The sequence below is a fragment of the Mesoplodon bidens genome, assembly GCF_964165515.1.
Source record: "Mesoplodon bidens genome assembly, chromosome: 15".
NCBI lineage: Eukaryota > Metazoa > Chordata > Mammalia > Artiodactyla > Ziphiidae > Mesoplodon > Mesoplodon bidens.
The window spans coordinates 11,836,626-11,897,573 of record NC_138171.1 but is presented as its reverse complement, the minus strand read 5'-3'; the positions used below and the strand labels follow the sequence as shown (position 1 = coordinate 11,897,573).

The 60,948-nt window shown below is 49.5% G+C and overlaps 2 protein-coding genes across 2 annotated transcripts; both read left to right on the top strand.

The window, feature by feature from the left end:
- Positions 1–3,169: 3,169 nt before the first annotated feature.
- RNF114 (ring finger protein 114) lies at positions 3,170–19,614 on the top strand. The gene is made up of 6 exons (XM_081257336.1): positions 3,170–3,339; positions 7,409–7,559; positions 9,850–9,956; positions 10,276–10,390; positions 16,160–16,267; positions 17,786–19,614. The coding sequence occupies exons 1-6, from the start codon at positions 3,200–3,202 to the stop codon at positions 17,849–17,851; spliced, it is 687 nt and encodes a 228-aa protein (XP_081113462.1). The 5' UTR covers positions 3,170–3,199; the 3' UTR covers positions 17,852–19,614.
- Positions 19,615–34,057: 14,443 nt separating this feature from the next.
- On the top strand, positions 34,058–40,614 carry SNAI1 (snail family transcriptional repressor 1). Its single transcript, XM_081257335.1, has 3 exons — positions 34,058–34,207; positions 34,954–35,481; positions 39,573–40,614. Exons 1-3 carry the CDS (start codon positions 34,126–34,128, stop codon positions 39,755–39,757), a joined length of 795 nt encoding a protein of 264 aa, XP_081113461.1. The 5' UTR covers positions 34,058–34,125; the 3' UTR covers positions 39,758–40,614.
- The last annotated feature ends 20,334 nt before the right edge of the window (positions 40,615–60,948 follow it).

Sequence of the window (60,948 nt, the reverse complement as noted above, 5' to 3'; positions counted from 1 at the left end):
TGTACGTACCTTTCCTACATGTCAGTGTGAGTTGGTCTATAGCAGCACCGTCCACAGAACTTTCTGTGATGACGGAAATGTCCTCTATCTGCTGTGTCCAGTATATAACCACTAGCTACGTGGGCTCTTGAGCTCTAAAAATATGACTAGTGAGCCTGAAGAATTGAATTTTTAATTTTGTTTTTTAATTTACATTTTAATGTAAATAGCCACAGTATTGGATGATGCAATTCTGTGGCAGAAAGTCCTAAAAATAGAAAAGATAAATCAAAAGATGTGTGCTCTTGTAAATTGGATAATTATAGGCAAATCTCCCACGAAGAGGTTGTATTAGTTATCCGTTGCTGTATAACAAAAGACCACAAGCTTAGCAGCTTAAGCAACACACACTATGTCACAGTTTCTGTGGGCAAGAAGTGTGGGCATGGCAGGACTGGATCATGGCATAACAAAAGATTACAGGAGCAGATTTCCCATTGATTTTCCTTAGGATCACTATTTAGCTGAATAATTTTTTAAACCATCTGTCGCCACCCGTCTACCTCACTGCCTATTAGAGACCATGTCTTTCTCCTTCACACCGTACCCCCGGCACCAGAGGGCCCAGCACAAAGTAGGTCCACAGGGACTCTTTGTTGCCTGAATGAATGAGTCTCCCTTGGCAGTAAAAATCAAGTTTGCAAAGCCTTTGAGCAGGACCCCTTCCCCACTCCAGGCTCTCATCAGAACCCCAAGAGGGTCTTAGATGATGTAGGCCATCTGAGAGAGGCTGCCAAAAACTAAAGAGGAAGAGATGATTGTGGGAAACACTTTCCTCAAGAACATTAAGGGAAAATGGGAGGAGAAAGATCCATTCATTTGACACACATTATTAGGTTGATTGTTTTTGAAAAACAGTCAGTGTGTTTGTGAGGAATGAGGGAAGGCTGGCAATACATTTGCAAGCTAAGAAAGGGAGAGTGGGGACATTTTCACGGAGAATGCCCAGAAAAAAAGGAAGGGATATTGCACATTTAGTCTAGTCTCAACATTGACCAGGGCTGGGGTTGGGGGCCAGGGGCGGGGGGGGGCGTATAATGTAGGTTAGTGGTTCTCAAAGTACAGTCCTGTCCAGCAGTGGCTGCATCACCTGGAAAAAATGTTAGAAATGCAAATCCTCAGGCCACACCCTAGATTTACTGACCTGCTGAATCAGGAACTCTGGGGGTCTTCCCCAGCAACTCTTGTTTTCAGAAGCCCTCCAGGTGGCTCTGATGCACGTAAGAGTTTAAGAACGACTGGCACTCTTAAATGCACAGGTACCACAGCCAGACTGCATGGGTTCAAATCCTACCTCCAGTTTTCCATCTGTGTTAAAAGGTAATTTAATCTCTCTGTGCTTCGATTTGCATAGTTGTAAAATGTGAGTAGTAGAACCTAAGTCACAGCTTGCTCTGAGGATTCATTCATGTAAAGTGCTTAGAATAATAAGCACACAAAAAGTTCACTATTAATATAGTATTATTTCAATCCTGTCCTCCTGTCTCTGTGACTAAGTGTATGAGCTCATGGAAAGTTTATTTCAAGAGCCCAAACTGGAGGCACTCAGTGGATTTGAAGCCCGGGTCTGGGACTCCGCTGCCCTCACCGTCCTCCCCGCTCTCAACACAGGGTCTGGCGGCAGCTACAAAGCCAACACATAGGGCTTCCCTGGTGGCGCAGTGGTTGAGAGTCCGCCTGCCGATGCAGGGGACACGGGTTCGTGCCCCGGTCCGGGAAGATCCCACATGCCGCAGGGCGGCTGGGCCCGTGAGCCATGGCCGCTGGGCCTGCGGAGCCTGTGCTCCGCAACGGGAGAGGCCACAACAGTGAGAGGCCCGCGTACCGCAAAAAACAAACAAACAAAAAAAAACAAGCCAACACAAAGGCTTATAAATACCCACAACACACCTCTGCCCGCACTAAAGCACCCCCATCCCTGGAGAGGAGAAAGGGCACTCTTGGCTGGGAACAGGTCAGATACACAGGTGCCTGGCATAGGAACAAGAAAAAGAAATGGTAAAACATAAGCATTGGCCCTCTAGGGTTGCTGCCTACCCGCCAGGTTATTCGTTTGTGAAAAGATGCCCACATGGCAAGCTAAAAATAATCCTCCTGCTGCCAGCAGGTCAAGCAAAATCAACCCAGAGGACTGAGAATGGGACAAATGAGGCGCAAATTTGCATTCAATTAATCTGGTTTAGCAAACGTGGTTTATTTGTCCTGTGCAGACTCCTTACTGTGAGGGCTTTGTAGCCTTTCAGGGTGGAGTTTAATTGATCATTGACTTTCCTGGTTAAGAAAACCACACAGACTTGTTAGCAGAGCCTGCCTTTTAAAAAGATGTAGCTTTTGTTAAGTGGGCTATATACAAGAGCCAATTTGGTGCAGTGAAAAGTGGAGAAAGTTGAGATTCAAAACATCTGGGTTTTAGGCCTGCTCCTTTCAAGATTGAGGTTTAGTCTCCCTCTTCAAACCCGAGGCTCCCCATCTTATACAGAGCTGGAGCTGGACCCCATGGCCAGGAGGCATGTGGACACAATTTTAAATAGTTTGACTCTAAGGGAAATAGAGATTACTTCTGCTTTCACTAGGAAGTCTCAGTGTGGTGGTAGTCTGTCTCCAGCACCTCTCTAATCATGCTTAATCTCCCTTTTCAGCGGCAACAGTATCCAGCATGAATTTATAAGATTGTATTGTTTCCATTTATTTTTCCAGTGTCCTGTAGAAATGTGATACTGATTTTCTATTTGTAGCTTGGGAGTGATAACAGATCTCCCTTTAAAATTTGTTTGCTGAAGTTTAAAGAAAGAACAACTCGATTGAAGAGAAAGATTCAGTAATAGTGCATAAGTAAATTTTAAGTAATAGTAATAACGATTTAAATTTGGGAAACAGTGGCTGAAGCACAAAGCCTGTTCCACAAAGTCAGTCTCTGGATCTGGCTCCACAGTTTCCTGATTTCCCTCCCTCCCTCCCGTCAGAGAGGCCAGGAGGCGCGGCCCACCCACTAGCCCCGCCCCCAGCCCGACGCACGTTCCATAAGACACGCCCCCAGCCCGACGCACGTTCCATAAGCCCCGCCCTCAGCCCGACGCACGTTCCATAAGACACGCCCTCGCCCCGCCCCCTAAGGCTCCTCCTTCTCGGCCGCCGTTCCTCTGCGCTCAGCGGCGGCAAGATGGCGGCGCAACTGAAGGAGCGTGATGGTGGTTCGCAGCTGGCAGGGCCTGCGGCGGAGGCCGACCCCCTGGGCCGTTTCACGTGTCCCGTGTGCCTAGAGGTGTACGAGAAGCCGGTGCAGGTGCCCTGTGGACACGTGTAAGTGGAGGGTCAGGGGCCGGTTGGGGGGGTGCCTGACTGGGAGGAAAATGGAGCCGAGGAGCGAGGCCTCGGCAGGGAGGGTCTCGAGGCGGGAGCGGGAGGACATGGAGTTCCTGGAGGCCCGTGGAAGTTGGCGGGGTGGTCTTCTTTTCCGCCCTGCTTACTCCCAAGTTTCCTGCTCTTTTGTTGAGCGCCTGCTGTGTTGCAGGCAGCCTGCCAGGCTCCTTCCACGCGCGGTGGTGGAGTCGCTCCCTGCTGGGGGTTTGGTAGGGTCTAAAGTCGGCTCTTGGGGAGCCAGTTTCCCTTAAATAGTCTGTACGTGGCCCCTGAAGTACACTTGATGGCGTCATGTGTCCAGCTGTGCCAAGTAATGCTAATGTTCACTACAGTTGGGGAAACGCCGGACTAGACCAAAAGAACAAAAGGGAAGTCTTGATGTAGATCTGACCAGTCTGTCCTTCACTGTGAAAGAGGTGGGGAGTTGGCAGATAGGGATTGTTAGCATTCCTACTTGGGTACGAGGTTTGTTTCATTGTATTTGAAATTATAAAGCCTCCATATTGCTAATAGACTGCTTATGACGACTGAAGGAGATGTGTGTGAAAATGTCCAGTATAGGTTCTGGGGTAGGTGCTTTGAGGTTGGCTGGGTTTGAATCTAAGCCTTGCTCCATCAGACACACATCAGACGCTTAAGTTGAAAGAACTGTAGAGAATGTGGCTACCTCCCTCTTGCTACTGGGAGTTGGATTTTCCTCTGTGGCCTTCCCCAGTGCTCGTCACTCACGGGCATCATCTTGGTATTGGTCTTAGGACCCCTCTGTTGGTCAGTAGGCACAATAGGCACCTACTGGACCTCATGGGCATTCTTACTTCTGCAGCACTACTGCAGGGGAAGAGGGTTGGAGGCCATGTTGCAGGTGAGGGCACTGAGGCTCACTTAGGGCAGGTTCACCATTGTCTACTCTCCCCAGATGGACTGCAGGTGTCTGTTTGCCAGTTCAGAGAACAGTTGGCACCTGGCAAGGGCTCTTCAGGCACACTGACTGCTGTTTGCTTCTTCAACTGCACCAAGCTCTTTCTAGCTTCAGGCTGTTCCTGTTTGCAGTTCAATTAGCCTGGAACTCTTGCCCCATTTGCACCTCCCCCGTCACTCTCCCAGATCCTTTCCAGACTTCAAGTCCCAGTTTAAGTTACCTCCCTTGTCACCATCCCCATTTAAATTACCTCCCTGCTTCTTTCCTGGGGCTTCTTTCTCCAACCTTGCACAGAGCAAAACTTAGGGATCACGAGGGCAGTGATCGTGTCTGTTTTGCGCCTCTTTCTGTCCCAAGTGCCCAGCGTAGTGTCTGAGCAACCATCTTCCAATCTTATGTTCAACTGGCTAAAATATTTGTGTGCTCACTATGTGCCAGATTTGGGGGCACAGTAGGAAACAAGGTGATTCTGCCCTCGGAGTTCACAGTCCAGTGAGTTGATGATAAGTAAGTACTAATAATGCTCAAACTTTTGTCAAAACTCATTGTGCAATGGGAAGGTATTATAGAGATCAAACCTGGGGTGGGGGGAGGGGGAGTGATCAAGTAAGGAACGAATGAACTAAGAAATTAGTGGTGGAAGCAAACTTTGTGAAAGTTGAGTTGGAGCCTAGGTAGCTTTCTGGTTGAGCCCTCTTTTCCTTGGATCAGTCCTCCTTATTATGTTTACCTAATTTTGGATTAATTCAATGGATTTCATTTACAGTTAACATTTATAAAGAGGATTGACCCAGCACAATTTGCCAACTGAAGAGCAGCAAAATTTGAGGTTTCCTTGAGCCAGATGGACCTTTCCTAGGTCAGAGGTCAGGGGGCAGTACTGGGATTCAAACCTTGGCTCTTTTCTATACTCACCATACTAGCTCCGTGTGTTCATCCGTTCAGTGCTGATTAAAGACAGATGGCTACACCTCTGTGAGGGCAGCCAAGTCTCCCTTAGCTCCAGCCAAGTGCTTTTTGCTCTGCCTGGTTGATTTTTGCTAACTTTTGTGCTTGGAAGTGAGCATCACTGCAGCTCCGGCTGCGTGGGGCATTGAATTTTTATAAAACTTTATTTCAAGCCCTGAATTTTGCATCCCCCTCCAACTTAGTGAAATACAGCTGGAGAATGGCAGGTGGCTAGTGCCCAAGAGAAGGATTTTCTAAGTAACATTATAACAGGAAGTGGAGCATGTAGAAGGCTGAACAAGAAAAACGCCCATAAATAGGAAATGGAAACTAAAAGCCAGTCCAAGACACAGGGGCCATTTAAAAGCAGGCTTGTTCGTCGGGCATGACTCAGGCACAGAGTGGCTTGTGAACATTGACCTCTGAGCTGAATCTCGGTGTATGCTTGAAGGGAGGCTTTGAGCCGCTTTTATCTACAAGCTGGGCTTGATTTCATTATGCTCTCTGGGATCTTCTGTGCTCTCTCGGGTTACTCTATTGATCTGCCTTTGAGAAGAGGTACAACAAGTGATGGCCATAAGGCCCCATCTGCCTCTTTAACCTCATCCCTTATCCTCTCCCCGTGGCCTACCACATCATGGCCTCAGAGACCTTCCTTTCTACCTTTTGGTTCCCGCTTTGCACTTGGTGTCATCTCTGTGGAACTCTTTTCATCCACGTCTGTGCGGCTCTCCTCATAATTTTAGGTCTCAGCTCAACTGTTACCCCCTTAAAGAAGCTTTCTATGACCCCCTTCCCCCGCCGCTGATCTCCTTGCCTTGTTTTATTTCCTTCATATATTTAATTACTATCTGAAGTTAACACTTGTGTTTTTCCCTGCTCTGGAATATAAGCATCATGATGACAGGAATTTTGTTTAGTTCACTACTGTGACCTCGGTTGTGAATCATTAGACCCCCTCACCTTCTCCCATCCTGGTGTAGAATTATGTCTAGCAGCATTTAACATCTAGCTAAATAACAAAAAGGAAGAAAATTTTTAGAGACAGTAAAAAATGGTCAGATGCACAGATTACCTTTGGTTATATGTCCTGAGTTCTTCCTGGCAGATTTTGTTATCTTGCCTGTCAGGTTGAGTATGTAGCCAGGGTATTTTCATGCTTTATTATTCCTTCCTTCTCTGTACCGTATCTGAGTATCACCACCTGTCTAGGCTTCAGACAGAAAGTTGGTCATCTTTGACTTCTTTTCTTTTCCAAATTCAATAAATTACCAAGTCCTACTGATTCTACCCCTGAATCATTTCCTGAATTCTTTATTGCCTCACAGTTTCTTGCCTTTGGCCATCTGTTTGGTTTCTACATCAAGTCTTTTCTGTCTTTCCTCATCTAAAAAATGTTTAAAACTGGCAACTCTATTGTCCATGATAACGCCAGAGTTATTTTTCTAAAACTTGAATTGTGTCTGGTTGCTACCTTGTTTTAAACACCTGGCTCCCTACTGCTTATGAGGAAAGGTGTTAAACACTCATGATGCATCTGAGGAAATAAAAGTCTAAGGCTAAGGGCCTGGAATATTCTTCCCCTCCTGTACCACTGAACTCTTTCTTTTAAGGCTCCTTCGCGGATGCCGCCTCTGATGTCTTAGCAGCTCTGTCCTTCTTGGGTCACCACTGTTGCCCTTGACTTTGTGTTTCCATAGTGCTTTGCATTCACCTCTAATGATAGCCGCGTCTGTTTGTGGTGCATTTCATATGTGCTAGACCCTGTAGTAAGAGTCTGCTATGCATAATCCATCCTCCCAACAATCCTAGAAGTAGGTACTACCATCTCCACTTCACAGGGGAGAAACTGAAGTTCAGGAGACCCCACCAAGATCCCTCAGCGGCAGGGGCTAAAGTCTGAAGACTGCACCGTAGCACCCTCTTCCATGTCATGGGAGTTTGCATTTATTTCTGTTACTGGACCTGTGTGTTCGTTGCAAGGAACACCCTCCCCCCCTTTTTCTTGCCCAGAAGAACTCAGTATTTGAATCAAGAGCAGGGAGCAAGTTGTTTTTTATTCATTGATGTCATTTTAAAACTTTATCCATTTTTGTTGTCTCCACGACGCATGACGCAGGTTCTCTGTATGTCTTGTTCTAGCTTTTGCTCTGCATGCCTGCAGGAATGTCTGAAGCCGAAGAAGCCTGTCTGTGGGGTGTGTCGCAGCACTCTGGCACCTGGCCTCCGAGCCGTGGAGCTCGAGCGGCAGATTGAGAGCACAGAGACTTCTTGCCATGGCTGCCATAAAAATGTATGTGGAAGTAAAACGGAAGAGTCAGTGTCTTTCTATAAGATGGGTAAAATATAGATCTGTTGCCACGTTGTTTCGCGCAACTAAGTGACTAACAGCACGTGTGCATGCTGGTTATCTTTGGCAGTGGCTGTGCTGTTGCATTTTGGTAACCTTAATTGGTTGTGGTGGGGGATTTTTTCCTTTAAGAATTGGTTTAGTATATTACATAGTTTAGCTTTGAAAGCCATAGAAATCAGTTGTCCCAGTTTTTTCCTGCAAAAGACCCATTTTCCCAAAGCAGCATACACAGTTTTAATTAGAATATAATGACAATGATATTTCTTAATTTTTTAAAATATAAAATGAAGTCAGTGACTCAAAGTTACCTGCTGCAATGAGTTTGAGGGGAAATTTTTGGGGGGTGGGCGGGCCACGCCACCTGGCATGCAGGATCTTAGTTCCCCAACCCCATGGATGGAACGCGCGCCCCATGTAGTGGAAGCATGGAGTCTTAACTACTGGAACACCAGGGAAGTCCTGAGGGGAAATTTTATAATGTATATTACTGAAGATATAAAACTTGTTCAACTTTTTAGCACTTGGCAAGGAGGAATTGTAGTGCAAAGGTCAATATGAAGTCATTTGATTGTAATAGCAATATCTAACATTTGAAATGCATCCATACTCTTTTGTATGACCATATTAGAGTCAAGAATATTTATTTTAACATCTGTTGTAACTGCACAGGTTACAACATTTTATTTTCAGAGAGATATACACAGCATTATTGGTTTTTAAATCATTATGATTTTATTAATTCCAGACAACACAAAAATATAAACTAATGTAGGCTTGTTCCCCACTCCAGAGATTACCTCTTTAAAAATGCTTCAGGGCTTCCCTGGTGGCGCAGTGGTTGAGAGTCTGCCTGCCGATGCAGGGGACACGGGTTCGTGCCCCGGTCCGGGAAGATCCCACATGCCGCGGAGCGGCTGGGCCCGTGAGCCATGGCCGCTGAGCCTGCGCATCCGGAGCCTGTGCTCCGCAACGGGAGAGGAGGCCACAATAGTGAGAAGCCCGCGTACCGCAAAAAAAAAAAAAAAAAAGCTTCAATTTAGAAGGCTGCAAAACATCTTTCTGCCCATTGACAAACAAACGTGTGGGATTTCTACAAAATAAGATCATACTATAGTATATATTTCTACAAGTTCTTTTCACTTTTGAAAACTTTTTTTTTACTTAATGACTTATTTGACATCCTCGCATTTTAATTTCATTACTTTAACACCTTAATGTGGATAGCCATAAAATGGATATACCTTACCATTTCTTTCCCTTCAGAGTGATTTAGCACTAGGGGTACACAGTGGCTGCAGTTCTGAGTAGGGCTCTTTCCCATCCCTTATAATTGGGAGCTCTTTGATAGACAGCTTGAGGTCAAGTTCTTTAGCTGGAGATAAGACAGAAAGAAGCATCATGGTAAGCCAGAGCTCCAATACTGAAACATATTTTTCCTTGTAGTTTCTTTTGATTTAGAAACTCAAGATACTGAAATAAAGTTTCCTGTTACCTTCATCTTTATGTATGCATGATGAGTTTTTAAAAATTTCTGTATGCGTTTGATTTTCTTCATTGAAAGATGAGTCATTGTATCGTATTATACCTCCAGAAATGTTTATCTTCCCGTTACCTCCTCTTCCTTCATTCCTTACACTTTTTCTTTCTTTTTAGATCACCTGTGATGAAGCACTCTTCTGTGGGTTTTCTTTTCTCTTTCCATCTTGCAAAGACTAGATTTTATTAGAGAAATAGAATTCAGATTCTGGGTTTTTTGGGTAAGATCATTTATCACAATCTGGTGATAGGATATAATTGTTTAACTAGGATTACTAGCCTTTATCCCTTTTACGTAAATCATCACTTTTCTTTGCCGCACTTATAATGGAATGTGGTTCTTGACTTGTGTAAGGAGATTAGTTTAAGTGCTAGTGTGGAAAACTTTAAAAACTTCACTGGGTTTGGAGTGTCTCTGTGAGCAGAGAGCATATCATGAATAAAGCAAACCTCTCAGAGTGATTTTAGAGTGGAAGCAGATATCCTCGTTTGGTCAAGTAAAACATCAGCCTTGGTATTAACAGAAACCCTGCAACAGTCAGAGTTTCGGTCCCATCAGCATAGCCAGGAGTCTGGTGAGATTATTTGCCAGGGTGATACAGGTCTAGTTTTCATCTTGCCTTCACTTTGGGACTATGTTGGACTGGGTACAAGTTCCTGACTAACTTGTGGGCTCTGATTCTTCCTACTTAAGTTCTTCCTATCCAAGATCCGTGCGCATGTGGCTACCTGTTCCAAATACCAGAATTACATCATGGAAGGTGTGAAGGCCACCACCAAGGATGTGTCCCTTCAGCCAAGGTAAATGACTCTGTCACTCTCTTAGGTGGACGTCTTTCTTCATGAGTTCTGGAAAGTGGAGGTATAATTGTTATGCTGGCTAAAGCTGATGTAAGGTTTTGTTTTGGGGTCGGTGTGGAGAAGGACTCTCATGTTCACTTCAAATATTAGCTGATCTGTTATTTTCAGTCATTTGACCTGATGCATAAGTGATCATCAGAACCCCTGTCATAACACATTGAGTGAACTTCGCTCCTTTTGGGAGGGTACAGTGATTGAAATTTTGTGGAAAGGTACTCATAGAGGGGTTTCTTCTTTTTTCCTGCCTTTCATCTTCCAGAAATGTCCCAAACCGTTACACTTTTCCTTGTCCTTACTGTCCCGAGAAGAATTTTGATCAAGAAGGACTTGTAGAACACTGCAAGTTGTTCCATAGCACGGACACTAAATCTGTGGTAAGAGTAACTCTTTGAGTTTTTTGTTTTGTTATGTGGGTTTTTGTTGTTGTTTTTTGAATTTTTATGGGAAAAAAAGTCAAACTTAACCGAAAAATTTGCAGGGTTAGTTAAATGAACTCTGTGTACCCTTCACCTAGAGTCACAGATTAATAAGATTTTACCATATTTGCTTAACCATACTCTATATACATATTTTATGCTAACCATTTGAGAATAAGTTACAAATATCATGACACTTTGTCCCTAAATAATTCAGCACATGTCTCCTAAGAAGAAGGAATGTCTTCTTAGAAAACCACATTTTTTTGAGTTTGATTTTCACATTCAAGAATTGTAACATTGACACAATCTAATACCTACTTTGGAATTCATGTTTAAATTTTAACAATTGTAGTGTCCTTCATAGCAATCTCCCCTGGCCCCAAAATCCTGGATCTGTGTGTTATATTTAGGTGCCATGTCTCTTTAGTCCTCAGTTTTTCTTTGTCTTTTATGACCTTGACATTTTTAAAGAGGACAGGCCAGTTTTGTAGAATGTCCTTCAATTTGGGTTTGTCTGTTTCTTCATGATTACATGCAGGGATGCTACATCGCCCGGGTGTACATCAGGCGGGTCATGCGATGTTTGGTGTTCCCATTGTTGGTAATGTTAACTTGGATCCCCTGGTGTCTGCATAAAGCTGCCATTTTCCATTTCAGTAGCTTCTTCATAGTTGTGGGGAAGGAGAATGTAGATGAAATTATTAGGAAAGTGCTTATCAGTCCTTTGATATTTAATTTATATATCAAGGCTGACATGTAGTTTTCTTTAAAAAAAAAAAAAAAAGTTTGAATTTGGTCCATCTCAGCAGTGTTACCCTTCCCTCTTAATGTGATTGACAGACTGGGTCTTAATACAACTTCCTCTATAGTTTTGTTTGTTTTCCCATTTATCTCACACTGCTTCTGTTGAACTATGTAGCTAGTTTTATGAGCAGATCTTCAGCTCCACTGCTGTAAAAGATGGTGCACAGACTTGAGAATTTGCATGAGCTTTTGCTAGTAGAATTAGGCCTGATGGCGCTCTGTGTTTTTCTGTCTTAAATCTTAAGATTCAGCTGGCCTGTTTGAGAATACCTTGAATCTTTTTATTGAACTCCTTGCCACGTCCAAATTCTGGTCAGTACAGCTACTTTTTACACTGGGCTCCCTGGACTCTTAATGTTGTGCTGTCACAGATTCCACAGATGAGTCCCCCCTCTCTCTGCTTTTCCTAACTCCCCAAACTAGGGAACTGGGCTGGCTTGGCCCAGCGAGCACCCTGTTTTCAGCCAGGCCCTATTGCCGCTAGGCACACACACACACTGTCTGGTGGCTATTCTGGGCACTCTCTTTTCATTAAGTCCCTGGCATGGACTGTCCCCATCTTTTCCACAGATAATGGTGAGTCCTGCTTTTCACCGAGTTCCAAGTACCAGGTGTGTGTTCCTTTCTTCTCTGTTTGTTCTGTCTCAGGAGCTCTCTGATCTATCTCTGAGGTCACAGACTGGCAGCCTGTCTGGCCCATACACATTTTCATTTCCCCAAACTTTAAACATTAGCAGATTTCTCAATCTTGGTGCTCTACATTTGAGAAATGAGAAGTTCCGGCAAGAGTTGGCTGGCTCTGAGTAGTGCTGGCCCCTGTAGATGGGATGGCTCACAGACATCCTGCTTTGCTTGCTGGCCTTTCCCGCCAGGTTCCTGTGAACACTTGAGCGTGCACCCCTCCTTCTGTGTCCTTATCATTCCCTCGTGCTGAGGAAAAGGCTCCTTTGCAAGTCTGCGTCTTCTCTGCCCGCATCCTCAGATCCAGGCGGAGGACTGAGACTAGGGCCTTGCCCCGCCCCTGAGGCTTCCTCTCCCCACCGTGTTTCTCCTGTCACCTTCAGCTTTTCTCTCTACCCGCTCCTAACACTTGCTTTCCTTCAGACATGCCCGATCTTCCCTGTCTAATTGGTGGGAGGAATATTTGATCCACGGTTTTCTCTGTGTAGCCTGCAGTTTCTCTTCTCCTTCAAGCTTTGGTTTGTCAGCTGCTGCCGTCTCTTCCGTAGCCTCTCCTTTATCCCTTTAGAGTCCAGCATCCACTGCTGGCATCACATTCGCCATGGGCCCAGCTGGTCTTCTTAAGTCCTTGTTTTCTCTCACCTCGCTGCAACTTTTAAAATTTGTTTCTTTGTATGTAGTCAGTTCCTTGTATAAGAAGTGGACTGTGGGGCTTCCCTGGTGGCGCAGTGGTTGAGAGTCCGCCTGCCGATGCAGTGGACATGGGTTCGTGCCCCGGTCCGGGAAGATCCCACATGCCGCGGAGCGGCTGGGCCCGTGAGCCATGGCCGCTGAGCCTGCGCGTCCGGAGCCTGTGCTCCGCAACGGGAGAGATCACAGCAGTGAGAGGCCCGCGTACCGCAGGAAAAAAAAAAAAAAAAGAAGTGGACTGTGGCCCCTTCCCCTAGACTCCTGGTTCCCTCTATATCGTCAGTTATTCAAGGATTTTTTATATTCTTGCAATGTAGTTTATGTTTGGATGTGATAAATGCATTATATTACCACTTGTCATTTTTGTATAATAGAAGTAAACCCAGTGTAAAAGTAAAACACCATACCATGCCTGCCAACCTTTTTTCATGAGATCAGTCACACAGAATTGATTATTTTTCTCTCAAAAATAAACAACCTCATCATTTGATACTAATACCCATCCTTCTGAGATCTGTATCTTTATTACATAGATGAGTGTTGAGGTTTCTGAGGCAGATGCCAATCTGGAATGGCCATCGCACCCCAGAGGCATCTGGGATGAGCCACTTCTCAGCCGCCATGTCTTGAGATTCATCTGCATTAAACTTAGTAAATCCCCACTCCTTGGAGATGCAGATTTTCTGGCGGCCAAGGCACCTGAACTTGGCCCTGCATAGGGCCTCAATCACATGCTCCTTGTTCTGCAGCTTGGTGTGGATGGGCATGATGACTTCGCCAATGTGGACTCTGGCTACTGTGCCCGAGGGCCTTCCCAAGGCACCCTGTATACCTGTCTGGAGCCTGGTCTGAGGACGGCCTGAGGCCAGACATTTTCTTTTCCTATGATTCCAGAATAGCTGCTCAGTACACAATCTTTGTCTGCACTAAGCATGATATGTTCTATGAAAAACACCCCAAAGCCAAGTTTTCAGCTGCTTCTTCAGGATGTTTCAGTTATGGTTCTTAATAACTAATTACTAATTGAAAGAGCAAATGAGCTTTAGACACAGACATACACACACACACCACCACCTGCCCCCACTACCCATTTTCCGTTTTAAAGTTAGCCAGATAAGCTCAACTGTTTTATTAATTATGAAAACTAAAAGGGATGTTAAATGATAGAGCTACTCAAATTCATTTCCTCCCACTGTCTCCCCTGCTCCCATTTCTGGAAGTGAATAAGTGAAGAAACTAGCGTACCACCCACGCTAAGTGGATTGCCCACACTGTGAAGCTGGTTAGTGCAGAACCAGTACTGGAGCCCAGTGTCCTGACTCCTAAACCAGTTCTCTTAACAGCATCAGAGACACCTCTGTCGAGTGCTCATTAGCCTCTGAGTAGTGCTCAACTGTGTGTGAGGAAAATACAAAATTATGTCATCCAGAGACATTTCTAGCTTTCAAATGTATGATTCATGCGTGTCCTCCTTTTTTGTCCCCCTTTGGATGCAAGTGACAGCGCATTTCTACACACTGTAACCAATGTTGTTGACATCTGTCCACATCGGTACATGTAGATCTGATTCTTTTTTAATGAGCTTCTCAGTTTTCCATTACTTGTCTGTACCATGATTTAACTGGTCCCTTATTGATAAACGTCAAGGTTACTTCCAGACGGAATCAGAAAATTTGATTAAAGACTGGATATTAAATCCTAGTAAAAAAATTGTCGATCGATGGGTGAGATAATAAATAGTACTGTATTTGTAAAGGGAAACATATTTTTAGGACTGTTTTGAAACAGTTCAGGGTGAATTGTTGTGTCTTATTTTTAAACGCTTCATTTTTTGCTGAAGTAAGTATACCAAACTTAAATCTAGGTGTTGGGGATAAGGGATGGTTTATCAAACTATTATCTACTTTCCTGTAGTTCTGAAGTTTTTCATAGTACATTTGTAAAGGCTGTCATAGATTTTAACATACCTTTGCCTATATTTACGTATGTCTGAAAAATAAAGTCTTAGCCTGCAGCCAATTAAGCCGACCGTGCTCTTTTCTCCGTGGGGGCCCGGTGTGCAATGGCTGCAAAGAGCAGCCTCCTTGGTAGTGTATGCAGCCTGTTGCCTGTACAGGTTGCCCTAAGGGACCCTGGAGACAGCCCTTTCCAGTGGACATTCGTGTCTGGCCTCAGGCCGTCCCCAGTCTAGGCTCCAGACAGGTATACAGGGTGCCTTGGGAAGGCCCTCGGGCACAGTAGCCAGAGTCTTCCGTTGGCGAAGTCATCATGCCCATCCACACCAAGCTGTAGAACAAGGAGCATGTGATTGAGGCCCTATGTAGGGCCAAGTTCAGGTTCCCTGGCCGCCAGGAAATCTGCATCTCCAAGGAGTGGGGATTTACTAAGTTTAATGCAGATGAATCTGAAGACGTGGCGGCTGAGAAGTGGCTCATCCCAGATGGCTCTGGGGTCAAATACATCCCTAATCGTGGCGCCTGGACAGAGGCACTCGTGAGACCGTGGCCCTGTCCCTTCCTCACTGAGGCCCATCAGTGAATCCCACGTCCTAACAAAAAAAGAATAGTAATAAAGTCTTAGCTATGGGTTAATTCGGTCAAAGGTTAAGTACACTCATAATTTTGATAGATATTGCTAAACTACTCTGTGGTATCTGGTACTGCAACCTAATTTTTTGTCCCTTTTTTCCCTCGTCTGGCCTCCTGAAATCCCTCTGATTATTTTGTCTCTGTTGAAGCCTCACTTCCTTCAGCCCTTGGTCCTCTATTCTGCCCCTCTCCGTCTGCAGAACTCCTGAAATGTCAGTGTTTCAGCCCTTCCCTTTGGAAGCCTCCTTCTCCCCAGACTCTGGTTCTGATCATGCTCTCCTCCACAGCGCCAGCCGCCTGCCTAGCTCCTTCACCCTTTCACACTTATCTCATGTCAACCCCCTTTGTCACATAGCTTCCTTGTAGATGGTGGGGTTCCATCGTCAAGCCAGACCGCTTATGCCTGCATCTCCCCGCTCCCACTCCTCTCTGCCCCTCGCCGTGAGTTTTCCATTCTAGCCAGACTAATTGGCTGCTTGCCATGTACCCTTCGTCTTTCCAGATACCTCCCGCTCTTCAAAGCCCAAATCATCCTCTTGTATGAAGGCTCTTTAGCCTGAGCCTCCTCATCTGAGCATTTACTTTATAAAAATAGCACATAAGGCTGTGTTTTACTTCCTTGGGATGTCGCTCATCTGTCATTTCCTTGGTTTTCTTTGTGCTTTTAGATCATCTTGTGTGCTGGGTTGGAAGGTCGTAGTCTAGGCTCCTCCTAGGCTGACACAGTGTTCTCACCTCAGGCGGGGATCAAAAATGGGTGGTATCATGGCCTAAGCCTTTTGACTCAAGTAGGAGACTGACAGTGTCTTCTGGGATGTGAATGTGCACTTGAAGATGTGACCAGACCCTGGACTGGTGGTCAGGGAAGCTGTCCTGGAAGATAGGTGGCAGGACACAGGCCACAGAGGGCTAACGTCAGCTCAGACATCCAGTACCTAATACTGTGCTTCTTTATTGACAGGTTTGTCCGATATGTGCCTCGATGCCCTGGGGAGACCCTAACTACCGCAGCGCCAACTTCATAGAGCACATCCAGCGCCGGCACCAGTTTTCTTACGACACTTTCGTGGTAAGTCTGGAGCCTGGGCTCTAACTCCTTCCCCCGGGGGATGGCACAGCTCCCTCATTTCTCTTACCTGGAGAACTGTGGGCCCCCTTGGTGAGTTTTGTCACTGACATGATGGGCTCCCTGGAATGACAGCTGTGTGGTATTTAAGAAGATGAACCGACTAGTCATCTAGACTGAGAGATAGTAAACTTGCTTTTATTTTATGTTCTCCAAAACTTTTGTCTACTTCGGTATGTGTTTTCTTCCTGTTATGGAACCTGGTTTAGGATCCTTAAGCTCAGGTGCCCACGGGAACCAGGCAAGTAATGGAAGTGATTCTGCTAAGGAATTGCAAGCTGGGCGGTGTGTGTGACTCAGGTAGTGCAGCCAGCAACGCCAGCTGATGGTTGTTGTGTGGAAAGACAGACACAGCATTGCCAGGCTCCTCCCGCCCCAACCCCAAGAAGCTGGAAATGCAGAATTTCATATGACGTATCCCAAGTTTGTTTTAAAGTACTTCAGGTCAAACGAAACACACCAGCTAGCCAAATGTGGTCATCAGGTTTACGTCCTTTCTCTAGAGCTGAGTGGTTTTGAAGAGCACACTGTTGTCTTGGCATTATAGTGGCAGATAAATCTGGCCAACTGTTTAAAGTAAACCTTTTATTTGCATATACAGATGTCAAGTTAGGATTTCAGAATAGTATTCAGTTTTCTTGTTTGTTTGTTTTTTTGCTGCATCAAGTCTTCGTTGCTGCACTCGGGCTTTCTCTAGTTGAGGTGACGGGGGCTCCTCTTCGTTGCAGTGCGCGGGCTTCACATTGCAGTGGCTTCTCTTGTTGAGGAGCACGGGCTGTAGGCGTGCAGGCTTCAGTAGTTGTGGCACGCGGGCTCAGACTCGCGGGCTCTAGAGCGCAGGCTCAGTAGTTGTGGCGCACGGACTTAGTTGCTCTGCGGCATGTGGGATCTTCCTAGACCAGGGCTCGAACTCACGGCCCCTGCGTTAACAGGCAGAGTCTTAAGCACTGCGCCACCAGGCAAGCCTCTAGTATTCAGTCGTAATGACTGTGTTTCAGGACCTGAGAAGGAAAGCATGACTCCTTCCTGAGTTGTCACAAAGAGCATTTTACTCTCGGCCTAACAGAGTTTCTCAAGCTCAGGGCTTCGACAGAGCTGCCGTCTCGGTCCCCGAGCAGACGACAGCTTTGCCTCATTCAGTCAAAAAGGCTGCTTTCACGTCAGAGCGCTCCGGGTCTGAACGCTTGGTCTGTGTCAGGCTTCACTCAGGTGCTCTCTGGTCCCCACCCTCCCGTCCGAGGGAGCCATCATCACGGTCAGCATCAGGATGAGGCAGCCAAGGCACAGAGAGATCAAGCACTTTCCCAGAATCATGCAGCCAGCGTCGCAGACCGTGGGGCTGGCCCCTGGCCTCTGGCCCCTCTCCAGAGCCACCGCTCACGTGCCCTGCTTCTCCGACTGAAAGTGAGTTCTTGCAGCTGCGCACAGTTGGCTGAGGCTGAGCGTCTTTTTTGCCCATAGGATTACGACGTGGATGAGGAGGACATGATGAACCAGGTGCTGCAGCGCTCCATCATCGACCAGTGAGCAGGCTCTGCTGGGGCTCGTGTTCCAGAGCTTCCATGACGTGTTCAGCGGGAAACGTGTGACTCCTCCACCTAAATGTACAATAGACCTGGAAGTGAGCCGTGGTACTAAGACAGGGTCACTTCCGACGGGGAACAGGTCCCCAGATCAGAGCCCTCCTTCCTTTGGGCTCTTCCCCTACTGTTTACCCTGCTTGTCACAGGTCTGGTCTTGCTCCTCAGCCACGGCCTGCAGCTTCTGCCTCCTTTTTTGGAAGGGAACCCAGCTTCTCCACCTGTCCTTGTTTCACATTTGAGCCTCGTGTTCGATGTTGACCTCTCAGGTCCTCTGAGCCAGCCAGGACCTTTTCTGGGTCATGAATAGCACAGATGAGACAAGCGTCTCCTCTCCTTGTCCCCGGGGTGTGTGAGCTCTGGCAATAATGCATCTGATCAGTGATGGAGCTCCTTCTGTGCTGTGCAAGTTCCTGTTAGTTGGTCCTTGGCAGCAGCTGCCAGAAGCTGGAGTTACCTCATGGGAAACATTTCACACGTCCTGTTGGCATGAGTGTTCTGGACTTAACATGGTCTGGTGCTGGAAGTTTTGCTTAGTGATATTTTCCTACCATTCCTGCACACCCTTAGGATTAACTGGTTCAATCTTAAATGCCTGCATGGTGCCTTTTTAGGATAAAGGTGTAACTGCATATTTTTAGTGAAAGTAAGTGTTTCTGGCTTAGGAAAGTTAAACTCCATTTATCCATAAGTGGGGAGGAGGGTCAGCTAAGTGAGGTGGGAGGGCCATAGCTTTTTGGTTCTGATTTTCAAACTAATGAAGTATTTTCCGGTGACTTGGTTATGTTTGCTTCTCTGTTGGGGAGCCTGCTTATGTTCCTGTCCTTGAAGCACAAAAAGGAGTCCTCAGATGAATAAGAAGTTGGGGGGCTCCAGTGGATACTAGTTCTTTTATTTGGTAACTTAGATTAAACTGCGTGTTGCTTTTCTATCACGAATGGTTTCCTTATAAAACTGGCTTCAACACGTAAGTCGGTGTGTGAAGACCTGCCTTCTAAAGCGGAGGGGTTGGGGAGATCTGGTATCGCCGCCGCTGTCTCTGACAAGACACGCTGCTCAGAAGGCACAGCACACTTCCTGGGAGCAGTTGGTAAGGGAAGCTGTCCACTGGAAACTCGCTTTGCTAATACCCCTGAGAGCCTGAAGTTCGAGTGTTTCACGAATATTAATAAATACGAGGTTAAGGGCTGTCTGATCTGTAAGAGCAGAGCTTCTGATCCACCAAAAGGCATCTGGGTTTAGGTTCATTTTTCCTTGTTAGATCTCTTGTCTGAATATGGACATTGTTTCCGGTCAGTGGCTGAGGTTTCAGATGACAGGGGGCTCTGGGCCTGTGCACTGCGCTGTGGGCCTCGCACTACCTGCCAGCGAGAGCGGCACGTGCCCCGGGCCCAGCAAAGACGGGCCCTTTGGGGGCAAAGTAACATTTTCTAATGTGCTGTTGCTTGGGAGGGCCCCGATGTTATGGTCAGCTTCTTCACTGTAATTTCTGGAAGAAGTTCATCTCAGTCTAAGTTTAGAGGGAAATTTGACAAAACGTTCATTTGTGGGACCTGATGATGGTGGTCTCACTGGTGATACCAAGAAACTGAGTTCCTTGTATTAAGTGCACTTCATGTATTTCTAATAAGACGACTTTCCAGAAAGTGACATTTGTTATGTTCTGGCTTTTAAAAGGTGAAATATAAATAAATTTCATAATTTATCCAACTGGTAAGCTGTAATGCCTATTTTCATTCACCACCACTTGCTGAAGTCTGGGCCTGGGGGGCCTCCAGAAGATTGTTGCTCTTTTTAAGGGGAAGTTCTTGTCTGTCGCGAGTGAGTCCCATCTGGCTCTGATCTCAGCTCTGACACTTCGCCGGCTGGCTTCACCGGGCCTGTCTTGTCTGGAGAATGAACCCCCTTCCCCGCCGAACCACACCCCCCCCCACCATGTTGGGAGCTCCCGTGAGGCAAGAAGTGACCGTGTTCCATGAAACGACTTCAGGTGCCTTAGCGGCATCCCTGAGACATCATAGTAGAGGGTTCCACACGTGAAGATCTGAGGTCATGGGCGTGTTTCCGTTCTGCACTCTGCCGTTGGCTGTAGGATGTCTGGAAAATACTTCCCCCTCCTGATTTAAATAGGTTTTAATAAGATCTGTCTCCTACATGTGGAGAAGGGACAACAGCGGGGAAGGAGGGGAAGCAGAGACCAGGGAGGCTGCTGTTGGCGGTTCCGGGCAGGAGACAGCGGCCGCTTGGGGCCATGTAGCCATAGGGGTGCTGAAGTTGTCTGATTCCGTCAGATTCCCCCCCCCTCCCCCCGTACGCGGGCCTCCCACCGCTGCGGCCCCTCCCGCCGCGGAGCACAGGCTCGGGACGCGCAGGCCCAGCAGCCACGGCTCACGGGCCCAGCCGCTCCGCGGCACGCGGGATCCTCCTGGACCGGGGCACGAACCCGCGTCCGCTGCATCGGCAGGCGGACTCCCAACCACCGCGCCACCCGGGAGGCCCCCGTTATTTTTTGAGGGTAAGGTGTGAAAGCAAGAGAGGAGTTGCCATGAGAGAATGACACCAAGGTTTGGGGCTTGAATGACTGGGGGGTGGAGTTATCTTTCTGAATTGAAGGGAAGACTCCAAGAGGAGCAGCTGTGGGGGAATCAGATGTTTTAGGAATGGGTACCTAGGCCTTGGGATAAGACTTGAGGTTCTAGCATCATGCACAAGATACAGGAAGTGCCAGCCCTCAAGCAACTCAAATAGGACTAGGATGTGCCTGGGACACTTAAATAACTAAAAGTTACTCTGATGTTGTCAGTTACTCTGATGTCAAAGATGGATGTGGACCAAAGTATTTCTTAAAATGTATGACTAGACAATATATTTCTACACTTGTTTTAAATATAGTATAATTAAAAATAAGTAGGCATTAGAAGTATTTCATCTTCAGTGCTAAAAGCTCTCACATTCAATTTGGCCAAAAGACTTTTTTGATTTCCTTACATTCAGGCATATATGGTGTTTACTAAGCACCCGTTATGAGCCAGGATTGTGCTAGCCACTGGGGATTTATACACTAATCAAATGTATAATTACAGACTGTTAAGTGCTCGTGGTAGGGGATTAATAAATGGTAGCTATTTCATAAATAGTAAATGCCTCCTACTTTATAAAGAAACTAGAAGCCAGAAGTCCAAAGGCTTACAGAAGCATCTAGACCTTTTATCCCTTCTCTACCTGTGCCTTCTCCCTTTCCTGTAATATTGCATGGGAGTGTAATTTGCCCAAGTTAGGACGTGAACACCAGGAATATTCATATTAAAAAATTATTTGTTGTTTGTTTGAAATTCATACTTAACTAGGTGTCCTGTATTTTTATCCATTAAGTCTGGAAACCCTAGTCAATGTGTATTAGCAGAATAAATGTCCTGAACATCTGCTATATGCCAGGCAGCTCACACCTTGTCATTAAATCCTCATTTGTGCAGTTACTTGTTTTAATGGCTGCCTCGCACACTAATAAGCTCTTGAGGGCAAGGACCATACCTGTCTCGTGCACCACTGTCCTCCATACTTGACCCCGACTATACTCAGTAAATATTCCTAGAATTGAGATGGAACTAAAGGGAGCCCTTTTACAATGATACTTCCTTTCCGTGGCGACTCTTCCAGCCCAGAATTAGGGGCCGGTACGGTGGCGAAAAGAGCCTGAAAGAAGCTGGCCCCGCTGTCGAGCGCGGGGAGGCGGGTCCTCAAACCGGAAGCGCAGGAGCCAGGACTTGCCGGGCAGAGGGGGCGAGACTGGAGGCAGGTAAGATGGCTGCTGCCTGGTGGGGACCTGACCTGCCCAGGCCCTCGACGTGATTCCTGGAAGCTCTCTTGCCTTTTTTCCTCTCTCAGTATCCCCTGGCCTTCCGCAGTATCTGCTGAATGTCCCATATGAGGCTCAACTGGGTGTTAATGAGTACAGGAATAACGACAATAGATAATCATTCTCATCCTGGGTTCCTGACACAGCGCCTGCCCTCAAATAATTTTTATTTAATCCTCTCTCCTTTCTCTCCTGAAAGGTGACCAAAACCAGGCATTCAGGATACTCCAGAAAAGTCAATCTGATTGAATCCTCTTAACCAGCCCCACCATTACACACATGATGGAGTGGAGGAGGGAAAGGGTGACTAATTTGCCCGAGCGGAACAGGAACACCTCGGTGGTACAGCATAGAGGTGTGAACAGACACATGGTCTCAGGCACACTGCACAGTCCCCAGCATCTACACTACTAGTTGTGTGACCTTGGACAATTTTTTTTTTTTTGGTTTGGCCGCGCCATGCAGCTTGTGGGATCTTAGTCCCCCGACCAGGGATCAGACTCGGGCCCTGGGCAGTGAAAGCGCAGAGCCCTAGCCACTGGACTGCCAGGGAATTCCCTTGAACAACTTATTCTAATCTCTTTGTGCCTTGGTTTCCTCATCCGTAACATGGGGTTAATAAACGTGTCTTCTTCCCAGAGTTGTGGGAAATCTAGTGAAATAATCCACATCAAGCATTAGAACGGGGCCTGGCACAAAATAAGTGCTTAATAAATGTGAGCTACCAGTGCCACTACTGTTTTTCTCCTCCATTCTTGAGACCACCCAGCAGTTCTCAGCCTCAGCCAAGCAGCTAGCAGCTGTGAATGTTTGATAACTAAGTACTACTATTAAGTGAAGTGTTTCCCAAACCTGCCCTGAAGACATGAATTACCTGGGAGGCAGGTGCTCCAAAATAGATTCTCAGGCTCTTCTCAGAGATTCTGATTGGCAGATGTGGGTGGGGCCTGGGAATCTGTATCTTTTAAAAAGAGCCTCAGGTAAAACGCATCCTTAGGCTAGTGTAGCAAATTCTGTTCTGTACACAGGCTAGTGTTACAACACGTCTCTTGCAGCTCGGGTGGGGCAGCCGCTCGGTTGATGGTTAGAACCAGGCGGACGAGCTCAGTTCTTACAAGACTTTAGTGATAACTCTTCTGCTTACAAAAATCATCTAGACTATCTGTTTGGTCTCACATGATGACCCCACAAATTATTTACAAAGGGAAAATTAGTAACTTTGTAGTGGAGAAACCTAGCAGACACCTTCTTTACCGAGGGATCAGACTTAGTATCCCCGGTAATGGGACAAACCGTGGGTGACTTGATGGGATGCACTCGAGGACGCAGCACTTCCGAGGTTCCTGGCAGAAAAACGTTTAACCTGAGTCTACTTATAAGGAAACCTCAGGCAAGTCATCCAAACTGAGGGACATTTTTTGAAACTCTTGAAAAATGTCAAGGTCAGATTAAAGAAGACTAAAGAGGCAAGCAACCAGCTGCAGTGCGGCATGATCCCGGGTTGGATTCTTGGTGGGATAGGGGTTGCCCTAAAGGATGTTAATGGGCCAATTGCTGACATTTGAATATGGATTGTGGAACAAGTAATAGTATTTTATCAGTGTTAGATTTCCTGATTTTGATAATTACACCACAGTCACACAGAGAATGTCCTTATTCTTAGGAGATATGCATAGAAGAGCATATCAGATTACTCTCAAACGGTTCAGAAGAAAATAATACATGCCTGTGTATAAGTACATACATAAAACGATAAAGCAAATATGCACAATGTTAAAAATGATAACGCTTACTGTTTTAAAAAATAACAGAAGACAGGTAAAGCAGAAAAATCTGAAAAAGAAAGTGGAAACCACTCCTCATCCCACCCCACAGAGAGCCAGGGATCATTTCTTCAATGAAATACTTATATGTCCTTGGATCACCATATTTTTGATTGAAACTTAAAATGGGCACGTGTTTTACTTCTGGTCTATAACCTGCATTTTTCCTCCACAATATATCTCTCAACATCCTTCCTGTCATTGTGGTGTCATTTTTAATAACTCATGCTCCTGGTGAGGATGGACCATACTTTACCAGTGGGTACTTAGGTTGTTTGCCGTTTGACTGTGTCAACCTAAAACAATAATACAGCCAGTTATTTTACCAACAAAATGAGTTTATCCAGGAGCAGCAAAGAATTGCAATCGGGACATGCAGCTGTGGCAAACCACATGCGAGTCTGGACAAAGGAGAGGAAACTCTTTTATAGAGGAGAAGGGGAAGTTGGGAGGGGCGGTTATAAACAAAAAGTCCATTGGAGGAAACTGGGAGTTCAAAGTATAGTACCTTGTCATTGGCTGCATTGTGACAGTCTCTCAATGGCCGAGCTATTGTCAAGCAAGGAGAAAATCTTTCTTCCTCCTGCGAGTACTAGTAAAATAGTGTCACTTCCTGCCGGAGAGGCAAGGTACATCCCCTGTTGGGATTTGTATTGACTTCTAGTGGCATGTGCATGAGAGCTCCCCCTTCGGCCTCCCAACTCCCATTTTAGTGAGGTTTCCCTTTATTAATTTTCACAACTGTTATGGACTGTGCTAGAGTGAGCATCCTTCCAAATATGTCTTGCCTGCTCATCTAAGCATTTTATATACAGAGCTGCCAGGTCAAATGGAGACAGGTTGAGAGAGGCAGAAATAGGGAGAAAGACTGAGAGAGACAGAGGCAGGCAGAGCCCGGGGACACAGAGAGAGACGTGCCCAAGGTGAGACAGTGAGAGAGAGACAGAGTCAGAAAGAGACTCACAGGGAGAGACATGGCCAAGGTGAGACAGTGAGAGAGAGAGAGAGACAGAGTCAGAAAGAGACTCCCAGAGAGACAGAGAGGGAAAGAGACAGAGATGGAGCGAGACAAGGAGAAAGGACAAGGTGGAGGGAGAGACTGGGATAAAGAAGGGTTGCGGCTCTCTGGGGAGACTGAGAGGGAGCTGGTCTGAGGCATGGAGCCCCTGACAGCCTGGCCACAGGAATTCAGGCAGAGAATGACTAAGCGACTTTTAGGAACACACCCTACAGATACAATTGTAGATGAGGTCAGTGTCCTTTGTGCAAGGATTATCATGGGACTATTGTTCCCCGTAAGCAGAAGATGAGAAGCAACCTCATTGCCCATCATCAGCAGGGGACTGGTTATATAGATTGTGCTCTAAGTGCTGGTCGGAGCCAGTCTCCAAGTAGGGCTGCCAGACTTAGCAAATAAAAATACAAGAGATCCAGTTAATTTTGAATTTCAGGTAAAGAATTAATTCTGTTCCATGCAGTCTGATACTAAAAGCTTATTTGTTGTTTATATGAAATTCTAGTTTAATAGGGTGTCTGTATTTTATTTGGCAACCCTATCTCCAAGATCAGTGAGAACAGCCCGGTGAAATCAAGATAGAGGGTGTGAGTGTGTGTCTGTGTGTCTGTGTGTCTGTGTACACGTGCCTGCTAGGAGGGCTTCTGGGGTGGCTTGTCCAGGTTCTAGGTCCCAACCTACGTGGTAGTTGTAGTTCAAGGGAAGGGACCTATCCAGGGTCACACAACCACAGGTGGTAGGGCTAGGCGGGACCCCGCCTTTGTGCTTTGCAGTAATGTGCGTATATATCTTAAAAGTGTTAATGTGTTAAATAAAAATATTAAAAACAAACCATAGTTTTCTAAACTACATTTGAACATTTCTAATTTTAAAAAAGACTGGCAATCTCAAAAACTGCAAGGGCCACCTGGGGGGAAGACATTCTACAGAATGGGAACACCACATGCCAAGTCGCTGAGACCGGAGCATGCCTGGTGTGGTCTGTTGTGGCTGGAGCCTCATGGGGGAGGTGGGCTCAAGGGGCCTGGGGCTCTCTCGGCCCCGGAGCCTCTGCCATCTGAACTGATTTCTCATCCTGGAACACTCGTCTGCCCCTGGGCTTCTTAATCATGGTTGTCAGCGGTCACTGCCGCCTGGGATGTCTTCTCACTTCCCTTTCTCACCTGCCCATCCTTGTGACCTCAGCCTGGAGTCGGTCAGAATCTCACTCCTCTGACTCACCTGGGTCCCTCAGGGTTGGCGAATTGCCCGTTACCACTCTTCCTCCCTCACCTGTGAGCTCCTTGAGCATAGGGGCTTGTTTGTGTCTGGCTGATTTATTACAATATCCTAGCCTGCTAGGCCAGGGACATTCCATCGCTTGCTCACTGTGACTTGAGCATGTTAGCATGTCACCTCTCTGAGCCTCGGGTTTCCTTATCTATAAAAAGAGGCTGATAGTCTTGCCTACCACTCAGGGCTTGCTGTGGAGGTCATATGGACCAATGTGGCGGCAGTGGGAAAGGGAGATGACATTAGCATCTGGGAGGTGATGTATGAACTGAGAACAGCTCTGGGAAGATCTGGGGAAGGCCGTTGTGGGCAGAGGGCACGGCAAGGGCAACGGCCCTGCTATGGGAAAGAACTTGTATGAAGAGGAAGCAGGAAGGTCACTGAGGCTGGAGCAGGTGAACAGCAGGCACAGAGGAGGAGCTGAGCCCCAGGTTAGGTAGCATCTTGTGAGCCAAGAGCAGGGTTTGGATTTTATTTTGAGTCGAGACGTAAGGTAGCTTTGACCTAAGGAAATAGTTTGTTCTCACTTTCCCCTCCTTGGCAATATCTGCCACACTCAGTGGTCCAGAGATGCACAAAGGTCTCCAGGTGCGAAAGGTGGGCACAGGTGGGGAGAGAGGAGGCCCTGGGGCCTTACGTGGAAACAGGCTCAGCCTTCTGCCAGGAAGTGGAGATAACAGGGCGATATCAGTGCAGTCCGAGGGGCGAGGCTGCCAAGGCAAATTAGATAGTCTGCGAGATAACGGATGTCAGCCCCTGTGGCAAACGCACGATTAGCCAGGCAAGATGCGATTAGCCAGGCAAGATGCACTCTGCACCTTAGCGAGATCCAGGGACCTGCGTCAGGTCTGGAACATCAGTGAACCTCCAGGTGGGATGCCGGCCCAGCAGGTGTGGAGAGGTCTAGCTTCAGGGCGCCACTCAGCACCCACCACCCTCAAGGCCTTGGACAACTGCCTTTTACCCAGGGAGACCCCTGCTTCCCAGCTGCCTGGGACTGTTCCAGGACTCCCTCAGTCCTGGACAAGCCAGGACGGTTGGTCACCCTACTTATTTACCCCAATTTACTAGATGAAGAAACTGGGTCTCAGCGGCAGGCAGTCAGTATTTGTCTGGGTTTTGTGGTTGGGCTTTTTTTTCATGAAAAAGTATTTTATTTGAAATGGTGACACATGCATCTGAAATAAAACATTCATACCCTTCAGAAACGGTTTGGAGAAAAAGAAATCTCCTTCCCACCCCTGTCTGCTTCCCTCCTCAGAAGTAACCAGAGTCTTGGGTCTAATTATACAGTCTGGACCTAAACTTATAATTTATTAAGTTCTGCACAACAGGCAGCCTCTGAGATATTCTGTTCACATGAATTTTTTTCACTTAAAAATGGGAATTCCACTTTTAAGTCCTGGCAGTCCAGTGGTTAGGACTCGGCGCTTCTACTGCAGGGGGCCCAGGTTCAATTCCTGGTCAGGGAACTAAGATCCTGCAAGCTGCGCAGCGTGGCCAAAAAAAAAAAAAAAAAAGTATATGAGTTCTTTCATCCATTCAGCTAATATTTGTTGAGCACCTACTATAAACCAGGCTTAGATCACAGCAGCGAAGGAGACAGATACTTCCTGCCCAGGTAGAACTCCCTTTTCTCAAATTGATAGCTACTGTTTGTCAGTAAAAGCTGTTCTTAGCTCAATAGCCATACAAAAACAAACCATAGGTTGGATTTGGCCTGGGGGCTGTAGTTTGCTAACCTCTGGTCTGAAGGGCGGTCAGTAAAATAAGTAAAATATACATGATGTAAGATATTTGCTGAGTGCTGGGGAGAAAAGTCAAACAAGGAGAGGGGGTAAGGAGTGTGAGAGGCTGGGGAGAGGGGGGATGAAGTGGTGCCAGAGGAGACTTCCCTGAGGTGAGGAGGTGAGCCTGGTGGCCGTCTGGGTGGGGGGAGCGGGAGATATTCCACAGAAAGGGAACATCACATGCAAAGGTGCTGAGGCTGGCGCATTCCTGGTGTGGTCCGTGGTGGCTGGAGCCTCATCCGGGAGGTGAATTCAGAGGAGCCACAAGGGGCCCAGTCCCGCAGAGCCTCATGGTGTTGTGAATATTTTGGCTTTTCCTATGAGAGAAATGGGAGCCTTGGAGCGTTTATATGTACATAGACAGGCTTCAACATTTCAACAGCTGCAAAATATTCCGTTGATTGGACTTATATATTTAACAGGTCCTCCATGATGGACAACTTTTGCTACCCTATTAAGAATTAATGAGGTTAGGGCTCCCCTGGTGGCAGTGATTGGGAATCCGCCTGCCGATGCAGGGGACACGGGTTCGAGCCCTGGTCTGGGAAGATTCCACATGCCACGGAGCAACTAAGCCCATGCGCTGCAACTACTGAGCCTGCGCTCTAGAGCCCACGAGCCACAACTACTGAAGCCCATGTGCTGCAACTACTGAAGCCCGTGTGCCTAGAGCCCGTGCTCCACAATGAGAAGCCACCGCAATGAGAAGCCTGCGCCCTGCAGCGGAGAAGAATAGCCCCCGCTCGCTGCAATGAAGACCCAATGCAACCAAAAATAAATAAATTAAATTAATTAATTTTTAAAAAAGAATTAATGAGGTTAGGGACTTCCCTGGCGGTCCAGTGGGTAAGACTCTGCGCTTCCACTTCAGGGGGCACGGGTGCTACTCCTGTTCGGGGAACTAAGATCCCACATGCAGTGAGGCATGGCCCCCCCCAGAAAAATAATTAATGTGGTTAATACTTGCAAATGATTAAAAAAAAATTTAAGACACAGGAAAGGGCAGGTAGTAAAGAACCTCCCTCCCACTCCTGCCCGGCCGCCACCCAGATCCCCTCCTCAGAGACAATCGCCTGTGACCAGTTTCCAGTTCTCCCTCCAATGGTTGTTTCTGTGTCTCTAAGAAATACCCACATATTTCTCCCTCTTTATATGCAAATGGCATCACATTGTGCATGCTGTTCTGCACCTTGCTTTTTACCACTTCATGTCTTGATATGATTCCACATCCATTACATCTAGAGTTTCCTTCTTTCTGACAGGTGGCTAATCTGACTGCACTGTAATGTATCAACTGGTCCTATGTGGGCCTTGGCTCCAGTGCCGGAGCGTCAAATATCACTTGGGGATGCTAAAGGGACACCTATGTGGGTGAGACTCCTGCACAGAGCCTGGCACAGAGCAGGTGCTCAGTAAATGGGAACAAAAAGGGCTTATCCATCTTTTCTTAGAGCCCCCAACTCGGCCACGCCCAATGGACTTGGACCCAAAAACTCCCCTTGAAAGCCTTTTGTATCCTGGGATGGTGACAGAGCGCCTTCTGACTCAAGGCCCGAGGCTGAATCACTATTTGCATTCAGGCAAGTGGGAGACACTCAAGAGGTTTTGTTTTTTTAAATCAAGGATAAGGGTGGAGGTTGAGCCTTGATTCATTCATTGAACTTCCCATGGACAATGTCTTCTTCCCGGTCGAGATTAACTCTCTGATTGATCTGCTCTGATTGATCCACTCACCGATTAATGATCTAATAATCAACAGGGCCAGTTGGCGTAATATACAAAGAGTATTTATCAGTTAGGAAGTTCATCAACTCAGTGACCAAAGGACAGACTCACAGGGATAGTTCAGGACATGGAGAAAAGGAAATGGCTTTGGAGTATGTAAGAAATGCTCCAATCATGTACATGCAAATTGTAACTAGATCTCACTTTCCCTTATCAGATGGGAAAAGATAAAAAAATTTGACAATACCCTGCCTCCACCAGGTTTTGAGAAGGGCCCCCATCTCCCTGCTGGTAAGTATAATTTAGTTTAACCTCGTTAGAGGACATTTGGACAAATGTATCAACTTTTTTTTTTTTTTTTTTGGCCACACCACATGGCTTTTGGGATCTTAGCTCCCCGACCAGGGATTGAACCCGGGCCCTCGGCAGTGAGAACGCAGAGTCCTAACCACTGGACCGCCAGGGAATTCCCTCAACATTTTTTGTAACATATCTTTGCACTTCAGGTCAAAGATGTGTGTACAAGACATTCATTGAAATTGCCACCTTGTTTGTAGTAGCAAAAAATTATATTCTAATCTAAATGCCTATCACGAGTCCCCTTGTTAGATAAATTGTGTGATTATGGTATAATCCATGCAATGAAAAAGTCTGCAGCCCTGCAACAGATGAAGGGAGCTACATGTAATGATATGGAACAACATCAAGACACGCAGTATAGTTACTTGGGAGGAAAGCAAGTAGGCTAGCGTATAGGCTCCCATTTGTGTTACATAAAAAAGGGAGGTACATATTATACTCACATATGCATATATCTCCTTGTCTCTATAAAAACCATCTCTGGAAGGTCATACAAGACACTGGTAAAAATGTTTAGTTACCTTTGCAGAGGGAAATGGAGATCTGGGATGGAGGGACGCTTTCTTTTTTGTTTGGTTGGGTTGTAAATCACATTTTTAGTTATCGTCCTTTTAGTGGGGGATGGACACCCGTGGAAACTGCAGGCCTTTATTCAAATTTATCTTCTCTCAGAGGCCTTTGCTGGCCGCATTAGATATTCCCAAACTGCTCTCCAAGGCAGCTGTACCAGTTTTCTTCCTCGTTGAAGGCGTGTGCATCCGGCCCCACGTGACGGCCAGCAGAGGGCGCCGCAGGGCCGCGCCCCGGGGCGTAGGGCGGTGGGCAGGGCAGGGCAGGGCCGGGCCGGCCGTGTCCGCTGCAGCCCAGCCGCAGAGCCAGTCCATTTCCGGGAGGACCTGACACCACAGCATCAAAAGTGCCGCCTCGCCGGGAGGAGGCCGGGACCGCACCTCCGGGAGGTGGCTCGCCGTCCAGGGCCTCGCCTCGCCCAAAGCCCCCTCCCACCTCGCTGTCTCCGCCGCCTCTTGGAGGGAGGGTTGTGAGGGTGACCCGGGAGGAGAAACCGCCGAGACAGTCCAGTCGGAAGGGAGGGGACAGCCCAGATCTGAGAAAGGCCCCTCCCCCACCTTACACCTCCTCCAGGGCGCAGGTGGCCGACCGAAGGAAAATGGAGAGCGGCAGGCCCAGGCAATGGTGTTTTGAGTACCAGCCTCTGGACTCTGCCCATCCCGACATCTCCAGGAGACAGAACACCCACTTTTTACAGTTGAGGAAATTGAGGCTCAGAGAGACTGGGTAACTCGCACAGGGTGACCCAGGAGGAGGTACAGCCAGTCATCAGTCATTCACCAAGTACTCGAGCCCCTACTAAGTGCTTTGAAGATAATTGAATAGGGTAATGGAATAAACAGTGATGTTGTGAGTGGGGCAGGGTGCTACTCTGGCTGGGATGATCAGGGAAGCCTCCCTTGAGGTGACATAAAATTTGTGTTAAATATATCATTCTTACCAAAAGTGTTTAAATTGTCTACTGTACAGTTTCAAGACTACTAATAAATATCTTTCTGTGCTTAAAACAACATTATCAAGAACTCTCTAGAAGCACCTTCTCCCCCAGCTAACCACTCTCCAGAATTTTGTATTAAACATTCCCTTGCTTTTCTTTATAGTTTTACCGCCTCCATATACATTTCTAGACAATAAAGGGTTTCGTTTGCTTGCTTTTGAACCTTATGTAAATCCAACTAACCGTATGCATTTGAGTTGGTTCTTTTTGCTTAACATTATGTTTTTGAGATTTATCCCTGTTGTTGCATGGAGTTGCAGTTTGCTTTTATTGCTGTATATGTTCCATTATGGGAATGAACTGCAGTTTATTAATCCTTTGTACTGTTGATGGATATTAGAACATTAGGGTTGTTTCCACTTTTTTTTGTTTTTTGTTTTTGTTTTGCTATTAGGAACAACGGTGCAATGAATATTCTCTTGTTTCTTCTGGGATTAGGGCTGGGCAGCAGTTTTCAACCTTGGCTGCTCACTGGAATCACCTGAGGCGTTTTTTTAAATGTTAATACCAGAGGGTCCCACCCAGGCTAATCAAATCAGGATGGCTCTGGGGGTGGGGCCCAGGCTAGGGTGTTCCCTGAGGGAATCTAATCTGCGGCCAGGGCTGAGAACCTCTGGGATGCAGGTGGCCTGGAAGTAGAATTGCTAGGAGGAGAGTCACCTGTTATTAGCTGATGCCAAACTTTTCCAAAGTGGCGTGTACCTGGGACTCTCGCCAGCATGGAACGCAAGTCCTGCTGCCCTCATACCCTCAACACTTGCTAGTGACCAAATTTTAACTTTTTATCTTTCTGATGGTGTGAAATGGTATCTCACTGTGGTTTCCATTTGCATTTCTCTCATTACTAATGAGGCTGAGCAGTTGGTGAAGTTAATGCTGAAACAAAGACAGCAAAGGAGCCGACATGGTGAAGATCTGGGGAGAGAGATTTAGGGGGCAGGGAAGATGAACGGCAGGTGCCAAGGTCCTGTGGTAGGCAAGGGCTGGGATGTGGAGGAACAGAAAGAAGGGGGGATCATTGTGCAGGGGGAAGGAGGAGGGTGGCTCAAGACAAGATCAGCAGAGGTCAGATCAGCAGGGTGGGGGGCCGTGGTGAAGACTTTGGTTTTTGCTTTGGGTGAGATAGGAACATGGGAGGTTTTGAGCAGAGGGACACAGCCTTACTCCTCCCTCTGGATGCATGCGGAAAATCGTGATTGAAAGTAAACAGATGTAGAAGAGGCTATATTCTTCGTAATGACTGTGCATGGCCTGTCTCCCCCACCTTACCGTCCCCTCACCAGTTAGAACATGGTAAGGATTGTCTTGTTCACAGCTGTTATCCCCAGCACCTGATGACCAAAACAGACGGTTGTCCCTGCCCTCATTCTAGGTGGTGAGTGGAGGGACTTACAGGTTTTCATTGTCCTTGCTTCACAGGTAGAAACCCATGGGCAAGACCTGTGGATTTATTTCTGTGCCACAACCCCACTCCAGGCGGGGCCTGGCCCTCAAACTTGGTGGGCTCACAGGAGAGCTGAGGATGAAGTGTCCCTCCCCTGGGCCCACCCCACAATGAATCAGTCAGTGCCTCCCTTGGAGTGCAGCCTTCGGTCCTTTAGACACAGTATTGACGACCCCAGACAAGTGAAGCGACCACCTCAGCCCCACCCTTCCCCACTTCTTTCTCCCACCTGCCCAGAGTACTCTTTCTCAACCATTCTAAACAGGTCCCTCCTCAGCTGAAAATTCTTCCTTGGCTCCCCAGTGCCCTTGGGGCAAAGTCCAAACTCCTCCAGGCCCTGGAGGCCAGGCAGATCTGACCCATCAGCCCTGCCCACCCCACCCCCAGCCCTGAGAACTGCTCTCAGTGGCTCTGAAATAGTTATTGATTCTAACCTCAGGCCTTTCCCCTCGGTATTTCTTCACTTCCTCTGGTAAGTGGCCCCCCCGACCCCCTGTCAAGTGACCCGCCTCTTGCCTGTCACAGTGCCCTGTGGTCTCCCCCCATCAAAGCACACTTCCCTTTGCATTGGAATTGTCTGTTTACTTCGTCTGTCTCCTCCGCCGGACAGGGAGCTACCCTTCGGCAGAGATCCCGAGTGTTTTGTTCGGGGCTGTATCCCCAACTCCGGTAACAGTGCCTGGCATGTTAGTGGGCACTCAGTAAACACTGAGGGAACGAATGCATTTTTCTAGATGATGCCTGTTTGCTTTGCAAAAAAGGCTGTGGCACTGCACAGTCAGCAACCACGTGCAGAAATCCATTGCTCTTCCCCGTCCCCGAACTGTGTACTGTCCCTTTCATTCCCACACTCTTTGCGAGTCACCTTCCGGGCGAAGGCACCCCCTTCCCAAACCCGAGGAGGTGGCACTATCGGAACGTCAGGTGTCCAGACTCGCGGCGCGCGGCGCCAGGGGGCGCCAGAGGCGGGGGACCGTGCCGCGTCGAGCTGGCTGGAGCTCAGGTCCCGAAGGGGGTCCCGCCTAGTCCGGGGTTCCCGGCGCCCCGCCCCCGGCAGCCCGCAGCCGGGTGATGAGTGCAGCCCCGAGGCGCGGCGCCCGAGCGGCCCCTCCCGGCTCCCAACGCCACGCGGCGCGAGCCCCGCCAGGCCCCGGCGCACCTGCTTGGGGCGTGGCCTCCGGCGAAGGCGCGCCTCGATTGGCGCGGAGGTGACAAAGGGGCGCAGCCGTAGTCGGCCCCGCCCACCCGCGGCTGGAGTACTTAAGGCAGTTGGCGGCCAGGTTCCACTCCCAGCGCAGCTGCACGGCCTCGCGGGTGGAGGGTTTTGGGATCCCTGCACGACCCGGCTACCCCCGCTGCTTCGGCCACCATGCCGCGCTCTTTCCTCGTCAGGAAGTCCGCCTGCTCCCGCCGGAGACCCAATTACAGCGAGCTCCACGACTCTTCTCCAGGTGAGTGGACGGGGTGCCGGACCCCAGGGAGTTAGGGGGAGGCAGGCGAAGGCTGCAAGGGGGGAACTTGAGAGGCAGGGCGCTTGGGGACAAAATCGAGGGGCCAAAGTCGAGGGGCCAAAGTCGAGTCAAAAGATAACAGTCTGGGTGTGAATAGGCCGGGGCAGGTGGATCCGGGAGGTTGGGAGAGGGCTTTTAGAGGCCGGTGGTCTTGGGCTGAGGGGACTAATTAGCCGCCGAGAAGCGGGGCGCCCCGAGAGCACAGAAGTGAGAGGAGGCGGCTTGTGTCTGGATAGACGCCGGCCAGGGGCTGGAAAGAGTCCGGAGTCCAGAGGATTTGGGGGAGGGGGTGGGAGAAGAGATGTGTATCAAGGGGGACAGGGGTGGTGCCTCGGCAGCTGGGGAGATTAGGGGCCAGGGAGCTGGGGGTCTTGTCTCAGGCTGGGGACTTGGGCACCGCAGGAGGAAGGAGACCTGAGAATGACCTCCTTGAGTTGGAGCTGGGGAAGGGGGGGGCGTCCTTCCTGTAAGATCTGGAGGTTGAGGTGGGAGAACCAGGTGACCTGGCTGAGCAGGGGGCTCTGCCAGGGCAGGAACTTGGCTGTCCTGGTCATGAATCTTTTTTATTCATCTATTAAGCACCGAGTGCCAGCCCCACTCAGCCCCTGGCCCACATCAGGCTAATGTTTGCTGACTGAATGAATGACCTAATCCCTGACCTTGCGCTTTTCCCTGTCTCCCCACAGAGTTCACTTTTCAACAGCCCTACGACCAGGCCCACCTGCTGGCAGCCATCCCGCCACCCGAGGTCCTCAATCCCACGGCCTCACTGCCTACGCTCATCTGGGACTCTCTCCTGGCACCGCAAGCCCAGCCGATTGGCTGGGCCTCTCTTCTGCCCCAGGAGATCCCCAAGGCCGTCGAGCTGACCTCCCTGTCTGACGAGGACAGCGGGAAAGGCTCCCAGCCCCCCAGCCCACCCTCACCGGCTCCTTCGTCCTTCTCTTCCACCTCAGCCTCCTCCCTGGAGGCCGAGGGCTATGCTGCCTTCCCAGGCTTGGGCCAGTTGCCCAAGCAGCTGGCTGGGCTCTCCGTGGCCAAGGACCCCCAGTCTCGCAAGGCCTTCAACTGCAAATACTGCAACAAGGAGTACATCAGCTTGGGTGCCCTTAAGATGCACATCAGAAGCCACACGCTGCCTTGCGTCTGTAGCACCTGCGGGAAGGCCTTCTCCAGGCCCTGGCTGCTGCAGGGCCACGTCCGGACCCACACTGGTGAGTACCCCAGCAGGCTGGCTGCTCTTCTCACTGTCCCACTGCTTTTGCTACCGGCACTTGTAAGATGGGCTTGCTGTTATTTTCAGATTGTGGAAACTGACCCCCACCCCCACCCCGCCGCCCAGTCTCCTGACTCCTAGCTCAAGAGTTCAGGGGCCTGGCTCCGAAAAGTTTGGCAGAAACATTCGTTCATTCACCAGCTAAGCAGATGGGCTAAGGAGATAATTTTACACGTCCCTCTGCAGGCTCAGTTCCTCAGCCAAATGGGTTGGAGCTGGGTATGGGAAAGGTGTAGCCGACACCTTGCTGTTGGGGCCAGGTGTGAAGGGGCTCACCCTGCTCCACTTCCCCCACCCGCCCCCCAGCCAGACAGGATGTTGTCAGACTCCCCACCTGCCTCTGGATCCTGCTCTGGGATCTTCCCAAACTTTGGGCTGCTGTTTCACCTCTCTTAGCCTCAGTACCCTCCTCTGTGAAATGAGCATAGAAACACCTTGTGGGGTTTTTGCTCTGGTCAAATGAAAGAAAGCATACAGAAATCACCTCGGACAGTGCTTGGTACATGATCAGTACACACAAGAATCATAGTTGGTGTGCGTTCTGCTTCCAGGCTGTGTGTCTTTGAGCAAGTGATTTAATGCTCTGAGCCTCTCCGATTATAATATAATCATATAGGGTGGGTTATGGTAGCATTTCATAGGGGGCTGTCTAGATTCAGTGGCTCCTTAATCGCTTTATAATATCATCATGGTTCTCAGATCTGCTCTCCCCACCCCCATTCACACTGCTGAAGAGATAATCTTAATCCTATCATGCAGACCCGGGAACACCTTTGCTGGCAGAAAACACAATTATGTCTTGGTGTTTCAAAAAATGCAATACTGAATGTATAGAAAATTATGAAATGGAGCCTGTTCTAGTCTCTAGCTTTCTGGAAATGCAGAAAAGGTAGCCACTCCACCTTTTCAGAACATGGATGGTGGAGGCCACCCTGCTTGGGGCTGCTCTTTGGAGAGTGTCTGTTGAGGGAGAAGAGGGTTTAAGGGCCATGACTGTTGGTTTTTGGGGGTCAGGTTGGCCAGGTTGGAGACTCAGTTCTGGCATTTCCTCATCCGGTGGCTGACCTCTGAGTGAGCCGTGAGGGTCAGTGAGGTGGATTGTGAAGCCTGGCATTTTGCAGGCATTACTGGTGTCATCGTTACTCCTACGGGGGGGCGGGGGCATCCTCCACACCTTGCAGACTGTGGCTACTACCCATGTCTCTTACTTGGTGCACAGACAGCCCTGATTTTAACATGGAAGGGTCCAACTGCCTGGCCTCTGTCCTGGGTGCCTGCCCAGCTGATAGGGTCTCTATTTGGGTGGAGTGGAAGCCCTCAGATGCTCCCCTGGGCCCCCCAGCTTCCTTCCCCTCCCACTCGGACATTATTTTAATGTAAAGGCATGGCTCAGACACAAAAAGCCTGTTGAAATGCACCAGTGCCACCCTCATCAGCTCCCATTGTGTGCCTTAATGGTGCGCCCAGGGGGCAGGGCTGGGGGGTGGAGCAGGTGCACGGGGCAGCGGTGCCCAGCACCTGTTCTGGGCCGCAGCTGCTGGCCCGCAGTGTGTCAGGCCGCGTTAATCCAGGGAGTATCGCATGTACACTGCCCCCCTCGGCGGCCTCTGTCCCGCCGATCTGGTGCCGATTTCACCCTCCAGGAGCACCATAGAGACGTGGCTGGGGTGGGGAGGGGGATTCCGCGAGGGGTGGAGGTCTGCTGCCCCCTGCTGCACCCCTCACGCCCCATCAAGCCTGCCCCTTTGTTCAGGTTTGTGTCTAATCACAAGAAACATAAAGATAACGTCCACTGAGCACTTGGCAGTGCGGGAGGCGGGGGGAGGCGTGGTGCTCAGGGCTTCCTTCACCTGTGTCGAGGCGGTAGGTAAATCCACCAACAGTCCTAAGAGAGGTGCCATCATAACCCCCATCTTACAGGCGTGAAAACTGAGGCATGGACAAGGAAGTCACTTTCCCAAGTCACAGACCATGGGCTGGAGCCAGGGCTCCTTCACTTCAGCCAAGGGGGTGAGGGGGCAGTGGGGATTACAGGACTCCATCCCGTTTTCCAGACCTGCATAGCGTGGGCCCTGAGTTCACAAGGGAGTGTGTGAGGAGGAAGTTCCCTTGGACCTTGTAGACTGCTGTCATCAAACCCTTCGGGCCTGGTGTGCAGAGGCAGCTCAATACGGCAGAGCAGGTTACTCAGGTGTCCCTTCCCCAATCCTCTGGCTAGGTCCCCGCTCTCTGCCCGTGGCCTGTTTCCTTGTATATCTGCCCCAGGAGACTGAGCCCATGAACGTGGTTCCACAGTGGGCCGCAGGCATCTGACTTCTGGACCCCGCCCTCCCTGCTCAGGGTAGTGCCCCAGGCACCCGGGAGGCAGCTGGAATTCATTCACTCCCAGCTCTCAATTCCAGCACTGGGATTTAACTAGAGGGCCTTGGCCTAGGGGCATATAAGGCTGGGAATGGAAGGATAGGAGAATGTAGTTTCTTCTGGAAAAGACTATTCAGTATTACAGAATAGTGCCTGGCCTGTGGTAGGAGCCTGATTAGTATTTGTTTAATGCGTTACCCTTCTGACTTTATTTGGGAAATGCTGCAGCCCCAGGAAAAAGCGAAACAGCATTTGATGTTTCTGGAATGTGAGTTATAGTCTCTTGATTGGGGCAGGAATTATGAAAAGTTGGTGAATGGTGTTTTCTGGTGGTGATTGAGGAGTCAGGCTCTTCTGAGACCTTTATAAAAAAAAAGACTTATTGTTGTACAAGCATTTATTGAGCTCTCACTGTGTACCCAGCCCCGAGTGCAAGACTCTTCTCAATACAGCCTGGCCCGGCAGGTGAATGAGGGCCACAGGTGGGGTTTTTTTAAAAAAAATAAGTCATAAGGTAAAAGGTTTCTGTAGCCTCTTGGGGGTTCTGGGCCTTGAGCTGGAAGCTTGGAATGGATTCTGGGTCGGCGGTGGGGGGGATCCTGCCCTTATGGGACTCAGTCTGATTGGGGGACCGACAGACTTGAAACTACCCTGAGTGTGATCCAAGTTGATGGGGAAGCAGGATAAAGGAGTGACCTGCTGGGGGGTGGGGGTGGGGTGGGGCTTTAAGGCTGACTCTTAAGCTTTGTCCCCAAGAGGAAGTAAATCCAGGGGTTAATAAGGAACACCCATTACAGCCCCCTTAACTGAGGGGCAGTCTGTGTAGTGGTTAAAATCAAGGGCGCTGGGCTTCCCTGGTGGCGCAGTGGTTAAGAATCCGCCTGCCAGTGCAGGGGACACGGGTTCGATCCCTGGTCCAGGAAGATCCCACATGCCGTGGAGCAACTAGGCCCGTGCGCCACAACTACTGAAGCCCCTGCGCCTAGAGCCCGTGCTCCGCAACAAGAGAAGCCACTGCAATGAGAAGCCCACGCACCACAACAAAGAGTAGCCCCCACTCGCTGCAACTAGAGAAAAGCCCACGTGCAGCAACGAAGACCCCAAAACAGCCAATAAATAAATAAATAACTCTTTAAAGAAAAGAAAAAAGAAAAAATCAAGGGCACTGGAGTCGGGCTATTTGGTTCTTGCTGAGATGCTGCATATTCCCTGTGCCTCAGATTTACCATCTCTAAACTCAGGACAAAGGTGGGGTTAAATGAGATAGTGTAAAATGCTTCCACTGTCCCTGGCACAAAGTGTTCAGCAAACACAGTTGCCATCACTGTCATCATTGTTGAGCACTTCCTGCTGGCAGGGCAGAAGTACTTGATTCAACCTTCTCTCAATCACCAGCGTCTATGAGTGGGGGATGAACAGCTCCATTTTACAGATGAGCAAATGGAGGCTCAAGAGAAGCCAGCTGACTTGCTCAGGGCCACACGGTGGGAAGCAGTAGCGCTCCCTGCCAAATCCAGGCCTTTGGACACTGTATGGCCTGGCTTTTCTGGGTCGCGGGAGTTCCTCAAGGTTGGGGTGAGCCGGGGGTGGGTGGGGATATCAGTAGACATCAGCTGTTCTCCCAAGTGGCTGAGTCTCACTCAGCTCCCTCCTGTCTTGTCTCCCCAGGCGAAAAGCCCTTCTCCTGCCCCCACTGCAGCCGTGCCTTCGCTGACCGCTCCAACCTGCGGGCCCATCTCCAGACCCACTCGGATGTCAAAAAGTACCAGTGCAAGACGTGCTCCAGAACCTTCTCCCGAATGTCCCTGCTCCACAAGCACCAAGAGTCAGGCTGCTCAGGGGGGCCCCGCTGACTCTCAAGGCTCCTTGCGCCTCTCCGGGCCCTCCCCCAACTCCAGAAGGAAGGACCCGGCATCCTTCTCCCTGCCAGAGTTCCCTCCTGAGCTCCGCCTTCTGGCTGCGTTGGCCCCCCAGGACTCTGAGGACCATTTCCCAGTCCTCTGCTCTGAGCGCCTCACCGGGCTCAGGGGGGCCTTTCTGTGGATGGCTGATGGGAGGGTGGCTTGCAGCAGAGACCCCCTCCTGGCAGCCGCTGCTCCAGAGTGTTCTTGAGTTGGCCTTTCTGCGTGGGTTTGTGTATCCAGAGCTGTTTGGATACAGCTGCTTTGAGCTCCAGGACAAAAGCCAGCAGACTGATGAGAAGCTCCCACCCCACTCAGGGGACCCCAGCCTCCCCTACAGGAACCCTCAGGCCACCCCCTCCAGAAGGTGCAACTAACTATGCAAACATCCACCCCCAGGTGCACTCGCGGGGGTGGTCCCTGACACAAGGACAGCGTCTAGACCCCAGGATGCCCCAGGGCCTGGGCAGCTATTTCAGCCTCCTGTTTGTCATGGTGGCACCTGTTTCACGGGCAATTTAACAACGTCTCCAAAGGGACTGTGAATAATTGCCTTCACTTGTCCGGAGCCCAAGTGGGGTGCTTCGGCTCCACTGATGTGTCTCCCGAAACTATTTTCGGGGGCCCGACAGGTGGGCCCGGGAGGAAGATGTTTACATTTTTAAAGGTACACTGGTATTTATATTGCAAGCGACATTTTGTACTAAGGAAACGTTTTGTATAGTTATATGTACGGTTTATTGATATTCAATAAAGTGGTTAATTTATATATAAAAAAGTCTACTTGGTTTTATGTGGAGTGGGTATTTTAAGGGGCCTTTAGGGAGGGAGGAGGGGGCAGGGGTTCGTGGAGCTCGGATACTCCTGACACAGCCCTAAGCCTTGGCCTCTTAAACATCACATGGCTTTGGACTTCTGGGTTTGTCAGGGACCTTGTTTGTGCAGATGGGTTTTCCTCGGAGCCTGGATGTCCTGTCCGATGCGGAGGTTGGGAAACACCTGTGAGCCAGTGAGCAGTAGGGCTGCGTGTGCAGATTTCTTAATAGTCTCTACACTGCGGCCCTCACGCATTCTCTCGTGCTCCCGTTTTGAAGCCGACCAGGCCCACAGGGTGAGAAGCCAGCTCCCTGGGTCTTATCAGCTAGGCCTGCTGTGGGGCCTTCCCCAGCGCTGCAGGTCTTTCGGGGAGGGAGCGGCTGCTGCCCCCAGATGAGGGAGTGGAATGCAATGAGCAAGAAGGGGACGGAGGACGTCCTTCCTGTTTCCAAGGGCTCCAGGCCCCGCTCCGGCCTCCCTGTCAGACCCACACCTCTGTCTGGCCTCTGGGTACCAAATGGCCTTTGATGCAAGGAAATTGGCTGGCTGGAGTCGGGAGGGTGAGAAGCCAGGCCAAAGGGTAGGGGTCATTTTGCTTCCTGCTCAAGGACAGGACAGGACGGGAAGACGGTCAGCTTGCGTCCCGTCCCGGCCTGAGATAATTCACTCACGGCAGGCTGTCATGGTGACCTCACCTCTGGGGCCCTCCTGGGGCCAGGAGAAAATGAGTGTCCTTTTTGAGCACAAAAGGTGCCGAAGGTGCCAGTTTCCTGCGGGGAGCTGAGCGGGCGTCCCAGAGCCCCAGAGTCAGGCCGGGGGCGGGGGAGCTTCATGTTCCAAAGGAGAGATGATTCTTTCTTCTAAACAGGAAATGGTGACCCACAGGCCAGGAGCAGCCCTTAATGACTTGCAGCTTTCCTCCCAAAAGAAAAAAAAAAGTTCTCTAACAATCGCCAAATTGTAGCTGGCCTCCCTGAAGGGAAGTTAGGGAGTCGGTGGGGGGCTGGGGGTTTGGGCGTCAATTTGCTGAAGGCCTACTGTGTCCCACGTCCCTGGGTGTCATACATCCACCCATAGTAGGTGCTGACATTGATGGTGAATGTATAATTGATTTCACACACTCCCAGAGGGATGGGCCTTGTGGAAACTCCCAGCTGGCATTCAACGTGGGTGCACGAGGCTCCGATCATTCTGGGGGTCAGGTACCAGGCTCATGCCCTTGGCTCGCAAGGCCTTGAAGCAAGGCTCTCCGCCTCTCGGACCCCCAGTTGCTGCCCCTAAAATAGGGTGATGACGGCGCCTTCCTCCCCGGAGACTGTAAAGGGATGTCCATCCAATCGGTTTCGATGAGCCCCGTGTGTGCCAGGCCCTGTTCTAGGCCCTGGGATTACAGCCCTGAACAGAGAGACAGTCCCTGCACTCAGGGAACTAATGTTTTAGCAGGAGAGACAGAAAACAAACAAGTGATTAAATAAGCCGCTTTCCTACAGTGATGTGCCAAGTTGGAATTAAAGAGAGCGCCTACTAGAGAGAGATGGGGTAGGGCACCCTCCGATAAGGCGGGAGAGCTGCAGCCCAGCGCCCATTGCAGCGGAGACCTGGAGGAGGAGAGAGCTCCAGCCTCTCGCGGGAGCAACAAGTGCAAAGGCTCCGGGGCTGGAATGAGCTTGCCACGATGCCAAAAAGGACCAGGGTGGCAGAGAGTCTGGGGGGCCCAGGTGGGATTGATGAGCTGGTCCAGATCCTGCAGCACTTGTGCAGGTGGCAAGGAGTTGTATTTTGTTGAGCCCAGAGGGCAGCCACGGGGACATTTTAAGCAGGGGAGCCATGAGGCCTGCTTTACTTTTACACTGATTCCCCCCATCCTGGTGGAGAATGGAGTTAGCCAAGTCAGAGCTGGGAGCCAGTGAAAGGCCCAAGGTAGAGGGATGACTGGCCCAGAGGGGTGGAGGCCTCCGGGGATAGTTGGATTGAAGAATCTGTGGCCGCTGCGCCTCCAGCTCTGTGCCAGGCACACCTGAGCGCTGGTGGGTGCGCATTACTAGGGATTATTTAAAGGAGATGTTGGACCCGGTAGCGGGGGTGGGGATAAAAAGAAGGATGGTTCCTGTGTTCTGATGTGGACAAGCCCCCACTCAGCCACATTTAGCTAAGTGAGGAAAATAACATGCAGACCATGCTCCCTTTTGTGGGAAGAAGGGTGGAATTGAGCCCGTTATTCATTCTTGTTTGTATTTGCATACAGAAACTCTGGAAGGATTTACAATAAAACAACCAAAGCCATCTCTAGGCGGGTGCAAGGGGTAGAATGGGGTGGGTGGAGGCGGGCAGGAGAGAGCAGGGAGCTCGGTTTTTTAGATTTCTTTAAAACTTTTGATTTTGCCATAGTTTCAACCTGACAGAAAAGTTGCAAGAAAAGTACAATAAACTGGAATCTTTCGATTGGCATCTTATCAAATGCAAGTCTGCATTTTCTCTCTCTGTATACGCACATACACATACCCACTTTTTTTTTTTTTTGAACCATTTGTGAGTAAGTTGTAGGCATGATGCCCCCTTACCACGAAGTATTTCAGCGGGTATTTCTTAAGGATAAGAACGTTCTTTCATATGACCACAGTTCAGTGATCAAAATCGGGAAATTTAGCGTTGGTGCAATGCTATTATCCAATCCACAGTCATACTCAAGTTTCCCGAACTGCCCCAGTGATGCCCTCCGTAACACTTTAGGGGGTGGGGAGAGATCCAGATCCCACGTTACATTTACTTGTCCTCTTTAGTCTCTCTTATTCTGGAACAGCTCCTTCCTTGGTCTTTTGTGAGTCTGACTTTTTTTTTTTTTTTAATAAATTTATTTATTTATTTTTGGCTGCATTGGGTCTTCGTTGCTGTGCACAGGCTTTCGCTAGTTGTGGCGGGCAGGGGCTACTCTTCATTGCAGTGCATGGGCTTCTCATTGCGGTGGCTTCTCTTGTTGCGGAGACCAGGCTCTGGGGCCTGTGGGCTTCAGTAGTGTGGCACACGGGATCAGTAGCTGTGGCTCGCGGGTTCGGTAGTTGTGGCGCACGGGTTTAGTTGCTCTGCGGCATGTGGGATCTTCCCAGACCAGGGCTCGAACTTGTGTCCCCTGCATTGGCAGGCAGATTCTTAACCACTGTGCCACCAGGGAAGCCCCTGTGACTCTGATATTTTTGAAGAGTTCAGGCCAGGTATTTCATAGAACGTCCCCCAGTTTGGATTTTCCCAATGCTTCCTCATGATGAGATCCGAGCTGTGCACTTTTGGCAGAACCACAGTGGAGGGGCTGTATCCTTCTCAGTGCAACGTATCATGGGGCACATGACGTCAGTTTGTCCCATTCCTGGTGACGTCAACTTTGACCACTTGGTTAAGGTGGTGTCTGCCAGGTTTCGCCTGGATAAAGTCCCTCTTTTTCCCCTTTTGTACTTAATCCGTATCTTGTGGGGAGACCTTCCAAGGCCACGTGAATATCACGTTACTCCTCAAACTTCCACCCACGAGGTTTAGCCCTCGCTGGTGTTTTCTGCCTACATCAATTGTTATTATGGTGGTTGCCAAATGGTGATTTTTCTAGCTCCATCATTCCTTCTATTTTTACTGGTTTGCTCTCTACTGTAGGGAAGAACTACCCTCCTCTGTCTGGGCAGCAGCTCAGAGCTGTGGGTTGGGAGAGATTGGGTGGGGAGGAGAAGGGTCTGGCCAGGCCCTTAGATCCTCCCCTGGGTTTTTCTTTAAAACGAGTCCAGGAAATAAACTGGCTGTAAAGCTGGTCTCCGTGCAAGTGTCCAGGCAGGCAGGTCTGGGGCCAGGGCCACCTCTGGGCACATCTGGGCCCCATTAGTGATCCGGTGGCTTACTCATGGATGTCCCTTGAGCTGGGATGGAGGGGTACTCTGGCGAGCAGGGATCTGGGTCTTCCTTGCTCTTTTTTTGCTTTCAAATTGTCAATTTCACAAATGTTAGGAAAATTTATTCTTTCATTAAAAAAGGAAAAATGAGAAGATTAGATGTGAGGCTCAAGTGATATGTGATCAACACACCCTATCCTGATGCCTTTACTGTCTCCAGCGTGCCGCTGTGAAGGGCTTCGTTTATATCTTCTAGATTAAAACAATAAATATTTACATGCACATATGGCTCCAATCGCACTCACAGGAAAAGCCAGAGTCCTCACCTTGGCCCACAGGGGCCTGCACGATCCGGCCCCATCACCTCTGCCTCATCCCCTTCCCTACCCGCCTCACTTCCTCCAGTCACGAGGGGTCCTCTGCCACCTCAGGGCCTTTGCACTTGCTGTTCCTCTGCCAGGAAGACTCAGCCCCCAGAGAAGCTCACGTGACTGGTCTCCCCCACCATCCCTCTCCCCTTTACATTCTAGCGCCCATGCCCTGCCCTGTTTTGTTTTGTTTTTCTTTCTCCATAGCACTTGTCACCATCCGTCAATCCATATATTTCACTATCCACAGTTTCTCTGTTGACAGTCTTCCCCACTAGAATGGCAGCTCCACGCAGGTGGAAATTTTGTCTGCTTTGTTCATAGTCCAGTCTCCCAGTGCCTCAAGTCCCTCTCACAGGAGGAGCACACTCAGTAAAACTTTGCTGAATGAATGATGAATGAATATATGTGTGCCCCTAGGAAGTACAACGTTGTCACCATTCTTACGGGGCACTTTCTATGTGCCAGGCCCTGTGCTGAGTGCCTCGTATAGACTAACTCATTAAACCTTCACAGCTGACTCAAGAAAGAGGAAACCAAGACCCAAAGAGGTTAAGTAACTTGTCCAGGGTCACACAGCAAGGAAGCGGCAGAGCTGGGATTGAAACCCTGAGTTCTTTTATTACTGTTGTCATTTTGTTCCTTCTCCCTTCGCAGTGGGTGTAATTAAAAATTTTTTAATTGAAGTAGAACAGAGTCTGGGTCTCTACCTACTACACTCGCCTGCCTAGACTCTCTCACATAGAGGGGCCCATTCTGTCCTTTAACATGTCTTCTAGAAACACCACACATCCTTCTCCAGCCAGGTAGGCAGCCAAAGGTGTGCGTAGATAAAGGGGTGGTGTAGGACCAGGAAAAGAGAGTTCAGTCCCCAACGGTACCCAGTGGGGTGGGGTATCCTGTGTGGTCCCTGAAGACCAGGAGAAGTTTCCAGACTAGGAGCTCCATGAGGGCAGGACCACCCACCTGGCAAGAGCTTGTTTGGTCTGACTTCCCTCTGTACCTAGGGCCTTAGACCCACTCTGGGTGCCCACAGTTGGGTGAAAAGTTAGTTTCCTGTGGCTGCCATAAAAAACTACTGCAAGTTGGGTGGCTTAACACAGCAGAAATTTATTCCGTCACAGTTCTGGAGGCTAGAAGTCCAAAGTCAAGTGTCAGCTGAGCCATACCCCCTCCCAAGGCTCTAGGGGGAGACTCCTTCCTTGCCTCTTCCAGCTTCTGGAGGCTCCAGGTAGCCTTGGCTTGTAGCCGGTAGCCTTGGCTTGTAGCCGCGTCACTGGTCTCTGCCTCCATGTTCACGTGGCCGCCTTCTGTGCCTTTATTTCTCTGAGTGTGAGCCCACTCTTCTTATAAGGACACCAGTCACTGGATCTAAAGCCCACCCTAATCCAGGATGACCTCATCTTAGTTTGATTACATCTACAAGAGCATGATTTTCAAATAAGGTCATATTTACACATCTGGGGGTTAGGACTTGGACATATCTTTTTTTTGGTGACAGCGGGTGGTGGTGGCGGAGACCCAATTTAACCCCCTGCAGGTGGTTACAGCCAAGGGTGTGACAAGTCTTTCTCAGGGCCTTCAATGGATTGGGGGACTTTTTATTATTCACCCAACAAACCCTGAGGGAGAGTTGGGAAGCTGGCCTGGAGGAGGGGGACCCTTAGGAGGAGATCTGAGGAGTCGGATTTTGTCTCTGTGGTTCTTGGAAGAGAGAGGTCTTTAGGCAAAATCTCTGCCCACCCCAGATCTCAGAAGTTACTGTGTGAGAGGGGCAGGGGGATAGAAGGAGCCAGGTGAGAGAGGTCTGCTGGGATTAGGACCAGGGCCATGTAGGCCTGGGGGGCAATTTTTTTTTTTTTAAGATTTTTATTTATTTATTTATTTATTTTTTAATTTTGGGGCTGCGTCGGGTCTTCAGTTGCAGCACGTGGGCTTCTCTCTCTTTGGGGGCATGCAGGCTCAATAGTTGTGGCGCTCCCGCTTAGTTGCCCCACAGGATATGGGATCTTGGTTCCCCGACCAGGGATCACACCAGTGTCCCCTGCATTGGAAGGCGGATTCTTAACCACTGGACCACCAGGGAAGTCCCTGGGGGGCAATTGTGGACTTACCCTGGGGGCACTCAGGAGGGGTGGGAGGGTTTGAGCAGGGGAGGGACATGAATGAATACATTCTTTGGGAAGATCCCATGGGCAGCTGTGTAGGGAGCAAAACCGGCAGTACAGACTCCCTGCCCTCTTGGTGTCAGACGAGGCAGAGGAAAGGACGCAGTGGAGAGAGATTTGGGAACGAGGGAGCGGGGCCAGGACAGCGCCTTGTCGAGATTTTTCAGCAACTGAGGGAAAAAAAGACTCAGTGAGGCAAAGAGCAACCAGTCGGGCAGGTAATAATAATAACAATGATAATAATAACAACAATAAACAGCTCATGACAGTTCACTATCTGTTTTGCACAGATTACCTGATTTCATCCACAGAACAACCGTAGGTCATACAGGTATAAGGCTCTGGAGCCAGACTGCCTAGGTTCACATGTCTCCTCCATGGTCTACCTGCTGTGTGATCTAGAGCATGTTGCTCAACCTCTCTGTGTCCATTTCCTCATCTGAAGGACAGCCCCTTCTTCTGGGGGTTGTTGTACAGATTAAATGAATGAATATTTATAAATTGCTTGGCCTCGGGCCCGGCATAGAGGAAAGCCTCTGTAAACATTGGCTATTATTGGGACTTCCCTGGTGACGCAGTGGTTAAGAATCCGCCTGCCAATGCAGGGGACACTGGTTCAAGCCCTGGGCCTGGAAGATCCCACATGCCGCGGAGCAACTAAGCCCGTGCGCCACAACTACTTAGCCTGCGCTCTAGAGCCCGCGAGCCACAACTACTGAGCCCGCGCTCTAGAGCCCATGAGCCACAACTACTGCAGCCTGTGTGCCTAGAGCCCATGCCCCGCAACAAAGAGAAGCCACCTCAATGAGAAGGCTGCACACCTGGTCACCACAACTAGAGAAAGCCCATGCACAGCAACGAAGACCCAACGCAGCCAATAAATAAATAAATAAATAAATAAATAAGATATTGCAAAGTTTTTGTTTATTTTTTTAAAATATATATATATATTTATTTATTTGGCTGCGCCAGGTCTTAGTTCCGGTATGCAGGATCTTTAGTTGCCACATGCAAACTCTTGGTTGTAGCATGTGAGATCTAGTACCCTGACCACGGATCAAACCAGGGCCCTCTGCATTCGGAGTGCAGAGTCTTAGCCACTGGACCACCAGGGAATTCCCTCCCCTGGAGCCTTGAATGGCCAGATGGCAGGGCCCAGGGGAGCTGAAGACTCTCTGTGAAGTCCTATGTTCCCCATCCCTCTGTGGGTACAAGCTGGAAGGGCCTCAGGTGAGGGGAACCAGTGGTCCCAAACCCGATTCTATTTAGCTGGAGCTGTGGCCTGAAAAAACATTTTAGAGGTGCTGAAAAGGTGACAGCAAGGAGAAAGGAACGCCGTATATCACCCAGGAGGGTGCTTAGGGTGGGAATCCCCCAAGGAAACCCATTTTTACCTTAGGGAGATGAGCTGGGGCTGGGCTAGGGATTTACTAAGAAACTCGGTCCTTGCCTTGTGGGTCCAAGTGCCACCAATACCTCACTCTGTGACCCTGGATGAGTCCCTGTCCTCTCTAGCCCTCATTTTGCACAGCAGTAAAACATGTTCAACTTTTGACCCAATCATCAAATAAAAAGTACATAAACACATTACGCCCTGAGCTTTTCAGAATAACAGGATGCCGTAAACAACCCAAATGCCCAGCACCAGGAGACTGAATGTGTTAACTGGGTCCTTGCGTATCCTGAGAACTTTGCAGCTACTATAAATGTCCACACAATCTTTAAAATATATATTGTGTAGGTAGCACAGGGGTGGAGAAAGACAAATGTCTGGCACACGAAAAGCACTTCAAATATTTCTCGAATGATGAAATGAATGAAGGCATGAGTGGTTAGTCCTCACTGAATAGTTGTTGACAGGAAAGAGAGAAAGAAAAGAAAAGAAAAAAAAAGGTCTTCCCTGGTGGCTCAGTGGTTGAGAATCCACCTGCCAATGAAGGGGACACGGGTTCGAGCCCTGGTCCGGGAAGATCCCACATGACGTGGAGCAACTAAGCCCATGCACCACAACTACTGAGCCTGCGCACCTAGAGCCCATGCTCCACAACAAGAGAAGCCACGATGAGAAGCCCACGCACTGCAACGAAGAGTAGCCCCTGCTCGCCGCGACTAGAGAAAGCCTGCATGCAGCAATGAAGACCCAACGCAACCAAAAATAAATAAATAAAATAAATAAATTTATTTAAAAAAACAGAGAGAAAAGAAAAAGAAGGATCTGTAAGAAGTGTACCCACTGCTCATCGTGATTGTCTCCGGGGGTAGGTTGATGTGCTGGTGAAGTGGAGGGCATTTCATTCATAATTTTTAACTTTCCACTGCTGTGTTATTGTTGTTCCCCCCGGTGAGCATCTCTTGATTTGCAGTCAATCAATGAATATTTTCATGGATAAACCTGATGCTCACAGGTTGACTTTAAAAGGAGCCAACATGTGCAAGAAGCGGCTCACAGGTCAGCCTGAGAGAAAAAAAAGTACGCTCCCATTTGGGTAAAAAGTTCTTCCACCTTTATCCATCTTTGCCTTCACCGAGAGGGACGTGTGTGCCCTGGGGGTCAACGGTGGTTCTGTCTGGAGGGCGGAGTTGCTGAGGTTTCAATTCTCTTCTTCATAGATCTCAGAATTTTCTATAATGAGCGTGTGTTTTTCTTTCTAAACAGAAACACACACACTCACACACAGAAGAACGACATTCAAGACTTGGCAATGTCCCCAGGTGAAGGAAGTCACGCATGGTGATCACACCCACCCTGTCACTTTCTCGAGGGCTTCAGGGGGATGTCTGTGTGTCATCGGGTGCCTCCCCCACCCCGGGCACTGCCCGTGAGCTGAGTTCATCCTCGGCCTCTGTGTCTATGGGCAGCCCATCCTCCAGCCCCGGTGGGGCCGTTATTCACCGACAGCCTGGATGGTTACCGTGCAGGGCTGTTTACCGGCTGTGAGTTGGTCAATCCTTTGAGTGAGAGAGGCAGATCCTGGGCTCAGAAAGCGCAGGGGACTTTCCCAAGGACACACAGCTGTGAGATAATTGGTGGCACCAGGATTTTCTTTTTGCAACGGCTTTACTGAGATATAATTCACATGCAATTCATCCATTTAAAGGGTACAATCCAGTGGTTTTTTGTACATGCACAAGGTTGTGCAACCAACCCCACCATCTAATTCCAGAACATTTCATCACCGGAAAAAGAAACCCCGTGTCTATGAGCAGCCACTCCCCATTTCCTCCTCTCCTGGCCCCTGGCAGCCACTAATCTGTTTTCTGTCTCTATGGATTGGCCTATTCTCAACATGTTATATAAATGAATCATACAATTCAGCACGTGTCCTTTTGTGACTCGCTTTTCTCACTTAGCAGATGGTTTTTGAGGTTCATCCATGTTGTAGCATGTGTCAGTATTTCATTCTTTTTATGACCCCGTAATATTCCACGGATGGATATACCACATATTGTTTATCCGTTGACGAACATGGGGGTTGTTTCCACTTTTTGGTTCTAATGAAGAGGGCTACTGTGAACATTCCTGTGCAGGTCTTGTGTGACCACAGCAACCTATGGGAGAGTTCAAGCTGTACTACATCCTTGTCAACGTTTTGTTATTATGGGTTCTTAGTTTTTATTTTAGCCATTTTAGTGCATAAAGGTGTGTGTATGAGTGTAAGAGTTTTCTCAAGATGTAACTGACATGCAATCAACTGCCAGGTATAAAGTACACATTTTGATAAGTTAGTCTCTTGGGAAATAAATGAGTTTGGGGTCATGTGGTAACCCTGTTCAGGCACCGGTATTTTTTTTTTTTTTTTTGCGGTACGCGGGCCTCTCACTGCTGCGGCCCCTCCCGTTGCGGAGCACAGGCTCCAGACGCGCAGGCTCAGCGGCCATGGCTCACAGGCCCAGCTACTCCGCGGCATGTGGGATCTTCCCAGACCGGGGCACGAACCCGTGTCCCCTGCATCGGCAGGCGGACCCCCAACTGCTGCGCCACCAGGGAAGCCCCCAGGCACCGGTATTTGAACTGATGTCTGCCCTGCCCGTAGGCCAGGGGGATTTCTGCTGGCGGGGCCCACTGCCTTGGGAAGGAGAGGCTGGGGTGCCCCCGATGGGCCTCAGCCCTGACTGCCATCTGGGTCTTCTCTCTGAGCAGAGGGCAGGTCTACAGAAGGTCTGCGGCTCCAGACGTGAGCGCCCGTGACTGGAGCTCAGTCCTGTCTGCATTCAGCACGTACACTGAGCGCCTACTGTGTGCCAGGCCCCATTCCAGGCAGCGAACAGATAGTCGAGGTCTGTTCTCAGAGAGCTGGCAGTCCAGGGCGGGGAGTGACTTTGCCTGGCAAGGGTGCAGGGTGCGGAGAGACAGCAGGAGGGGCGCCAGCTTAGTCGGGCTGTGGAGGTATTTGGGGGGCCGTCCCGAGATGGTGATGGAGCGAGCCAGGCAAAGAGAACTTGAGGGGGATGAGGAAACTGCGAGTGCAAAGGTCCTGGGGTGGGCATGTACTTGGTGTCTTCATGATGTGACAAGGAGCCCAGTGTGGCTGGAGGGGAGAGATGGGAGAGGGGGTGGGAGACGTGGGCAGGGGCCGACCCCGCAGGGCCTTGTAGGCCAGGTGTTTGGGTTTTATTCTAAGCCATGGGAAGCTGCCAGGGGATTTTATGCGGAGGCGAGACTTCCCCCTGGCTGTGGGTGGGAAGTAGACTGAGGGGACTGAAAGGAAGTGGGAGACAAGAGAGGAGGCACCTGCAGGTTGTAGCTTCCGCCTGGAGAGACGGCCAAGGAAGAATGGGTGGGAGGTGTCTTTGTGCGTGGGTTGGGTAGGGTTGGAGAGCGACTGAATGAGATGATGAGCAGAGGAGGGATTCCAGCCCTACTGGCTGGAAAAGAGGGGTGGTGGAGAGAAGATGGAGAAAGTCTTTAGAATTGTCTTCTTGCTGGACCCTCCCCCAGCCATCTCCGCTACAGCCCCCACCCCGCCTCGGTGTTCCTCACCCAATCCTGACCTTCGATGCCATGCCTCACACTAGCAACCAAATGGACAGCCCCCTGCACTCTACAGATCTTCCCCCCTCAGCTCCCTCCCCTGGTCCCACCTCCTTTCTCAGTGAGCTTCTCTCACCAGACAGCAGCTCTGAGAGGGCAGGAGCAGCGCCTGGTACAGTGCCTGGCACATAGCAGGCTCTCAGTAAATATGTGGTGAATTAATTACAGAAGGTTGTGGATGACCTTGGCGGAGAGTATGGCACTAGGGAGCCAGGGAGGGGTTCGGAGGGAGGGAGGCTGAGTTCTCTCGCTCACTCTCTCCCTCCTCACCCAGGCCTGTGGAAGGGCAGAGGCCCTCGGGGATCTTGACCAAGGTGGAGCAGCCGGTTCTAGAGCCCAGCAATGAGGTTATCACAACAGCCCCTGGAAGATGCAAACGCTCTTACTATCACACCCCTATTTTAAAGATGAGGAGACTTGAGTCCCAGAGGAAGGCGGCATTTGCCCAAGGTGCCCCTCAGGTGATAACGGCTGAGCAGGGATTCGAACCCAGACCTGTCTAACTGCGTAGGTCCTTATCTAATCTTTTTGTTCTCAAAAAGGCTTTTTTTTTTTTTGCGGTAGGTACGCGGGCCTCTCACTGTTGTGGCCTCTCCCTCTGTGGAGCACAGGCTCCGGACGCGCAGGTTCAGCGGCCATGGCTCACGGGCCCAGCCGCTCCGCGGCATGTGGGATCTTCCCGGACTGGGGCACGAAACTGCGTCCCCTGCATCGGCAGGCGGACTCTCAACCACTGCGCCACCAGGGAAGCCCTCAAAAAGGCCTTTTAGAAAAATTAAAATTTAAAAGTTGGCAAAAAAAAAAAAAAAAAGAAGAAAGAAAAATTGGGGCCTGGGGTGGGAAAGAATTCCTTTAGGTAGAGGTCCTTCTAGAGCATTCCAGGCATTAATACAGACATGTGTTTGGTGGCCTCCATGGAAGAGACCTGAGGGCTGGATTACAAATAAAACTGCTACAGACACGGATAAGTCTTTGTGTGGGCATATGTTTTCGTTTCTCTTGGGTAAACATACAGGAGTGCAATTGCTGGACTGAATGATGAGTATATGCTTAACTTTTTAAGAAACCGTCAAACCACTTTCCAAAGAGGATGCACCATTTTGCCTTCCAACCAGAAGTGCACAAGGCTTCCAGCTCCTCCGTGTCTTCACCAACACTTGGTACGGCCAGTCTTTTAGATTTTAGCCATTCTATTGGGTGTTTACTGGTTTCTCATTGTGGTTTAATTTGCATTGAACCTCTTTCCACGCACTTATTTACAATCAACAGATCTTAATTAGTGAAGATATACAATATTCAAATCTTTTGTCCATTTTTAAATTGGCTTCTTTACTTATTATTGAATCTTGAGAGTTTTTTATATATGCTGGATACAAGTTCTTTATCAGATATGTTTGGCAGATAGACTGAAGAGAGTTGTAACAGACGCTGGAAACACTGGCTGGCAGTTTTATTGCTATCATTTTCATCACTGTGGTTTAGAGTGCAAGTGTTAGGATTCAAATCTCAGCTCTGCCACTCCCTGGCTGCATGACCTTGGGCAAGGGACTTCCGTCTGTGTCCCAGTTTCCCCATCTGTAAGGTGGTTCATATGACGGTTGAATACTCGAATGCAGGTAAAATGGAGTAAAGGCTGGAAAAAAACAATTAGGTATTATTATTACTATTCTTATTTTAATGAAAGTCAGACAAGTTCAGTGGAATATCAGATTTTTGATTTGTTGTGGCAGTGGAGCTGAGGGAGCAGGTCTGTGTCTGAACAAATGTGGGGATTAGGTGACCCTGCACCAGCATCACCCTGTCCCCTCACATGGATCATCTTTCTGAATCCTCACAGCAGCTCTGAGTGATCAGAACTAATCACTGCATTTGACAGAGGAGGAGCTGAAGGCCAGGGTCCTTTATGGCCTCACCTGCCTCCTCTGAGACCCATACCAGAGCCTGGCCCGTGGAGTGCGTGCTGGAAAAGTTCATGTCTCCTCCATGGCTGTCTGGGGGCTGAGGAGGCTCCGAAAGGGGGGAACACACTGGGACTCGAAATATTAGTGAGAGTGGGGATGAGGGTGGGAGTCGACGATCAAAGGTAAATGAGGGGCTTCCCTGGTGGCGCAGTGGTTGGGAGTCCGCCTGCCAATGCGGGGGACACGGGTTCGATCTCTGGTCAGGGAGGATCCCACATGCTGCGGAGCAGCTAGGCCCACGCACCACAACTACTGTGGCCCGTGCTCCACTACAAGAGAAGCCACCTCAGTGAGAAGCCCGCACACCACAGCAGAGACCCAATGCAGCCAAAAATAAAATAAATAAATTTATTTAAAAAAAAAAAAGGTAAATGAGACGGAGCATTGTTTAAAATAAGTAAAATAGGGGACTTCCCTGGTGTTCCAGTGGTTAAGACTCGAGCTTCCACTGCAGGGGGTGTGGGTTCGATCCCTGGTCGGGGAGCTAAGATCCCACATGCCATGAGGCGTGGCCAAAAATAAATAAATAAATAAATAAATAAAATAAGTAAAATAGAATAAAGAATAGAGAGAACTATAGCTGTGTCCCTCTGGTGTTAAAGATGAGAATTATTTTAAGAAACTCCTGTGTCATGTATTCACACATAAGCAAAAGCTTACAATGGCCTTGTTTGTCCTAAGAACCAAGCGCTTTTCTCTCGGTTATTTTCAGCCACAGTTGGCCTGACCTGCCAATATGTGAACATGCTGTCAGTGTCGCACCTCATCAGGGATGTGAACAAGGCCTGTATTTCACTTTACTGGTTGCTTCTAAAAGTCATCATGAAACATTGGCAAAAGCCTACAGGCCTTAGAAAAATAAAAATTTGAAAGTTGGCAAAATTTAAAAGTTGTCACTACAGGACGGTTGAGTGAATATCTTCTTGTGGGCTCTATTGGTTGAAAGTCTGTCAGTCCCTTGAAATATAAACGTATATTTGCTATAAAGGAGCAAGACACAGTCCTATTTTAATAATTATTGTGAACATGGTCAACTGTATTAAAAACAAGAAGGTTCAAAGAAATCAAAACTAAGGAAATAAATAGATGGTTAATACAAAAGTGATAACTTTGGATGAAACATCATTTTTTCTCGAGCAAATGATTATAAATAATTAAACGATAGCAACAGAACAGTAGCATTAATTCCACTACTTGTACCATTATGTGGTTTGCTAGCTTTCATAACAAATCATAAAATTCATAATAAGAATATAACCTTTAAGAATATAATAGTTTTCAGTTATTTCATTTCCTCTTTTAGGAGTCTTTTAGGAAAATATCTTATTTGGGCATATTTAGAAAATGAAGGAAGATTTAGAGAAAATGAGGAGCCACATGATCCTTTGTCCTCGCCAATCAAACTGCAGAACCATGGATATCCTGCAAAAGCTTTAGGTACATACTTTCTGTACTATTTCCTGTCTTCAGGCTACAGCGCTGTACAAGCAACGTGCTATAGTTATTGCTATTCATGCAAGTACTTCAGTAGCTGAAAAGGAAGGACGTTTTAAGTTTGCCCAAATCGTGAATCCTGGGTAAAAGCTCCATCTTGAGAACATATTACGAAAAAGTGTGTCTGGAAATTCATGGCCCTGGACCCAGAGACCAGTGATAGCCTTCCATGTGTCTGCTGAGAGGGCCCATCTCTTCTCTTTTTTTTTTTTGCGGTACGCGGGCCTCTCTGTTGTGGCCTCTCCCACTGCGGAGCACAGGCTCCGGACGCGCAGGCTCAGCGGCCATGGCTCACGGGCCCAGCCACTCCGCGGCATGTGGGATCTATCTTCCCGGACCGGGGCACGAACCCATGTCCCCTGCATCGGCAGGCGGACTCTCAACCACTGAGCCACCAGGGAAGCCCGAGAGGGCCCATCTCTTCAGTGTGGTGCCCTGGGAGCAGGGAAAGGGTCCCCGAGGAGCTGACGGCGTGAGAGGAACTGATCTTCCCAATGAGCTCAAAGTTTAAAACTGACTACTCATCATAGTAATAATAAAATGGACGGATAGTTTTAAATTGTCCGATAGGATTTTACATTCCCCCTTGTCTTTCAGATGCATTCCACGGTGGTGATACTCAGCTTCAGTCAGCGTTCAGAAAACAGAGATTTTAACCCTCAGGAATTTTAGTACTGAGCGGAAATGTATACATGGGGTTAGGAGGGGACAGTGTGTAGCTGGTATGATAGATAAAAGGGACAGGGCAGAAAGGTGGCCCAGGGACAAAGAGCAAAAGGGGAGGTGGCAGAAGATGTGGAATTAGTAGGGGGTCTGAGCTGGGCTGGGAGACAGACCATACAGTGGGGGGAAGACCCTACAAGGTTGAGGCAGAGTGGGATGGTTGGCTCATGAGGGGATGGAGCTCATGGGGAAAAGAGCTGGTGCAGAGATGAAAGTCAGGGTGGGGTTGGATAAGGGCCAAAGATGGGTGGAGGGAGGACCAGGGTGAATATAAATGTGGGAGATAAAGGGCATAAAGATACCTATGGATCTGGAGATGGATCAGGGTCATGGGGTGGAGGAAGGAAATAAGATGGTGGGCTTTATTGAAAGAACAAGGGGCGGGACTTGGAAAAGGGGACTAAGGAGAACAGGGGACTAGAAGACCTGGGGTATGGGGTGGGTGAGTGATAAATGGGGGAAAGGATTAGAGAGCAAGAGATGGAGGGAGCAAGAATGGGGGGAGAGAAAGGGGGGCCTCGAAAGGTTGGAGAAGGGGAGGGTAGAAAGGGAGTAAAACGATGAGAGAGTTGCTAGAAAGTGAGAAAAGAGAAGAAAGAGATATGAACCTAAGACAGGGACTCAGAGAGAGATGGATAGAGACAACGTGTTCCCTGAGAGGCTGGAGCTGGAGGAAGAACGGAGAGGAGATGCAGACACAGAGGGGAAGAGGAAGGCAGGACAGAAGGGGCCACTAAAAGAGAGCTGGGCTTTTAGCCCCTTTCCTGGGAAAACACAGAGGAAAGCCCAGCCTCCGGAGAGGAAGAACAAAAGCAGTGATGGATGACATCAGAGAGGTGCAAAGGTGGGGAAAGGGCAGCGCACAGAAGAGAGGGCAGTGGCCAGACAGCGAGAAACCAAGTGAGGAGGGAAAGATGGTTTAAGATCGTCGAGAGACACTGGGAGGCTGAGAGGTGGTGTGAAGGAAGAGGGTGATTCAGTAATGGTCTTGTTTTCTACCAGTTGCCCATATGTAAGTGAGGGGATCATTGCAGCAGTGACGCAGGTACACTGGGGATACAGGGTCCCCATCATCTGCAGTGTCACCCAAAAGGACACAGGCAAGCTGGGGAGTCACGCTGGCATGGACCCCAGAAGCCAGGATGTCGGCAGGCAGGAGGGTCCCACTGCACAGAGGAAGGGTGACAAAGGCCAGGGTGGTGAAGTCAGCCATGAGCTGGGTCTCCTCTGAGAGCAAGTGTGTGTGAGGGCGGGATGCAGGAGAGTTCCTTCTGCAGGTGGGTGTGTGACTGTGACGGGAACATGGAGAAATAGGCATGACACTGGCTTATGTTGGCCCAAACCTTGGTCACATCTTGAAGTAAAAGGAGAATCATGGAGCGTGGCTGTGAGGTCCCGGGTGTGTCAAGTGGGAAAGATAAGCATGGGAACTGGAGGACGTCGGGGAGGCACTGCTGTATAAATGGGGGAGCAAAAGGAGTAACCCCCGAGGTCTGAGCCGACAGGGGTTTCCTGAGTGATGGACTGACTCACACAGAAATCTGGGGATGGCTGGAGAGTAGCTGGGTGACACGGGTGGCTCTCAGAGAGCTGGGCATGAATTCCTAAGTGATGGGAGTAAAAAAAAAACATGGTATATTGTTGATGAGCACAGCGATTCTGAAGGATGCCCAGGGGAAGTCCGGGTAGAGCAAAATGACTCTGCTGGCCTCCTGGCTGGCATGGAGAGGGAAACGTGAAGTTGTGCAGTGGAGGTGGTAATGCAGAGGAGGCTGGTGTCGCTGGGGGAGAATGTGAAGTAGGCCAGGGTCACTGGTCAAGAGTCGCCTCTTGGTTCTGAGATGCTTGGAGAGCCAGTGAGAAGCTGACTGAGACTGACGTGTAGTCTGGGGAGTCAGGACTGGGGGACCCTTCACGGGAGGACCCCACTCTCCTCAGATGTGGGCGTGGTTGAGAAACCCAAAGCTCCCATGACACCCGATCCCTCTCTGACAGCAGAAATGGAAGGTAGTGTGGGGTGTGTGTGTGTGTGTGTGTGTGTGCCCTTGAAACAAACGTGGATATACACAAAGCACAGGACAGAGATTCACTTACCAAGTGTTCTGCCCTTCAGTCCTCTGAAATCCCTTGCAGGTCACAGGACCCTGTAAGCACCAGGTGCAGGTGGCTCAGACAAACTCATCCAGAGGCTGCCCTCCTCTGAGACGATCTAGGTATTATTTACTGCATGCATCTTCACACAGACATGAGCCACCAGGAGGAATCCCACCACTAATGGATGCAGGGCGGACACTGTTCTGAAATTCTCCCTCCCTTCTGTTCCTCCCCTACTGCTCTGGCCAGTCCCTGTGCTAAAAGATGGAGAATCAGACCTGTCTTTGCCCATGTCACATCAATGTACCACATCATTATGAGTGCAAGAGACCCTAGTTCAAATCCCACCTTGGCCACTGACCTGCTAAGGGACCTTAGGGAGGCCTCTTAACCTCTCTTGAGCCTCAATCTCCTCAGCTAGAAAAAGAGAATTATGTAGATTCCTGGACTGGCCAGAGTGGTTGAAAGGAATGGAAAAAAATAATGCATGAGAGATACCTATAGTAAATGATCAAGAAATGCTGGCGGGCTTCCCTGGTGGCGCAGTGGTTGAGAGTCCGCCTGCCGATGCAGGGGACACGGGTCCGTGCCCCGGTCTGGGAAGATCCCACATGCCGCGGAGCGGCTGGGCCCGTGAGCCATGGCCGCTGAGCCTGCGCGTCCAGAGCCTGTGCTCCGCAACGGGAGAGGCCACAACAGTGAGAGGCCCGCGTACCGCAAAAAAAAAAAAAAGAAAAAGAAATGCTGGCTAAGCATGCTCCTGCCTCAGGGCCTTTGCACATGCTGTTTCTCTCGCCTGGAACACCGTTTTATTATCTAATGGAAGTCCACATGACTCCAACCTTCAAAGAGACCTCTCCTGACCATCCTATTATGCACCATTTCATGCACTCCCCACCCCCCTCACAGAGCCCCTCCCCACCACATTCACTCCCCAGCCCCCCTGCCTGCTTGATCTTTCCCCACAGCACTCACCACGATCTGACACTTTATTTTAGGAGTTTATTTGCCAATGTCTGGCTCCCCTACTGGAACATCAGCCACAGGAGGGTAGGAAGCTTTGTGTTTTGTTCACAGCTATATCCCCATCTCTAGAACAGTGCCTGGCACATAGTAGGTGCTCCATAGAGAAGCCTGAGCTGTGCTCGGATTTATTAAAATGATCCCACACTCTCCTGTGTGACGGTGGTCAGTTTATTTCAACTCCCTGGGCTCAGTTTTCTCTCCTGCAAAAACGAGGCTCAGAGAAGCCTTTCCACCTTGAGTTTGCTAGGAGGGTCTCATGGGCCTGCTGGTTCTGAAGCTCTCTTGGTCCTTTTAGCAGGGCTCCATAAATGCCGTATGGGTTTTTTTTGTTGTTGTTTGCCTTTTTGAAATGGATATTTATGAATGTGGAATTCTCGAGGCTGCGTACCGTCCCGGGAAGGGGGCCCTTGCTGCAAGAAGCAGACGAGGTCCCCGCCCGCGGGCCGCCGGGCGCCCCTCCAGGCCGCGGCCCCCTCCCCCGCCGGCCCCCAGCGAGACGAATGCAGCACACGGCGGCCTTTATGGGGCCCGCAGACAGCGCGTCGCCAGGCTAACCCTGCGTGGAAAATTCGGAGGTGGAAGGCAAGGCGCCTTAATGAGGGGGCCGCCAGCAGCGGCGGCGGCGAGGGGGCGGAGGGGGCTGCCGGCCGGGCCGGAAACGTGAGCCGGGCTCTGCGGGCGCCCTCCGCCCCCGCGCATTCCCCGGGCCCCCCGGGACCGCGCTGCCCGTGGCCGTGGTCGGCAGGTGGAGGGAGCGGGGAGCGCCGTGCGCCTGGGCTCTGCTCGTTTCCGCGCCGGCTGTTCCTCTCTTCCAGGCGCCTTGCTGCTCTGTGCCTTGACTTCCTCCTCCGTAAAATGGGCCCTGCCCTCTTAGGGTGGGTGGGAGGATTAAATGAGTTGATAGATGCAATGGTGTCCAGCACATGGGAAGCCCTGGACAAAACTAGTAATTTATGGGTACCATAAACTTTATGATTTCATCAGCCACAAGTTGAGGCTGAGGTATTCGGGAGACCACGGCACATTTGGATTTGGGGGCTGTTCCCCACTGCCTGCGGTGAGACGGGAGACAGGCTTGGAATCAGGGCAGTCCCTGAAGAAGAAGCCATCAGATTAAGGTTATGCGCCCAGGACCTGGAGTCTGACACAGCTGAGTCCCCAGCTGCAGAGCCTCCATGGCGCAGCTTGAGTCAGCCAAGGCGTTGCTCTGAACCTCAGTCTCCTCATCTGTCAAATGGGCACAGGCCAGGCACTGTACCAGGTGCTGGGGAAGAGCAAGAAGCAGGAACCCCAGCCTCTGGACTCCTGGGCTTCCACTCCAGTGGAGGCTGACGAGGCATTCCCTTGAAAGAGGGAAACAAATAATTACATAGGTGCTTATGTAACACCTGGGCCCTTAGGGTGGAAGGAGAGAGAGGAAGGGAGGGAGGAATGGGAGGAGGGAGGGAGGAATGGGAGGAGGAAGGGAGGTGACCCCAGGATGGGGGGATTGGCGAGAGGGCAAGCTCCTGAATGCCCAGTTTCAGATTCAGACTGGAAGAAGGCAGAAAGCAGAGCTCGGGGAAGCCAGAGGGTAGCAGCCCTTCATCTGC

Coding starts and splice junctions, on each gene's coding strand:
- RNF114 (XM_081257336.1), top strand. CDS start 3,200: ATGGCGGCGCAACTGAAGGAGCGTGATGGTGGTTCGCAGCTGGCAGGG. Junction 10,391..16,159: donor GCACGGACACTAAATCTGTG/GTAAGAGTAACT, acceptor CTTTATTGACAG/GTTTGTCCGATATGTGCCTC. Junction 16,268..17,785: donor TTTCTTACGACACTTTCGTG/GTAAGTCTGGAG, acceptor TTTTGCCCATAG/GATTACGACGTGGATGAGGA.
- SNAI1 (XM_081257335.1), top strand. CDS start 34,126: ATGCCGCGCTCTTTCCTCGTCAGGAAGTCCGCCTGCTCCCGCCGGAGA. Junction 34,208..34,953: donor GCTCCACGACTCTTCTCCAG/GTGAGTGGACGG, acceptor GTCTCCCCACAG/AGTTCACTTTTCAACAGCCC. Junction 35,482..39,572: donor CCACGTCCGGACCCACACTG/GTGAGTACCCCA, acceptor TTGTCTCCCCAG/GCGAAAAGCCCTTCTCCTGC.